A 72,089-nucleotide genomic window follows, 5' to 3' on the forward strand; every position below is an offset into this window, starting at 1 on the left:
TGGGTAGGTCCATGGCTCCAGCTACATACAAAGCAGAGGACTGCTTTATCCCGAATCAGTGAGAGAGGAGGCACTTGGTCCTGTGGAGGCTTGTTGCCCCAGAGAAGGGATACTAGAGGGGTGAGGCAGGAATGAGTGGGTGAGTGAGTACCCTCTTACCTCTTAGAGGCAAAGGGGATGGGGACAACATTTGAAATGCAAATAAATAAAACAATTAATTAAAAAGGAAGAAGAAAGCAAGGACAATTCTCAAACAAAATCAAAAGAAAAAACTGAAAATCCCTTTCATTCTTTGAAGCTATAGGTCCAGCATGTATAGGTTAGACCCTAAGGAAAAAATATATATATTTAGTTGTTTTTGGTACCATTTTAAGGACCTTTATAAAAATTACATTTATTTATGTGCCTGTGGGAAGAGGTTTACATATGTGTGTAGCAATGAGAGGACAACTCGTGGAATCAATTCTCTCCTTCCACCATGTAGGGCCTGGGGAATCAAACTCAGGCCGTTGGGCTTCACAGCAAGTGTCTGTACCCACTGAACCATCTTTTTGGCCCATGTTCCGTTGGCTCTGATAACATAGGCTTGTATGATGCTGTGGATGCCCAGATTGGGAAGCCGATATTAACTGAAGGCAGTGGTTGATGCTCCAATGTCCTTTCCTGAGCTTAGCTAAAGATAATTCCAAAAAAGAAAAAAAAAAAGAAAAAGAAAAAGGTATCCTCAGAAAAGCTAGGCCAAGAAGGAGAAAGTCTGAGCTATGAGGGAGCCCTGAAGGTTTGAACCTCTATGTAAGGAGAGAAGCCAGCCGTGTAGCCCTTGCCAAGAAGAAAGTCATCTGAAACAGGAACACAGCCAGAAGAACAGAACATGATATAGGAACACAGGCTCCTCTCTCAAGACTGGATGGCCAGTTAAGCACAGGCTTTGAGACCTCCCAGGGAAGAGATTTTACACACACCAGAGGACATGGCCTGGGCATTCAGCTCTGGAAGCTGAGCTCAGACCCACAACCAGTGACATCATCTGGTTTTGCTTGCCCCAGCATTCCCTTTCTGTTTATAACAACTCCTTAGTTTTACTCCTGGAAATCACTTTTAACTTACATTTTGTCTAGTTGTTTCTCATCCACAAGTTCTAGGAAGAAGCATTATGGCCCAAAGTGGCCAGTGGGAGAATTCTATCCTTTAACCACAATGATTGTCAGGTCTAGCTCTGGACCAAAGAGCCTTAGCCCTGAGATTTTGTTCTAAATACAGAGAAAGTGATTCCTAAGCTTTCTGTTGGGAGTGGCTGGAGATGCTTGTGAATGTCTCCCTTCCGTGGAAGAAGGAAGATTTAGGAAGATACTAACAGAGAAGTAAGCAGGCCCAAGGGGCAAGGAATGGCAGAGTTATGGAAATATCATATGGTTATATGGTCCAGGCATTTCTGAAGCTAAATACATGTGATGGTTGAATGTGAATGACCCCATAGGCTTATGGGTTTGAATGCTTGCTCCTCAGTTGGTGGAACTGTTTGGGAAGGATTAGGAGGTGTGGCCTTGCTGGAACAGGTATGCCACTAGGGAGAGGCTTTAAGGTTTCAAAAGCCAAAGTGTTCCCAGTTAGCTTTCTCTTTTTCTTCATTATGGTTGTTCTCTCAAGATGTACTCTTGTAGGCTAGAGAGATGGCTCAGCGGTTAAGAGCACTGACTGCTCTTCCAGAGGTCCTGAGTTCAATTTCCAGCAACCACATGGTGGCTTACAACCATCTGTAATGGGATCCGATGCCCTCTTCTGGTGATGTCTGAAGACAGTGACACTGTATTCATATACACAAAATAAATATATAAATAAATAAATAAATCTTTTTTAAAAAAAGATGTAATCTTGCAGTTACGTCTACAGCACCAAACCTTCCTCCTTTTGCTGTGCTCCCAACCGGATGCTCATGAGCACACTTCTGAAACTATTAGCCCCAATAAACTGTTGTTTATTCTATAAGTTGTCTTCACCATGGAGTGATCAAAGCTTTTCATGGTCAATAACCCCAAGACAGTTCCAAGTGGACTTTTTACTGCCTTAGTGGTGCTTCGAAGATCAGAATCTAGGTTGGAGTCTTGGTCACGTGTATTTGGAAAAAATCCCGATAATTTTGATGTATCCACAAAGAGCACGGATGGGATTTGAGACTATGAAATGGGAATCTGCTTTTCCTCACTGGAACACTTCTGGAGACTTAAAATCGGCTCCTTGGGAAACGCAGCCACAGTCATAGAAGCCAGAACGCAGTAAGCCTCTCCTGAGTTCAATTCTACCCTGCTTTACGCGCAAATCACAACGTATTTTCTTAAGAAGTGAAGCGCTCCTGAACATAACTCTGCTCACAGAGAAAGTGGTAGATTGCTTCATTTTGTCATTCGGGCACGTTTGACTTTTATTGGCACAAAAGGGAGACAGAAGTTTGAAGCGCTTATTTTTCACAAACTGTTCCCTCCGCTGAGACACCATTGGCCACACTGGAACAAAAGCAAGCTCTATTAAAATAGAAGTAGTTTCCCAGAGACCAAAGTCCCTTCATGTAAACCACAGTCCTGCTGTCTTCTGTGTTGGAACGCAAGAATGCCGCTGGCCCTTCACCCCGATGTCTGTCCTCTCCTCTCAGTAAGTCTAGATGACTATAATGGCAGAACCTTCTGGGTTTTCGCTTCATCCCTTTCTAGAAGCCAACACATATCCTCAGCAGTCACAGAGGAGGACAACCACATCGAGAAGTCTTCCACTTACCCTCTTGATCGCAGCTCCTCTACAGCAGGGCATCGCGGCTCAGTTACCCGTACCAACCGTGCGAGCAAACTGAAACAGGCCAAGGAACGCTCCAATCAGATCTGCTGCTCTACGGAACATGGACCTATTAAGAATGCCACTGCAGCCCAAGAGAAGGCAGTGGGTGCAAGTGCTTGCTGCGCAAGTCTGATGACCTGAGTTTGATCGCTGAAACTCCCTGTGTAAGAGAATCTACCTCTTGACGTTGGTCCTCTGGCCTCTGCGCATGTGCAGTGGTATTCTCGCGCATGTACTCACCTGTACGTCATACACATACACACACATACAAAAAAAAGAAGATAGAAAGAAAAGAAAAAGAAAAGATCCAGGGAGATGGTTCAGTGCCTAAAGAAAGGTGCCTGCTGCAAGCCTGATGACCTGAGTTTGATCTCCAGGACCCACATGGTTAAAGGAAGCTAACACCCCCCCCCCCACACACACACACACGCACAGAGAAAGAGGGCAGGAAGGGGGAGGAAGAGGGAGGGGGAGAGGGAGAGGAAGAGGGAGACAGAGGGAGAGGGAGACAGAGAGAAGGAGGGAGGGGAGGCAGAGACAGACACAGAGGCAGAGATAGAGACACAGAGAGAAGTAAAATATGAAAAAAATTAAATGAATACATATAAACAGAGTGGCCCATCTAGTCGGATAGTTAAGATGCTTAGATTTTTAATCTACCAATATTCCCTATAATTATTACTTTTCACATTTTATAGGATATTAATGAACTTGCCTATAATTACCAAACTAGTAAAAAGCCACATTGAGATATAAACCCAGGCTTGCCTAATTGGAAGACACGTGTCACCGCTATGTCTATTGCCCCAGAAAGAGGAATATTACGGGGAGCAAGACCAGAGCCCCTGGAAGATGTGGTTACATCCCTGTCAGACTCTTCAAGAACTTGTTTCCGCCATGTTTCCCCATGTTTTGCCTCTAGGCTTTTATAAATAAGCTTGGCCGCTCTGTAAACCCTTCAAGGATAGGGACGACTTTTGCTCAGTTTGTCTTCATTGTATTGTCTACCATAGAATGCTGCACACAGTAGGTGTTCAATAAACATCCTTGATCAAGTTGAACTTGTTGTATTCGTAAGTATGAAGCTCACCAGTGTGCTCCTGGAACATTTCAGGCCTGAGTGTGTGTCTGTGTGTCTGGCAGATTACAGAGTTCGGATTTTTTTTTTTTTTTTTAGATTTTATTTATTTTATGTATATGAGCACACTATAGCTGCCTTCAGACACACCAGAAGAGGGCATCGGATCTCATTACAGATGGTTGTGAGCCACCATGTGGTTGCTGGGAATTGAACTCAGGACCTCTGGAAGAGCAGTCAGTGCTCTAAACCACTGAGCCATCTCTCCAGCACCAAGTTCTGAATTTTTAGTTTAGGATTTTGTCCCCGGGCAGTTCCTGGAATGTTACCAATGGCAGATACCATCCAAGCGAATCTTTCTTTGTTTCTTAACCAACTAAAAGACCATGAACAAGTTATCTAGCCTTTCCAAATGCTTTCCCATCTGCAAAACAATGTCATAATCTTAGAGTCACAGAGGAAGGGATGATGTAGAAAAAGCACTTAATATAGTAGCTGGCTCATGGTCAGTACCCAGTAAGCATCGCCTGTTATATTTAAAACACTAAAGGATGCATCCTGTGCCACAGGTATTTTATTTATAACTGTCAAGTATATATGGCTATACAGGATAGAGGAAACGAAGGAGACAGGGTCCAGTGTCTGAGGCACAGTTTTGCTGAGATTGACTTTTGGATTCTCAGCTCAGGACGAAGCTCCTTGGGTACCTCTGCCCAGCTGGCTCTGGGTCTATGTCTCTCTCCCGGATGGCTACGTCAAAGAATTTAGACAATTTGAAAGCTCTGCCGACATCTTTCCTGCCCCTTTGCTCTTGACTCGAGGGTAACCCACAGGCAGGATCTCTGTGGGGTGAGAACGAACCGGAAGGTATGAGTCTGCTCCGTAGATGGGCAAACAGGAGCGCCAAAGCAGCTGGGCTTCAGCTATTTCATTTCTGCCCTTCTTTTCAACTCTCTACTAGGTAGCAAGAACTGTTTGGGGAGCTTAAGCTTCAGGTAGAACGGGATTTAAAAAAAAGTGATAGGAGCTTCAGGGATGCTAGGAAAGCTGGGTATACCAACTCGCCACCTGCCAGGCAGGCTGAACTATGACCCTTGCTCCTGGTAAAACCATTGGGCCCGCAAAGCCAAAAGAGGGAGCCGCCACTTGTAATGGTAATGGGTTAGGTATGAACGAAGATTCCAGAATGTAGAAAAGTCGGGGGGAAGAGTGTCGTAAGTGGGCAAGGGAACTGACCACGGACTCACGTAGTGCTTAGGTGGTGGGGGATGGGAAAACGGTTGCAGGAACCCTAAGTGTGGGGGACATGGAGAATGTTGGGGGAGGGTCAAGGACGAAGGACAAGGGTCATTTTTTTTGAACTTCGAAACACAGCATCTCTAAAAGGCTGAATGTCGCAGGCACCAATCATATTAAAATGCCTTCACTATAGGCATTAGGACAGACATATTCCAGTAACAGCGCGGGGGGAGCCGAGCTGTAATTTGCTAGTGCAGGGTTCCGATGGATGAACTCGGAGGACCAATGAATGCCAGGCAGGAGTTCAGAATCAGTCTGAGGTGAGGTAACAAGATCTGAGGTGAGGCGGGGCCACAGCTATAAGCATACGATCGTTGTTACCCCTGCAATTTAGATTAATTTTAACTGTAAAAATTACTGATTTACAACATAATCAGAACTCTATGGGCCCAAAATGCATTATAAATCTTTTCATTTCCGTGGTCCAAAAGGAATCATTCTCACGATTCAAGAGGTTGAAATTCCAGTTTCAACGTTGAGAAGTCCTGTTCTGGTTGGAAGGGTAATTTTTCAATTAGTTTGACAAGAGGAGTCAGTGAACTCGAAGACAGAGTGCGAGAAGGGATGTCGTTTGAACTGCAGAGAAAGGGTGAATTTTCTAGTACTTCCCTCAGACCTCCAGCAGAGCAAATCTCACCTGCACATTCTCGGTTGGGTGCTGGAGTCCAGCTCCAGCGGGGTTCAGGTCCCCAATGAGGAGGTGTGGAGTCAGCAAGGCTCGCACAATCTGAGGGTGAATCAGAGCGCTGGTTTGCTGCAGAAAGGCTACACCTTTTATTCTCTATGTTTGCATAGTAGCTGAATCACAGGTAACGCTCAAAGCAGACAATGATTCCAAGAGATGTGTAATCTCCTCACAGACTGTTTCAAACCTGTTTTAGACGGATTTTCCAACATCCTGGAAGAGGTAATCAACTTTATTACCATATTTTTCTTTGAAGCAAAAGCAGTAGTAAGCTTAGCAGGTGTCTAAGCCTTTATCGTTTTCTAAGATTCAGCAACCCTGCCAGGTGCTCCTTAACATCCCCTCCTGCAGGCTGTCCACCTTTGTGCTCAGGAGGTCCCAGACTTTGAGTCCCGAGAAACACATCCTTATGAGCAATTTTCATTCCTCAAGGGGCAGTGTTTGCACAATAAGCATTGAGCTGTTTCCTACTTGGGTTCCTGTGTGCCTTCCTTTTACAGTATGGGCCTGCTCTCCTCGTTCTCTCACCAAAGGGAAGGTCCTGTATATTACTCTTCTTTCATTAGCCTACCATCCTCCTTCAGTGTATAGTAGAGGGGGATCAAGTCAGTCTTAACTTCTTAACAGAATCTGGTTCTCGTAGGGATACCATTCATCCTGTAAGTCGGGGAATCAGTTGCGGACACTATCCTATACTCAGAAACTGAACTCTTGCCATCAATTGCCAAGGCCTCAGACTCTGGGTTCCCATTGTTTCTGTCAATTGTGTGCTTCCCCTTGGGAGTAGGTGGGTGCCTAGGAGTTCCTGGAACCATCTTTCAGTTAATAAATCTTTAACGCGCCTCTACTCTCGGTGCCGAGGGGCACAATGGGGGGTTCTAGTGTGGGAGAAGGCAGGGTTTTCACCCTAAAGAGTTACAGGATGGTGGAGACTTTTTTCAAAGAATTATTTTGTTTAGAGAGATTGCTGTTGCTTACTTTTACACCCTCTACCAAAGCTCATACAACATTTCCCAAAGGAAAAAGCATAAGGAACTCCCATAACACAGTAAAATCAAAGATAAAGGTAAAAGGACGCTGCAGAACTGTGGTCCGCAGTCCTGATATGCTGGAACTTTGTCCAGCAGCGGTGGTCAGCATGTGGTCTATAACAGTTGAGGATAGTTTATAAAAATGTAGAAATCTCTCAAAAAGTGTGCGTGTGTGCACACGCATGTGTACGTGTGTGCATGCATGTGTGCACGCGTGTGTACGTGTGTGTACGTGTGTGCACACGCATGTGTACGTGTGCATGCATGTGTGCACGCGTGTGTACGTGTGTGTGTGTGTGTGTGTATGTGTGTGTAGTGTGTGAACTGGTTGGTTACAGAAGTATCTCAGATAATTGAGCAGGAAGCGCAACCAGATCTCCTGAGATGTGGCACAGGACTAGACAGCTGCCTCCCTCCTCCTACTCCTTTCTCTTCCTTCTCCCTCTCTCTCCCCTCTGGGGTGGACACACTGAACTGCCAAGATGCCCATTCAAGAGTGCAGGACTTATTATCAAGGAGTACCATGAGAAGAAGGCTCTGACGCTTGGTACCTTTGCAGATGGTTTTGGCGAAGCAACAGCCTTGCCTGAGCCCATGCTTCGTTCCAGGAATAGCCTTCTTGCATATCTAAGGAGACTACGGCTTTATAAAAGTGAGTTCTCTTGCTCCAGCTTGGGACTACCGAAAAGAGACATTTCATTTCCAGGGTTCACGACAGAGTTATCAGCTAGCATCGCGTTCCTCCGCCTAAGCCTGCTTCCGTTCCCTCCTTCTCAGATGTTGACTTTGAGAATACTCCCCAACAAAGCTCCCGCAACAGGTTTACACAGTCTGGTTATCAGGGAGCCCATCCCGGCATGCCATGCCTCTTCGTGCCTCTGGCATTGCTCCTCCCTGCCTGACTTTGTGTCCTCCCCTCTCCCCTCTCCCCCTCCCTCCTCTCTTTTTGCTCTGCTCTTTCCCACGCACTGTGCAGCTTCTCAGTTCTGCTCTCCTTCTAACTCTCTCCACCAGAGTCCTGGTGCATTGGCCATGACAACTGTTCCGAGATCATGGCATTGGCCATGACAACTGTTCCGAGATCGTGGCTTTGGCCCCTTGGTCACTATCATGGTAGCATAAGCTCCTGAGACCCCACTCAGACTCCCATTTCCAGTCCACGCACTCATTCCATAGCAATTGAGACCAATGATCAGCGAGAGCTTATGTATATACTCTCGAGAGGACTATCCATAGTGGACCGAAACCTGTTCTAAAGTTGATTCTCTGCACTCTTGGGCTAGTGGTACAATCCGTGCTCTTGAGTCCCCATGGGATGGGTCCCGCTGGGATGAGGCTGAGACCAGGCATCTGTCTTTACCCAGCATCCTCCCCTCTCCCTTGTTGCTCCTTACTTCGTCAGCAAACCCCTCTGCTTCTAGAAACCCCAATTTAAGATTGTCACCTTGCAAATCTGGTGCCTGTGTTAAAAGTCCTAGCCCCTGTGGTCCTAGTTCGAAATATTCAAGAGAGATAACTGACTTGGAGTGTACCCAGATCACAGTCATCTGTGGCTAGAGGGGGCTAGAGTTGTACCTCAGTAGGATCTGTCTCCCCACTCTTTTCTTGCCTGTCCACAACCCCACATATAAGTTGCAGAGTGAAAAGCTGCAAGACAACGCCTTATGACAGAATATAGACAGGCCTCCATGACAGTCTGAATTCAACCAGCTCACCCCCCAGCTCTGTGTTTCAGGCTTTAAGGTACATTTCTAACACCGCACGGTCAGCAGACTGGGGATGCACAGACTCTGCGTTCAGGAACAATGCTTGGTACATGATAAGAACCCCAAAATGGTGTTGAGAAAAAGGTAGCTACCTTTAAAAGGTAGAGTAAAATCCAAAAATTACATAATGTGCTGGGGTGGAACCTACCAGGTAACTACTGTGTGGAGAGTGTTCACACAGGCCATTCTGTCCCACGTGCTTCATCGACCTTCTGACGACTGCAGATGTATAACAAATCACCCCAAACATATCCATTTTAAAACAACCACTTTATTATTCGCATAGAGTCCAGATCACGAATTTGGGCAGGGATATCGTGGATGGCTTGCTGCTCTCTAATGGCTGACTTTTAGGTGGAAAGGTCTGATGTCTGGTAGGAACTTGACCGCAGGGTCTGGAGCTGTAGGCTTCACACGGACCGGTGGTTGATGATGGCTGTCGGATGTAACACCAGCTGGGCCTGCTGACCAGAGCACTGGGAGGGAGGTTTGGTTTCCAACACAGAACAATGGCCTCTGGTTAGTAAGACTTCTTATGCAGATGTTCTGGGCTCTGCAGGCAAGTGTCCCAAGGCAAGAAAGAGTTCATGGTTTTTATGACTTAGCATGGAAGCCAAACTATCACTTTCACCATATTCAATGAATTAAAAGTAAGTCACCAACCATTCAGGTAAATTCGAAGCTACCTCTTAATGAATTTGGGACAGGGTCTCACGGGCATGGGGGTTCGAGGTGTGGTAGGGGCTATTTCGGGGAAATACCATCACAGGTTTTCTTATTTACTCCTCTTCTCCTCAGAAGTAGGTATCATTTACAAATGAAGATGTGGGCTCAGGTGCATTAAGTACCTTGCCTATTGCAAAGCCAGTGCGTGGCAGAGCTGGACTTCAACCCAGGCTGTACAATGCAGTTATCCTCCGGCAGCTTATGATGTTGCTTATCAGAACAAAGGAAAATGCATTTCCAAGGCCAGTGAAGGATCAGGTGTTAATCTTTTTCTGCCCTATAACTCTGAAGCCAGATCTAATATCTTTCTATATGGGTAATAAAATTCTGGTTTTGTGCATGATGACCTAGGTGCTGCTTCTTTGGAGACTGTGTGATTAATATAGAGATCCATGATGCTTCAGACTTATCCTGGGCAAAAGATGTTGCTGTCTGCCTACCTCCATCCAGTGGGAACATAGCAAATTCAAAAGCCCTCCATAAGGCAACACACAGCCAGTTTATGCCAGCAATGTCTTTCCTACACAGCTCCTTCTGCATCTTCCCCTTAAGTCAAACAAAGAGCGATGGCTTTCCCCAGAGTTGCTCTGATTATTCCCATGATACTCAAAATCTAGGATTTTCAGATGATTCTTCCCACTCATTGCTTAATCTTTAGATGTTTTTGTATGTTTATTCCCCTGCCATTCTTTTTTCCAAGACTACAGAGGGCAAGCATCGCACCTTCCTCCTGTATTAATTGTCCACAACCACACTATATTCTTACAAGTAGCCAATAAGTACTAGGTAGTTCAGAGGGACCTGTGAGATTTATTGTAAGAGGTGTCCCTCGATTTTCCACCGAAAACTTTTTTGTGTTGGGGATTGAACTCAAGAGTTTTACGCTTGCCACACCAATACTTTTCCGTGAAACTATATCCCCAGCCTTTAAGAAGCAATTTTTGAGGGCCTACTATGTACATAACAGGCATTGTGCTAGCTACTAATGACTCAGGTGATCCAGAAGCAAGAATCTAGAAAATCAAACGCGAGCCTTGTGGGCGCTGTGTGGCAGGTCAGTTACAGCAAATCCAGTGTCTAGAAGCAAAATATCCTCTGCCAGATAGAGAGGCCTCCGGAGGCAGCAGGTTGGAGGCACATGCTCTACATAAAGTTACAATCTACCAGTTGTCAGGCGACTCTAGAGCTAGATATTTCAAAAGTCGGATGGGGGCTATTCGATCCTATATATCCTTCTATAAAATGGCTGAGTGGTATTTAGTCCATCCAGACTATCAGGTAGGACAGGACGGTCTTCCTTCTCATTACAGGTTAGCCTTAAAATAATAGGCAAGCTCTCTCCCTCTCTTTGAAGGGCGTTACCCTCTCACCTTTGAAGTGTCCCTAAAAGTCGTGACTTCTGAGATTTCAAGATCCACTGATAGAACCTGGATAAACATGTTTCTAAATTATGGGAAATCATTTTCATTCGTTATCTTTACTCAATAGTCGTACCGTAAATCCTTGATCCAAATATAATCCTAGTGTATAAAACTATTTCCTCAACACACAGTCAACAAGAATCAAACAGTTCTTGTAAATAATTACCTTTGGGATATGAAAGAAAGTGTAAACATTTTATTTGGCAGTTGTTTCGGGACGCGTGAATAAATAAATGGAAAAGTACATATGAATATTTCCTCTCGGAGTAACAGATACCATTAAACGCTTATTTACACTGCAAAGAACAGTTACGTAATGAAACTTTGTCTTATAAAAGGTAACTTCCCACACCACTGGACTGGACAGTTAAGGATGGTGATTCTAGTAGTATTGGCTTTAGCAGTCTCAATGTTGAAAGGTAATTCATCCGCAAGTGTGATAAGAAGAGTCATCATGCATTGAGTTCATCCAGGTCACACGCACTGTAGAAAGTTTCCGATGGCAGCCATGGAATTTGGTGTCTCATGCGCTTAAGTCAACTATGACGTGTTTGTAAATCTGTGTGTTTCCCTTAAAACTGGAAGCGAAGAGAAAATTACGCTTGTTAATGGACACGTGCGTGAACGATCTGGGTGCCTGAACATTTAACTCCTGAAACTTCACAAACTTGGCTTTCTCTGCATCCCAGTTATACACTTGAGTAAAGGAGTAATCGCTTCCCAGAATTGCATATTGGTAATTATTTATCTGAAGAGGCTGGAACACCATGGATCCTCGGGATGGCATCCTCTGAATGTCCTGGAAGGAGGAGCCGCCCCACTTCATGACTTTGGAGTCGCCGATGAATCTGGTCAAGCAAATGTACACATCACCTTTCACAGAGAAGTGCTTCACTGCATACACATCCTCCATGTTGGGAATGTCAGTCTGGTTAATGAATAACTGTGTTGCTTTGCTCCACTGGTAAATAACAGGGCGCTGAGAACTACTGGACAGGATTAAATGAGGTGTTCTGAGGGTCAATGGTGGTCTGGCTATTTCTAGGTATTCCACATCAGTATCCCTGTACCAAGCATGTAAGGATTGGTGGGAGTAGAATCCGTTTCCATTCCATTTGTAAATGGTAGTAAAGCCAGCTTTGGAACTGTCAGCAACGACAAAGTACCAGTTGTCTTCAATCTTGAATGTTTCGATGTCATTGGGTTTTCGAATTTTGAGAACTTCAATATCTTGGATTTTTATGAATTTGTTTGCAAAGCCATCTCGCTTATAGATATGAGAGCCACCAAACAGCTGGGCCACAATGACATAGAGCTGAGTGTCAATGACTATGGGCTTGCACACCACAGTGGACGTGCCTGGGGAAAAAAACAGATGAGACATTAGATGCGTGGCCACCCTCTTTAGAACATGTAAATCAATGGTTCTCAACCTATGGGGTCATGAAAAGGAGGTCAAATAAACCTTTCACAGGGGTCGCCTAAGACCAATGGAAAAATACAGATATTTATGTTACGATTCATAACAGTAGCCAAATTACAGTTATGAATAGCTAAGAAAGTAATTTTATGTCTGGGGGGCCATATAACATGAACTGTATTAAAGGGTCACAGCAACCAGGAAGGTTGAGAACTACTGATGTAAATACACAGGCTGGGGTTGGAAACTTCCACAGAGATCAGCCTAAAAGGAGAGACTCCCTTGGTTAATTAGGCAGGACCAATCTCCAAGACTAAAGCAGCATTGCCCTCAGGATCTGGGTCTTTATAACCACAGGGGCTCGTTATGAACAATGCCATTGTCATGTCACCAGCTCTAGACTTAAAAGACATACAGAACATAAAAGACCAGAATTCTTTCCTTTCACTCCCTGCACTCCTAAGTCTTGTTTTCCCTGACATACCTGATTTAATTTCTCCCTTTGTAATTGAAAGCTGCCATTTCTGAACATACGCTTTATTAGAACATTACATTATTCCAATAACGTTGAGTTAAATGCTATCTTCCATTTCCTTATCTTTGGGTGTGTGTGCATCTGTTTGCTTTCTGAGACTGAGTTTTGCTATGTTGTGACTAAGACTGGATACCTCGGATCCACGCATCTCCAACGTCTTCCTCTCAAATACTAAGGGTAAATATGTGCACTGCCTTTCTTTCTTTTTCTCGGTGATCAAAGCCATCTGGACTCAGAGGGGCTAAATTCTGCTACCAAAAGACAGAGCTGTGATTCAAACATGGGCCTATCAGACTCTTTGGTTTATTTATTTATTTAGACAAGGCCTTGCTATATAGCCTTGGTTGGCCTGAAAGTGTTTACTGCGAACCTTGTTGATCTGGAGCTTTGGAATACTGACTGTAGGAGAAAAATAAAGAGGCAGAGGAACCCTTGTGAGAAGGGAAAGAGGAAGAGGGCACTGCTTCTTAGAATCATTTAGGGAAAATAAAGGGTTGGCCAGTGACCTATGTTAGTGTCTGTTAGCTAAGAGTATGACATTTACGAATACAGTACTATCTCTGAGAAGGAGTTTAATACTTGGAAATCCAAAGACCTACAGAGCAAATCTACCCCAGACTTTTCTGATTATATCTCTAGGGCTCTGAGGGAAGGAGTCCCACAGGAAATCTTTCTACAAAAAGAAATCGAGACTCACATATGTGTGTGCGTGCATGTGTATGTTGCACATGCACCAAACATGTTACCAACTAAGCTATCTCTCCTGCCCCTACTTGCCACTTCTTTCAGAACTAAAGTTATTGGGTAACCTACAGAGGATGACAACTTCTCTGGGGTCAGTTTTCTTTTTTACCCAGTAAGGGTTAGAATGTGTTAGGGAGGCCACCAGATTTCATCTCAGGTGCCCGTGTTGCTGGACAGAGTAATTGTGACTGCCTGGTGAGCTTGTATTGAGAAGAATTCAGTGGCTACATATGTATTCTGCGAGAAATAATGTCACAAGCCGGCAGTGCTGCCTGTCCGTGGTGGAGAGACTAGCTACCATACCATGCTTTATTTGTGGTCTGCATGGTTTGAATATGTGTGAATTCACAAACTCGTACTGAAATGTAATCCTCAGTGGAACAAGATGAAGACACGAGGCTTCTAGGAAGTCATTAAACCACAGCAATGGAGTCCTCATAAAAGGGCTTGAGAGAGTTGTTTTAACGTTTTAGTCTTTCCTGCAGCCCTGTGCATCCATAGAAAAGAGGCTAGATATCTTTGAAGAGGAAAGCAAGTTCTGACAAGACACTGATTCTGTTGCACTTCCCAGCTCCCGGATCTGTGAGAAATACATTTCTGATATTTATAAATAACCCAGCCCAAGGCATTCCATTACAGTACCAGGACCAGGCTAAACTATCATTTAAGGTAAGCCTTCTGAAGATCTACAAGCCCACAACTCATTCCTTTCAAGTTCTAGTCTGCAGTGGCATCCACAGCAAGCTGAGCATGGTGACACATGCATGTAATTCTAATGCTTGGGCTGAAGCAGGAGGGTTGTGGGTTCAAGGCCAGCCTTGATGACACAGCAAGATCCTGACACAAACAGTGTAATGTGAACACATCAGATGACCTCAGTTTAGACAGCACAGAGGCTGCTACACATTGGAAAAACACAAAGAAAGAGAAGCTTGACCTACCTAAAAAAAAAAAAAAAAGAAAGAAAGAAAGAAAAAGAAAGAAAGGAAGAAAGAAAGGAAGAAAGAAAGGAAGAAAGAAAGGAAGAAAGAAAGGAAAAAAGAAAGAAAGGACTATTTGGATATCTGATAATGGATGAGTTTATGACCACTGGAAAAATCTAATTAATAATTATAACCCTTTGTACTTTGTCTAGTGCTAAGTCTTCTGCCCTCCTTTGTTGGCCTTCACAATCTTTTTTGCTTCCGCTTCCTGAGTTCTAGGATTACACAAGTGTGGCACCAAGCCCAGCTAATGATGGCCTTTTATGAGAAGGTCTGGGTGTTCTTAGGAGCAGGCTTTGAGATGTTAGAAAACAACTGCTTTTCAGAACTCTTTTGATTGATATTTTACAATTTTAAAAACTGTTGAAATGGGAACAAAACTTAAGGTGTCTCCCACCTGGGAACAAATGTAATTTATGAACAAATTAAGAAAAAATGTTGACAACAGATTTACATACTGCAGGGTTTCTCATAATCTCTGATATGTTTATAATTAATCTCCAAGAGGGAGAGATGACTTACAGATTTATTGGTCTACAAAACCCTTTTTGTTTCAAGGAATACATTAACATCTTATTTAAAATATGCAACAGAGTTTGAAAGTTGATCTAAAATAGTCTTCCTTACTTAATCACTTACTTTCAATTCAAGCAGATTTAGTTATAATAATTATATAATAATATAATAATTATAGTGATAACCATATTTTTGTATCATATACTCTCATGTCCTTTCTCAAAGCTAGAAACAGGAAATGACTTATTTCCACTTTCTTCCCTTTCCTTTTATTTTTAAAAAGCCCCCCCCCGCCGTGTGTGTGTGTGTGTGTGTGTGTGTGTGTGTGTGTGTGTGTGTGTGTGCGCGCGCGCGCATGCGCGCATGTGACATTATTTGTACATATGTGCATCGAGGATGCACTCATCTATGTGTGCATGTGTGAAGGTCAGAGGTCAGTGTTGGGCACCTTCCTCAAATGCTTCACTGGTTTGAGACGGGGTCTCTCACTCGACCCGGAGCTCACTGATTGGCCCGACTGGCTACAGCCCCCAGGCTCTCCAATGCAGAGCTTACAGAGAGTTGCCTGCCATTATGGCTTTTTACAAGGGTGCTAGAGGTCTAACTGAGTTCTTCCTCTTTGTGCAGTGACTGCTGTACCCAGCGAGCCTTCTCCCCAGCCCCTTCGCACACAAAAGAGTTTGTCATTTGTTTGAAACAGGGTCTTATTACGTAGCTGAGCTCTGCTTCCTGATCCCATCGGCCTGGCCCAGTCTCCTGAGAGACGGAATCTCATATGAGTACTACCAGGCTCGGTTTACTTTATCTGCTTATTTTACAGTTAACAACAATGAGGATAGAGTGAAGGCGATGGGTTTATCTAGCCAAACAGTCGGAGAACCTAGATTAGAATTAATCACTGCGATCCAGCACTTTACTCTGAAGAAATATATTCCTCCTTCTAGAGTATATGTTGTATACTCAGTACTATACTACGTTTCTTTTCTTTTTTCTATTTTTTTAAGATTTGTTTATATATATATATATATATATATATATATATATATATATATGAGTGCTCTATCTGCATGTACACCTATACGCCAGAAGAGGGCATCAGAACTCCTTATAGATGGTTGTGAGTCACCATGTGGCTGCTGGGAATTGAACTCAGGACCTCTGGAAGAGCAGCCAGTGGCTCTTAATGGCTGAGGCATCTCTCCAGCCCCTATGCTATGTTTCTTGAATATATAATCACGTTTCCTTACTAACAATCCTGTGAGTTAGATAATACTCTTATTTACAAGGAGAGGAACTAAAGATTTGTTAAAGTTGAGCAGGCAGTCTCAAATCACTTAGTTAAAAGTTGGGATTAACACCAGTAAGACTAGTTGGACTTAGTCTTCATAAACTCCTCTGATTCTGTTGCCCTCTGTCAAAGCAGTTTAATGCTCTAGTCAATATTGTTAGGTTTTTCACACCTGTAATGTTGTCATAATTCGAAGGTCTTTCACATGGTCCCATTCCAGGAAAATGCATTTTCCAGTAAAAGGCTGAGCAATGACTACATATTCATCATTCAAATAAGAAAAGGTATCTATGGACAGTGACTGATAAGGCAGGTCTTGGGACTTTGCAAATTCTGCAAAAATAGGAAAAGAAGATGAATAAATGTGAGGTAATACTAATACCTCGCTTCCTGGCTAGATCCCAAATACCTGTAAGTCATATATTTACTTCGGAGAAATAATAAAATGGCAATTCTACAATTTTGAAGCATGTAGAGTTTTAAAGGCTCATAATGTCTCCACACATTAAACCGCTCAAATGGTTCTTAACAAATTTAAAAAAATCAATTTTTATACGTGCAAAAAAGGGAGCCTTTTAAATAATTTTCTGCTGTAGAAATGGTTTTCAATACATTACCTGTAATGATACAGTCAAAATCCTTGGGGGAGAGGCTATTGATTTTACGTTTCTTATATTCCGGTGGCCCTTCGCAGTAGATGTCTTCCACGGTTGCATTGGTGTGGCCGAGCCATTCCACCAGCCACTTCAGCTTACAGTCACAGTTAAATGAGTTCCCTCTTAGGTCCCTGGAACAGAAACGTCTGCTGCATTTGCAGTACACGGGTCCTGTCATGACCCACGCATGACGTCAACTCCAGCATTAAACTGCACGAGCTGAACGTCACTGCTTATTCAGTCTGGGCTCAGAAGCTGATCGCACAGCACCCTAAGGGCCACCCAGAACCTAGTAACCTGGTTTTGTCTGGATTCAGTGGTCTCTTAGACTAGAAGAGTAGAGTCAATGGAAATAGCATATGAGTCATATATGTAAGTTGTATTTTTTTTAAATAGGGGCACTAAAGACGTGTAAAAAGAAACAGGTATCGTTCATTTTAAAGTTTTGTTTACTCTAACACATTCAAAATTTCATCATCTAGATGTGTAATCAATTTAAACATTATCAAGATGGCCTATTGATTAATCAATAGTCTATCCTCTCTCTCTCTCTCTCTCTCTCTCTCTCTCTCTCTCTCTCTTTCTCTCTCTCTCTCTCTCAGTATTATCTTTGAGGTCCTCTGAATAGTTTATGCTAAATTTTGCATCAGAAATGCAACGATCTATGTTTAGGGTTCATAAAGTTCATAGTTCGAAAATAGATTCATATACCTAAGTTGTTCCAAATGCAATTATCTTCAAATATAATAAAATGAGAAAAGTGCGATTTAAATCTTTAAAAGATATTAAGGATCTTGATGCATGCTTAGTCTATTAAAAGGCCAGGGCTCGGTCCCTTGGACACAGATAAATAAATAGATGAATAGATGTAAAATGTAAAGTGCTTCATTTGAACTAGCACACACCCCAGGAGCCCCCTGGCTGTGAGCGTCCAGTAGCTACCTTCTTGGGCCTGGAGGACAGAATGTGGTGACTGCTGTCTGATAGTTAATTAAATCCAGTGAGCCACTGGCTTTTCTTCTTCATAGACACAGTTAATCCTGATCCTATTCTGTGGCCTACAAATTCCACTTTAATAAGAAATGACTTCACCACAGAAGAGTTAATGCAGACATAATACCTAGGGCAGCCTGTGCCTGGAATAAGCTATATGGCAGAGTTTAAGTTTCCAGTTATGGCCTTGGATCACCAAGCTCTCTTTTTCTCTGCGTCTGTGCTGGTTTTCCAACTTCTTTTCTGGACACACAGAATCCTTAAGATAGGCGCTTCCCACTCTTTATGCAGCACATACATAATTTTAAACACAAGAGTATTTAACTATTTCTTAAAGTCCATGTCCATTAAAAAAAAATCAACAGAAGATCCTTGAAAAGATAAGTTATCATGCATCCTTGTACTTCTGAAATGATTCCTGATTTGGCTTAAACCCATTCTGGGATTCTCGGGGGGGGGGGGTCTGAGCCAAATTTTAAGTGTTCCGTTGACAGAGGATGGGAAAGAAGCCCCATCATGAACTATATTCCAAGTAAGCCACAGGGCATCATCTAACTTTCAAAACATTCCCAGAGTGACCTCATCTCTAGAGTAGCGGCCCTTCTGGGCTCTGGTAAACCAGGGCAGATAACTGATCTGTCAGCTCTCTCTCAAGGAGGTTTCTTGATTCCGGCACTTGCTTGGAAATAAACCAGTTTTCAGGAATTGGGAAAGCAGGCATGAGAGTGGAGCTGGGGACAACTGCAAAGAACAAAGAAAGGTTTTCATTAGCTTCTTGATTTGAAGCTAAATTCTGGGCTTAGAAGGAAATTCTTAATTCAGAATTTGCTGTTATTAAAAAAAGCTGTTTTGGAGACATGGATATCGATAGGCGTATAGATACATATCCTCTCTCTGTGTGTACATATATCATTATATTTACTTTATTAGTCCCATCATGGTACATTTATATTTATTTCATTTCCTCTCTATATTCTATAGCAAACTAAAGCGATAATAAAAAAATGTTCTTACACATCTTCTCATCTGTTCCTATATTCTGCTCTGTTTATATTTTATTTTATTTATATTCTACTTTATGACATTTAAATGCCCTGCTAATGTTCTGGAAGACATTTAAGGAGAGACTAAATTGCTTTTGGGAGGACTGGGCATATAGAAGTTGCTTTTCTTACAGCAAAATATACAAATTCCTTGAGAAGATCTTTCACTCGAGGCTTAAAAGTCAAAGTTTGAAAGCTCTTTTGTTTGAAAAGGGGTCAAAAGTAATTAAGTTCATTCCCTTCCCGGGGCTTAAGCCAAATTCCTAGGGATTAAGCCTAGGGTTGTTGTTCAGGCTAATGAGAGAAAAGGCAAACTCCCCTCCCTTCCCCCACTTCCTGCTCCATTTCTGCTGCCTGACCAACCCATGGGTGTAACCTTTCATCTTACTCTGTCAGTTTCTCAGACTCCTTTATGTTTTTTCTTTGTAGCCCTACTTCCTGGACTTCATGAGAAAAAAGAAAAGAGAGAGAGAGAGATTTTGTAATTGTTGTGGAGGTCTCCTCTCTAGGCTCCCCCAGTGACCCTTACGATCGCCCCTAAAGATAGGCACGCACTTGGTCAGAGTAATGCCTGGGTACTGTCTATTCAGAGTTTCCTAGGCTAAATCACAAAGGCGTTTAATGTAGTCTGGGTAGATGCAGGAGTGACGTCAATGAAAACATTCTAATTTTAAAGCCAATTAAAAATACTAATCATCAATATCAGGTCTTATTAATTATTTTAAATTAATTAGCCAGTGATTTCTTAGGTCCTCTTACACATTTGTTAAAGAATCCAGGCCTTTGAAAATGTCTTTTGGGAGTGTCTGGAGATTGTTGTTTGCAAGACTCCTAGGAAAAGAAAAAAAAAAGAGTGATACAAAAATGTAGCGAAAATTCAATAAATGCATTTATGATAAAGCTTACTTATAAGTTCTTTTTAAAAATCATTTTCAATCTGTTAAGTTGTGGGAATTCAAACCCAAGACAAGATTCATATTTAATATACTAAAGTGGACCTGGTCTCCAGGTTCTCCCAGCATCCCTCAGTTCCCTCTTGGCCTACCCTACCCCCACTTCCCAGCCCAGGACTCGGCTTCCCCTCCCTAAGAGGCTCTTTCTTATACATTGGTCCCACTTCTCTCTGTGGTCCCTTTTCTCTCCTTCTTCTCCCCTTCCTCATGGCGACTTCTCTGGCCTTCTTCCTTGGGACCAGTGAACTGGCCTCAGAGCTGTTTCCCGATAGACCTGCCTTTATATACACTCTATAATCTGGCTTGAATTGGCTCATTTCACACAAGGAGAATAACTTATATTCACACAATAACTTATATTACATATGTAGTACTTTTATTTTCCCAAGATATTACTCAAATTTCTGTTGTTGAATTTTCAGTCTCTGACCTCTTCCCTTCAATATCCACTCGGCACTGACGTAACACTTGATACTTCTTGATATCTTAAGGCAATAGCAACATTGAACCATCAGCAGAATAGTGCTTGGGTGTCCCTCTTAGAATTCATAACCCGAGACTCTGCAGAGAGAGGTCCAGCCTAGTGGATGCTTCCCAAGCGATGCCTGACTACACCGGATGATAATGTCCACCTCCAAATGCCCTTCCTCTTTTGGCTGGGACTTTGACTTCCTTCATTCCCCGCCGATCCAGTCCCTTGCTTCAGAGGGCAGCTAAACTCCCAATCCCTTTGCCTTCGTGGGCTTTCTTCTCTCCAAAGTGTGTTCCCTTGTTTCTGGTTTTCCATTTCCGCAAAAGGCTTTCTCACTAATGTCCATCCTTCCTCTTTAATTATTCCCTTCTCTTGACTCTTACCCTGTCATCACACAATTATTTTCTTTCTCTTCTTAGTCACTGTTACGCAAATAACTAGAATGCGTCTGCTAACTAACGGTTACCAACCAGAAGCCAGAATACAGTGCTGCTAGTAACAAGGTAAGAGAAATGAATGCACACGACAGAAAAGTGAACATGAGTGATCAAGTTCTGGAGACGGCACAAGGTACTGACGCTTTTGGGGTTTTGCTAGCACGTTTGATTTATTCTCACAATAGCATTTAACTCTAGAACAGAAGGGGCCTCTTGCTGGTCTCAAAAGCCCTTGAAAAATCCTCTCGACTTCCTTTTAAAATATTCTTCTAGGTTCTATCTCTCTCTTACTTCCTCTACTTAAATATGAGATTTTTTTTTTCACATTCGAGCATTCCTGACTTTTTAGAACTTACTTTAAAGTTCGTTATGCTATTTGTTGGTTTTAGAAATCACTACTAGATGACATAACTTTTTTTTTCAGTGAGCTATGGAATGTAAGAATGGGAAACAAATTAGGATGTTTAGGTCTCCATGACAATGGGTTTGGTGATGAAGGGCATGGCTTTGCAGTCAGTTTGAGCTGGGTGGAAATCAGAACTCCACCACTTTGTAGCTGGATGGCTTCTGTTCTGCATCCTCTCTAACAAACATACCACAGGGGTATTGAACGTCTGCTACAGGTCCATGTGCACAGCCTTGGTCCTCAGCCTCGGTTGTGTTATTAGGAAATGGTAGAAATGTTAAGAAGTGGAGCCTAGTGGGAGGTCACTTGGGCTTTGTCCTTGAAAGAAGACTGTGACTGGTCCTAACCTGTGCTGGTTAGGTTTTGTTAACTTGACCCGAACCAGAGTCATCAGAGAGGGGGGGAACCTCAATTGAGAAAATGCTTCCATCCGATTGGCCTGTAGGCAGGCCTGTGGGACATTTTCTTGATGGATGATTGATGTGGAAAGGCCCAGCCCACTGTGGGCAGTGCCATCCCTGGGCAGGTGCTCCTGGGATGGGTAAGAAAACTGAGGAACAAGTCAACAAGCAGCATGGCTGGCTTCTGCTTCAGCTCTTGCCTTCAGGTTTGGCTTCCCTCAAGAGACTATGATTCAGGAGATGTAGGCCAAATAAACCCTTTCCTCCTCAAGTTGCTTTTGGTCGTGGTATTTATCACAGTGATAGAAAAGTAACCAATGCACTTCCCATTTCTCTCTGTTTTCTGAATGTTAAGAGTTTAACTCCTCAACATATGCCCACCATGATGTGCTGCCATAGGCTCAAACCAAACATGAACTGAGACTTCTATCGGTGGGAACAACAGTATCTCATCTTGAATATTGTTAGAACAAGAGAAATGAAAAAGAAAGAAAACAAGATAGCCTAGGATAATATTTAGTATCGAGATTGCTCTTTAAAATGGGGGTGGGGAAACGGAGGGGGAGTGCAAGGGAAAGGGCAAAGGCTCCTGTGTGCATATTGTCCAGGAAGTCATTTTTGGAAAATGGACTGCAGGAATGTACTGTCATGGCCGTCCACACATAGCAGCAATGATGAGCAATGTGAAGGTTAGTTACAGACAAAAGGATGGCACTTCCCAGGTTTGATGAACAGTAAGACTGAGAAAGCTGGACTAAGAGAGGAAATAAGCCTGAGTCACGACAAAGGCTTTCCTGTCTGTTCAGCCTTGGACTGGATTTCAGATCGCTTCTCTGGGTCTCTGGGAAGCCCCAGAGCCATCAGGTCGATTTAGAGGAGCAGAACACAGGCAGAGAGGTGTGAGCAGAGACTCACCAAGGAACCAAAGTCTGGGAATAACTCTACAGAAAACTGAATGGATTCGGAGGAAGAACGTGTTTCTAGTGCAGCTTGAATGGGAAGTGGAGAAAAATACATCACGGGCTCAGGAGGGGATCCGCAAACTGGTAAACTCGAGGTGGGTTAGAGAACTACCCAAGGGCCAGTTAAGAGTGTTTAACAATTCCCAGACGAGGAGAAGGTGGAAACCTTAGCCAGCATTCCATTGCATAAGCAAGGGAAGAGCTTTCATCTGCCTTTGACTTTGGCCGTGCAGAACTGGAAGCAACTGGCATCTTTTTAAATAAGGAGTTGTGTAAATAAACAAGTGTTCACAATTAACACAGATTATTTTGTAGATTCACAAAAGAGGGCCCGATCCCGATGCATTACAAAATGCCTAAGTGAAAATAAATATGGAATAAGTATGTAGAGTGTAGTCCAGGCAGAGAGAGGATATAGGTCTGAAGATGTACAGAGGAAGGTCTGTGGAGATTGAGAAACTGTTGATTGAGTGTCCTGTGCCCTAAAAGAGCCAGCAGTGAGGAGGGTTCAGGGCCTCCTGGATCCACCACAGGCACCTGAGGGCTTCAGGGAGACTCTCCACAGAGGACAGACACCTAGGGCATCAGGCCGGGGCTACTAAGGAGAAACACAGCTGTTGGCAGTTTGCTCAACATTTGTTTTTTACCCAAAAGGGTGAAGAGAATGAGGCCTGGGGCCTGTTATGTAGCTGGGACATCTATAGAGCCTGAGAGAGCACTGTTTGCTTTAAGACTAGGCTTCTACTACAGTAGTTAGGATTATCCGACCCTTCATATTCTACCTCAGTGTCAAGTTCTCCAGCCTGTATTACATTTTCTCGGCACCCCCCACCTCCCCCCAGCCTGCCTGCCAGCCAGCTTCACGGAGAAACAATTTCACATTGGTCTCATACCTGGTCTCTTCATTGGGACACTCTGGTAAGAGCAAGAGTTAGATCGGATCCAGACTTTAATACTAACCATGAGAATACTTCTTAGAACTAAGAATAAGAAAAATTTGGACTGTAAAAGAGAAAGAGTCTGGGGACAGAGGTGTCAGTTGACTTTCAGTTGGGATGAGCAGAGGAACAGTACGTTCTTGCCTTGACCCAGGCCTGCCTCCATCAGATTCACCTGCCTCCATCAGATTCACTATAAGACTCCCCAGATCAGCTCCAGAGTGCAGTGCAAACTGGTGTGAGCAGGGAAATGGGGGGCACGCTTGAGTTTTGGAGGTTTTCTATGAAGCCAGTTCCTCTTGGGTCAGGATGATCTACGACTCCTAATCTTGCTCCTAAATCACATCTCCACACCTTCCCCTGCGAAAGACTTATGGCTTCATCTCTAACAACAGTCACATGATTCTGGAAGCAGTGCTTTAAGCCACATGTGCTTAGGAGTCACTACCTCTGACAAGGGACTTTTCTAGGAAGTCCAAAGACACGGAGTGTCAGGCGGGGCTAGTGGACTACAGAAGACAGGACCGTGAGAGACTGAGGAAAGCATTTCCTCACTGCTGGCTACTCCTTCGATTGTTCTGATTTGAGAGCTCAAAGAATGTCATCAATATATACCTTCAAATGAATAAAGAATGTGGAAAGGCAGTCAGGGAGGGAGAGAGTCAGGGAGGGAGGGAGGGAAGGAGAGGCAGGGAGAGGAGCAGCAAGGTAGGGAGAGAAGCAGGGTGGGGGGAGAAGGAGAGGGGCAGGGATGGAGAGAGAGGGGTAGGCTGGGGATGGGGGAGAGAGTAGGGTGGGGAGAGAGGAAGAGGGGCAGGGATGAAGGGAGGCAGGCAGGAGGAGAGGGAGAGGGGCAGGGAAGGAGGGAGGGAGGGAGAGAGGGAAGCAGGGAGTCCGCAGTGGGTGAGAGGAAGCTCACTTATCTAGACATAGGAAAGAGCAGATGCCACTTCTCCAGGATTCAGTCGTGTGAGCTCATCCCCAAAGACATTATTGAAAATTAAACCATTTCCTAGAGATACCGCCAAACCCAGGCTAATTTCCCACCCTCAATACCATTAGCATAGGATTTGGGGAGATTATACTCTTTCATGAGCTTAAAGGTGCAAATCTTACTCAAACCATAGTGGCCTATTTAACGGTTAAGATCTGAATAGTTGGTATAGATTTGAATTTTTCAAACGAGCATGTATTCTTTTTTTTTTTTTAATTTGGAATAAAAGAATAGCTTGTAGGCAATGACAATCAATTTGCTAAATGCTCTTCTTGATTTCTGGTAATACTCAGTGGCCCTTTCAGTAACACTGAACTGTCACTGTGGCTGTGGACCTGTGGGGCCAGGACTGTTTGCACAGGTATGCGGAAGTATTAGAGGGTAAGTGTCTGCAGTCTGTCTGTTGTGGAATAGCTGCTACGTGCTGAGCACTGCCGGGGACAGGACAGATGTCTGCAATATCTCAAAAGCAAGGATACCCCTGTGTTCCAAATCAGTTAAGAAGTCTTCGTGTTAGCCTTAGTGTTGACAGGCTTGTGAGGATGTAGTGCGGTATCGTGGATAAAGGGGGATTTCTGCCACCTGTCTCCCTAGGTTCAAAGCCTGGGGCAGGTCATTAGCCCTCCTGTTTCCAGATTACTCATAGGTAAAATGATGGTGTTAGTAATCTGTAAACTGATGGTGAGGGCTGGGAGTGCAGCTTGGGAAGTAGAGTGCTTGCCTAGGATGTAGATCAGTTGCTAGGATGCTTGACTAGCATGCGCAAATCCCTGAGTTCAAGCCCCAGCACTGCATTAACCAGGCATGGTGATATATGCCTGCAATCCCATAACTTGGGAGGTAAAAGAAGGAGGATGGGAAGGCTTAAGGTCACGCTTGGCTACGTAGTGAATTTAAGCCCATATAAGGGGACATAAGGCCCCTTGACTTGAAAAGAAAGAAAAGCAATACCCCCTCTCTCTGTCTATATCTATATCATCTGGATCTATATCTGGAACCCAATTGCTCTCAGAGTATCACTGGTGATCTTGTCCAGAGATGCTCCAGTGGAAAGGACAGTGAGAAACACTGCAGTGGGAACGAGGGGTCAACTAGCACATCTCGGGTATGAGTAATCAAGAGGAAAGGAGGCCCCAAAGTTGAGTGATGAGGGCTATTAAGTTCCAGTTAATTAACTATAACTGTCCACTGACAGTGAGGCAAGCCAGATGCTTGAGAACACCTAGCTCTCAAGCTTGTTTGGAGATTAAATGGGTGAACAGCTGCACAGCGGTGAGCGTGCATCCGCAGGGAGACGCTAACACATCAGTCCTGGATTAGGGCTGAAAATGCACAGTGCCCTGTCTGCATTTTGCATCAAACTAGAATATCAGTATGTGAAGCTGCAGGTCGCTAGAGACACGAGCTCAAGTCGAGGATGGTTGCAGGGGGGGTGGGAGCATCCCAGATGGCTGTGGGTGTTGCTTTCTTAGCAGCACAGCTCTGCAGCACTGAAACAAATGTGCTGTCTGATCCAGTCTAGTTTGCCATAGCGGCGATTTTCCAGTAGGTTCCATTGCCACAATCAAAGGTTTTCTCAGGCAAACCATGAGAAAGAACACTACGGCAGATGGAATGATGGGATGCCTGCCTTCCAGAGTGCCTGACGCTGGTCGGTTAGCCTCAAGGCAACTAGGCCTTCAATGGAGGCAATACCTCAGGTGATCTGAGCCCTGGGCTGTAGGTGCACTCTAAAGTGAAGCTACACTTTTGAGAACCCCTATCGACCCGGAAACTGTCACTATGGAAAAACTGGGGGATGATGAGATGAGGGCATTTGTGAAAGCAGTTCCATAGGATGGGAAGGTGGTGGTCTCACTCAGCCATGGACATCCACAGTGCTGTGTGCTTTGTTCCTAACTCTGTGTCTTGGTACAGAGAACCACACACTACAGATCCCTTGCCACAAGACGCCATATGCTGCTACCTTTGAATTTGGCCAATAAAAAGGCCATCACCAGAAGTGAGCCACTCCCAGTGCCTTAGCCTCGAACTTCCCCAAGCTGTGAACTGAATCCCCCAGTATTTAATTAGCATTATAGACGTATCCCCATATAATAATAGGACACTCAGAATAAAACAATTCAGAGAGAGTCTTAATACTTTTATAGGAGCCGAATTACCAAAATATGCTATTACACCTGGCTATTTTTTAAATTGTGCTTTCTGAGGCTAGAACTCGGGATGCCAGGCACATAAGCATCTTACTGACTGAGTTATCTATAGTGACCTTCAAATAGTCTGTAAATGCCCTTACAGAAGTCAGCCTAGCAAGACAAATATACAAAGGGATACAAGTTCATTGTTTCTTTAGGAATGGACCCAGTCTTTGCAGCCAGTTTAATATCAGGCCAGAGTGGGAGGAGTTTGTTCTAAATGTGTTCATCCAGCTTTACCTCTCTGAGTTTGGGGAATGGGAAGGAATAAGGGTGGGGCTCTTGTCTTCAGGATTTCTTTCATTTTTTTCAAATATTTATTACATGTTTATATATATAATATATATTTAGTAATTCTTAATGATGATCCTATAAGAATTACTAAAATTACATTAGGAATTATTAAGCACTTTTATGATGGCACTGCTATTAAGTCCTTTCTGATGACAAAATCCGCAATGAGAACTCTGCCAGTCTTCCTGTCATGAGTTAATTGCTTCTGAGATAGCAAGAAGGCACCTACAACATAGAGCACATTCCAAGAGGTTGTAAAACAATTAACCAAAGGTCATAGAGAGGAAACTAAGGATTTAATATAAGTTCAAGGACAGAAGATAAAATATTGACTGGGTTTATCTATGCAAAACCTCACTAATCACTTAGTCATAAAAGTTATGGTGTAGCACATTGTTGAGCTTGTGACAGTTGATGAATGTTTAGCCAGGTAATTACTCTTAATGGTATGCATGTAAGCATGCTCTGCTGCAAACTTCTTATTCGATTTGTGGTTTGAATTTATGTGCAAACTTGTGAACTTTTAACCACGTGGTCATGTATTCCGAGAGATGTGTAAGTGCTGAGGGCAAAGAGAGGAGTCAGAACTCAAGAACTTTGAAGAAAAGGCATAGCACTGGGAGTAAAGAACTTTTTAGAGAAAACTATTTGAAGGAGAACTTTTGTAGAAACTTTCTGAAGAGCTTAGCAATAAAGGCTAAAATCACTTTTCAAAGTGTCCCCCTTTTCTTCCTGTGACTTCAACTAGAAGACTGGAAGTTAGAGCCTGCACAGCTCCTGAGGGGAGATAGAACAAAGGCTACATTACTTGATGCCCTGTTGATAGGCTACAGGGGTTAATCGCCCAAGCTAGGGGATTTTAACCCTCAGAATGACCAGAAAATGTTTTTTTTAAAGAAGCTATCAGCAAGCATTCAGTATAGTTGGTGAGCTAGAATATCCAGAGACCATCAGTCTTTAAAGCATCGACTCTGTGTCTGGCTTCAACCCATTCCAGGCCTGGTGGCTCCTGGCATGTTTTTGTTTTAATCTCAGGTGTGGGCTAAGAGGCTGTTTTAGGACAGATTACGGTTTACCTCCTGCACTAGCAGGGGTGTGATCGTTGCCAGTAGCACAGAGTTGGGTTTGGAATTCTGGGGACTCTGGGGAAGGGGTAAATGTCAGAGCCCCAAGAGGGGTAGTGGGTGTTCATTCTGCGTTTAACTTTCTCTTGCTCTTCACTCAATTTTTAAAGCTGTATCTCTTCTTTGTACTTTTGGAAGAGCTGTTTGTTTTGTTCACTTAGAGCCATGCTCACTGACCCATTAGCTTTCCAACAGTAGATATTCGGGCAATCCACTCTGTCTCTAAGTAGCAGTTGATCTAATCACTTTCCCTGATGCGGACACCATGGCTGCACAACTTTTCCCTTTGTCCACTATTTTCCTTTCAGGAGTTTGTCATTGGCCGGATTGGGTTGCTTGACGAATATTCCTGCTATCAATCCTAGTTCCTTCCATGCGGTCTTTGGCCTTTGAGCTTGTAATCTGCCTATTGTATGGGAAAGCCTTTTCAGGCTCAGTTTTCACATCTCTACGCCACAAACTACGTACTAGCATGTCGCTCGATGAGAGAGGTCTGCTTCAACGGACATGGGGGAGCCTTCACTAGATGCTTGCTGAAGGTCTGGGTAACTTCTGACTTTGTCGCTGATGAGAAGGAAAGCAGTGTCCACTCAGGCATAATTCACACTTTCATGGAGGCTACAATGAGGTAAGAATATGAAACGGCTTTATAAATGTTTCCTGTGGTGTACACAGGCTAGAGGGCTCCCTGACAATTCCTCACTGCTCGAATGCTCTGCCCTTCAATCCATCAAAGGTGGAGAAAGCGCTCTTTGTAGCCTCACACCTTAAAGAAGGAACTAACGGTGCCAAGAAACTCCAGGCTTGCTCACAAGCACTAAGTAATAGGAAATGAACTTAATGTGTGGAGCAGGCAGAGGGACATTTGGCTCCATCTCTCTCCTTAAAGAAAAGCGAAGCAGGAAATACATCGTCAAGAACAGCATAAGTAGAAAGGAGAAAAACCCGAAGACAAAGACATGGAACGAGAAAATATTCGTCCACCCAGTTGCTCTTCCTGTTACAGAAGGAGCTGCTCCAAGGTGGGACTGCATCACACTCATTTTCATGAGTCTTACCTACTTCTTGAAAAACTTAAATGGTACCCTATGCAGTTATGACTTAGAATGACCCATATGACGTTGTCACTTTTATAGATCAAAATGATAACAGTATTATATATTAAGAAAAGATGCAAAAGATCCATTTGCCTGATCAACCATGACCTCATTCTCTCCCCACTCCTGCTCTCCCCTACAGCCCCACCTATGCATTTTAGGTTTGTATAATCCTTAAGATGCATGCCTTTCTCTTGAAAGACTCATTTTGGTTTTTGCTTGACCTTGAAAAGTTCTAGAGAGTTAGCACAGGTTGTAGAGGTCTCCTGTCCTGATAGTCTCCCTACCACTAAAGCTCTAAACTTAAATTCCCACTTTGTGTGATGGGCAAAAGGAGCTTCAATCAAGCAAAGTGGGTATTCTTCAGCATGGTGCTCTATGGGTCTTTTTTCCCCTTTCCTCCTTTCTGGTTTGTACTTCTTTCCTCTTCTCCCTCCTTCTTTCCTTGCTTCCTCCCTTCTTCCATCCTTTTCTGGTGAGATAGAATGTTTTCTCCCATTCTATGGAAGGAGTCTGAGAGAAGCCACAAGCTTTCTGAGATTGGAGCACCCTAGCAAGGCGAGCACAGCACCCTTGTGCTTCATTCTCCTAGGGAGGCCATGGATCTTACAGCCTCTGAGACGCATGCTGATGCCGAGCATTAGACAGAGGCCCTGAGGGGTGGGTTTCATATGCATCAAGGAGACCTCGGACTCAGTTGTCTTAGTTATTCTTGTATGGCTGTAAAGAGATAACCATGACCAAGGTAACTTATAACGGACAGAGTTTATTGGGCGCTTATATTACAGAGGGTTAGAATTCATGAGCATTGTGGTGTGGAACATGGTGGTGGCCAGGCAGGCATGGCTCTGAAGCATAGCTGAGAGCTTAGATCTCGACCCATAAACATGAGGCCGAAAGAGCTAACTGGGACTAGTGTGGGCCTTTTGAAACTTCAAAGCCCATCCCCAGTAACACACTTTCTCCAACAAGGCCACACCTCCTAATCTTTCTCAAACAGTTCCACCAACTAGGGACCAAGTATTCAAATATACAAGCCTATGGGGGTCATTCTCATTCTAACCACCACATGAGGTAATGAATATTCATTTCACGTTTTGTGGGCTTGTTTTATTCTATTTTTTTTCACTGCAGGTAAGCATTCTGCAAAACTAGACTCCATGATAAAAAAATCACGTAACACTCATCCTATTACACGGCCATCATCACATCGTATTATACCACTGACAGGGAGGGCATACTAGGTATTTAAGAAATCGCTATTGAATGATTTGAATTCATTGAATGAATGAATGAATGAATGAATGATGAAGATAATAAAACTGCAGTTCAGCAACTGAGTTGATGTTTTTATAGTTCCATAAGGAATCAGTTCAATAATCACATCTCCCCTTCAAGATGCTGTGTCTGAGCTGGGCCTGGTTCTGCATGCCTGTAATACCAGCTACTAGGGTATTTGAGGCAAGAGGATCATAAAAAATCAAGACACGTATAGTCTACAGAACAAGTTCAAGGCTATCCCGGGCATCTTAGTAAGATGCTGTCTTAAAATGAATACTACTACTAACAAATGGGGGTTCAGGGGTGCCACGCAGTGGTAGGACACTTGCTTCCATGAGGCTCCAGATTGAGTATCTAGTGTCACAAACTGTTTCTTCACCTCTAACATGGGTACATGTTTTATCTCTAATGTGTATTCTCCTTACAAATAACTCCCTGCCCCCAGTCTTAAGTAGGTGGAAGAAGCGAGAAGGAGAGATTCATGCGGTTCGTGTGGTTGAGATGTTTCCCTTCCCTACTGCACCGTTCCAGACGGGGTCATCCTTGGCTGCACAGATTGCCCTTCACACTAGAGATTAATTGGGAGCAGCCCTTGCTTCCACCCACGGGGTCCTGGTAACAGTCCCATATTGTGACAAGCAAGCACAGCTTGTATTTCTTCACATTTCCTGGGAAACGGAATTGCCCTTTGTTAAGAATGACTGCTGTGTCCCGAATCACCCATTGAATAATGAAATATTTCAGTTATAAAATAGATTGTCCCTGTACTACATAGAGACTGCCTATGGCTACATCAGGTTTAAATGCATATAGAATCAGGACTTAAACAGTGGATATCAAATTAAAGGACATTAGTCAGCCCCTAATTCTCCGTGAAGTGAGGGACGATATGGATAATAAAAGTTATTTCAGTTATGTTATTTCCCTACATAGATTGCTTTTCTAATTATATTCCACTTAGGCTAAAAATAGTAACCATAATCAATTTCCTGAGTTCATGCTGACAGGGAAGGCGGCAAGTGTGCATGAAGAGAAAGAATCTGAGCTCTTAAATTTTCATGAGCACTCATAAAATGGATGCTTTAACCTTGGATACCAAACTGAATTCGTGAGCTCAAAACTAATGCTAGGACCATAGCTCAGTGGCAGAGTGCTCACCCAGCGTGCAGGTTTGATCTCAGCACCGCAGAAACCTCAATTAACCCAAATCAGCCAAACAAGCTTTAAAAAAAAAAATACCATCACCTATACTTACAAGTGAATCAGAGACTTGAGTCCCCGGAAAGTATGTCTTGAAATGGACTTGATATTGTTGTTTTCTATGAATCTGTAAGAGGCAACAATATCCTCATTTGGTCAGACAGCTATAGGCACCGAAGAGAACCTATCCTGAATCAAAGCTACGGGGGTGGGGAATTTTTCTTACTTACAAATATTCTAGGTGTGGAAGACCAATAAAAGCATCGTCACTGATCACATCAAAGGAGTTCGACGTGAATAACCTGCCCAGAGAGAGGTACACACAGTGAGAACAGTTACACGCTCAGCTGCCCGATCTCCGCTGCTTTGGTCTCTCAGAGAAACAGGTGGAGGCTGACATGGGTAGGTCTGCGTTTTCTATAACAGCGTGGTTTATACAGAAAACCTTGGCGGCTTTTCTCACGCCTGAGTATCTCCTCCTGAAGTGCTCAATGAAGGGATGCTTGCAAGATCTTCTCTCCGGGTGAGGTGTCACAGGTCCTGGGAAGCATTTTGAGAGACAAGCAGAGGAGGTAGGCAGCAGGCGTGACCAAATCAACATTTACATGGTCCTATAACAGAGACGCTGGCGGTCATTTTCATGGGAAAACATGTTCTAGAAACTTCTGGAATTGACTTTGACAGGTCAAAATAATGATCTTTAGTCATTACTTAATGATTGACACTAGGAGTTTAATACTAGGAGTTGTAGGAAAAATGGACCTCCATTCTTATTGTGTTATAGCTCATAGCAGGTGCAGTGGACAGTGGTTATAAACATTAAATACTTTCTTTAAAAAAATTCAATAATTTGGAAACAGGACAGGCTGAAGATAGGAGCTGATGACACTTGGGAATCTGAGGCCATTTTATCACTAGACAATTTTTTTTAAAGTAGAGTGGGTTCCTGTTGACTTCTACACTCAGTCTTTTTTTTTTATATTTGTTTATTTTATTTTTATGAGTACACCGTAGCTGTCTTTAGACACATCAGAAGAGGGCATCAGATCCCATTACAGAGGTTGTGAACCACCGTGTGGTTGCTGGGATTTGAACTCAGGACCTCTGGAAGAGCAGTCAGTGTTCTTATCCGCTGAGCCATCTCTCCAGCCCTTATTACTAAATAATTAAAAGAAACACGTTTACTTGGACAAATTTATTAGCATTTTCAAAATTCACAGGGACCTGGCTTCAAAATCACCGAGAAAAAAGGGCATTAACCAATCCTATTGTGGCATTCACCACACCCTATTGGACCCTGTTGGAGAACTTAACAGTTTTCTAACCGAAACCTTAAAAACAGGTATTTTTGGCTAAATAATAGATTTGTGTGTCAGACAATTTAATAATAATATAGTAATGCTGTTAGTAAATCTTGTGATATTTTTACTTTGGAAGGGTAGTGGTTAAATGTAATTGCTAGTAACTAGCCAAGCGACTCCCCCCACCCCCCATCCCCACCCCCACCCCCGAGCCTGTTAATGGAGGAGATTAGGCCTGGAGATTTTTACTTTCTGAGGTAGTTTGAAATGAGTAATTTACTGAATAGAATAATCAAGGGAGGGTTCGACATGAACTGAGTAGGGGCTGGTAAGCGAAGCCAAAGGGTGGGAACACAGGTGTGTGAATTTTACTTCCGCTCTATTTTTCCAGAGACTTGAGCCTTTCCCATAAAAGAACGGAGGCAGAGAAGGAGCCAGCCAAATGAAGTGACCTCTTCTGTTTCCTCCCAAGCTACCAATCCTGGAATGGTGTTGAAGTTCACTTCTAATCCCTCTTTCCCTCTTACGTCATGGCTTTTTTCACTCAAGTAATTCACTTGGTCCCGAAAAGCCAAGAGCAACTAATCAAATGCACATTACAGCCTGTGCTTATTAAAATGAAGGTCCAAGGTTCATGACTTCCATCACAACTCTGGTAATTGTCTCTTCTCATTTTATGGTTTTGGAAAGCAACACGACGCTCAGCCTTACGCCTAGGTAAGCTGACACCCAAAGGCTTGAGCAGCCCCCAGGGCTTTGCTTCTCTCCTTCAGGGCAGCAATAAGGACAGAGAGAGTAGAATTCAGTGGCGACAGATACAGAGAAATGCTTCTCTGGCTCTGTTTTGCAGACTGCCCTGTGGTACACCTGGGAATTCAGCATCCCACACTCCCAAGTTGCCGGAAGAAATAGCTTTCATCCTTTAGTCAGAGCGAGACAGGCTGGGAAGTGGATACCAGCAAACATCCCTTGCCTATGGATGTCACAGAGATGAAAGATGGGATTTCTTCTAAACTTTGGCTGTCCTCTTCAGTACTTATCCCTAGAACTAGTGAGAGTAACCATTCCATTGTAAATATTGAACAAATATTGGTCCAACAAAGAGACATTCACTTTGCATCACATTCCGGTCACTGCTAGGTTAGGATACTGAATGCAATCTTAAAGCAAGGACCTGCCTTTATCGGTTTCTGCATGCCCAATTCTATTCCAGTTCCTGGTTTTGAGAAAAAAAAAAACATGTTTGCTGAACTAAATTTCAAAGACTAAAATCTCTGGCTGAAACTATAACTACAAGCAACATATTCTAAGGAAAGGAGTCAGAACTCGATAAGGGGAATTCTACATGATTAACGTAGAAAAAAAAAAAAAAACCCAGCCGAACAAGTCTATGCAGGCAGACATCAGCACCGTGGCTTTTCCTGGAGGGTAGTTCTAACTGATCTAAGTGATCACAGGGATTGTCTCTAGGGTGATAACGGTTGGCTTCTTAACCTGGGTGCTGGACACAAGGATGCTTATTTGTAAACAAACACCATTGAGAAGTACTATCCTTGTGATGGTGTCCTTCTCTTTGTGTATAAGTACACTCCAATTAATTTCTTTCCTTACAGGGCTGGAGAGACTGTTCAGCAGTTAAGGCTGTTCTTCCAGAGGATCCCAGTTCAATTCCCAGCATCCACCTGGCAGCTCACCACCGTCTGTAGCTCTAGTTCTGAGGGTCTGGCTCTCCCCACATAGACATACATGCAGGCAAAACACCAAGGACATAAAATAAAAATACATTGTTTCAATTTTTTTGTTATACAAGCCAGAAGTAAAATTCCTCTAGGTGAGCTAGTAATGAATACCATAGCTTTCTAATTCTAAATTTGATAGTGGTTTCTATGAACATGGGGTTGTAACATGTATTCTAAATATGCCTGAGTGGCTTTTAGCATTTTAGCATTCAATATAACAATTTTAGTAACTAATGTAACCTTGAAAAGACTCATGAATCGATCATATTCTATAAAGAAAAACTCAAATCTTTTATTTTTATAGTGTTAGCAATACATTTTATTTCAATATTATGATGTGTGATTAAATCAGATATAGCAAGTATTCTACAGTCTCTGTCAAGGGAACTAGGACCCACCCTAGCACATGTTCATACAGTCCTGTGGCAGAGCAGAATGGTTCTTTTATTTTACATAACCTCTGTGGTCCTCTCCATGGATTTTAAAGGCAAGAAAGACTTAGTTTTTCCCTCAGTGTAGCCAATCCCTAGATTGGACAGCAGTCGGTGATCCAAATGGCCTGGCTCAGTAAAGTAGTATTGGGTAGGCAATAATACTCCTCCTCCTTTTTTGGAACTGACAACTGAAACACTAAGCCTGCTGGGGAGGGAAAAGAGAGCCCTTGGATCGATGACAAGAAGGGTGTTCGAGGACCACACATGGATTGACCACGTATGGAGCCCTCACAAAGGGAAGAGTGTTGAAGGCGCGTGGGCGAGATGCCTGGAACTATGTTAGATCCTACCAGCGCTTTTCAATCTCGGATGCACTTGGAATCACCCAAGGAGCCTAAAAATACTGACAACTCCTTCCCACTCTCAAGGATTCTGGTTAAATTCTGCACTTGGAGTGTGGCCCAAGCTATTTCAGCGCTGTCTGGGTGGATGCACGCAGTCAGGGTGCACAGGGAGAAGCTTCCGGGTCAGTTGTGATACCCCTGCACCGATGGTCACCAAGAGTCCTCTGATCCTTGCAGTCAGTGGTTGCTCAGAGGGGCTGTGGGTTTCCCTGTCCCCAAAAATGCACTAAGAGAGCCTGCAATAATATAAGCCGGATGGGACAGACATCACAATAGCAGTGTTGTGCCATGGTGGCATCTGTGGGGACCAGTGTGCTGTCTACATGGCTGGTTAGACTGTGCAGAGATCCGAGGTCTGCGCAGACTTGCTAGGAGATATCCCAGTATGTAGAGGTCATGTATGGTTTGCCTCTGCCTGAGTCCCATAAGACCTCCGAGGTCTCTGCTACTTCCTCTCTCCCCTAGGAAGGAAGAAACGAGGCATTTTCCCACTAGTTTCGGTGGACGTACATCAGGGATACGCCTTGACCTCGTACATCAGGGATACGCCTTGACCTCTCTATGTCTCCTCAAGGGATAAGCATTTTTTTTTTTAATATTTGGTGAAACAAGCTGTGGGAGGAGTGGGGAGGTTTGTTATTTATTTATTTATTTATTTATTTATTTATTTATTTATTTATTTATTTATTTATTTAGAAACCAAGGGAGTGTATGTTTCCTTACCAGGAGGAAGATTTAGAAAGACTGCATACATCAACTACCAATTCCAGGCAGGCACTGGTAATTGTTGCCTTCAAAATACTCTACACTTCTTAACCCCCTGTTGGAGCATCTCATGTGGGCTTTAGAACAACGCTGTGTAGGTGGTAGGGCTAGTATTGCTATCTGTTTGACAGGAGGACAGCAAGGTCCAAAGAACTACTCATGGCTTTGCTAAAAATCATGAGGTCCAAAACCCCTTTGTCCAACCCCTTTTCCTCATACTGGGTGACTTCTCTGCACGGGGCCTGTATGACATAATAAAACCCCCAGTATTCTGATAAACGGTCACCACACTGCTCAGTTCACATAGGCCTACAAGGTGTGCTTAAATGATCGATGTAAATAATTTCAGTTACATCAAGATGTTATATCAATCTATATTTTTAAAGTAGAACACTTAAATGCAGTTTTTGAATGCAGTTCGCATATTACATAAATGTCCCACAGAAGTTCAGGAAAATATAGAAAAAATTTACAAAGTAGAGAACCCTGTTATCATACTATCCAGAGATATATACTGATATGCATACACAAAACACATATCACATACATGATATCTGCACGTGTATGTTTATCAAATTAGCAGAAGCTGTGGATTGTTCTGTGTCTTTTTTTCCCCTCTCTTTTCTGTTTCGGGATTTGGGGGAATGATGGGCCTCTCACATTGCAGTTCACACTGGGCTAGAATTTTCTTTGTACCTAGACTGGCTTTGAACCTGTGATCCTTGCCCGGCAGCTTCCCAAGGGCTAGGATTACAGGTGTGCTGAGCACCCAGCTTGCTGTGTGCTCTTTCCACTTCTTCATTTCATCATGAACACTCTTCCATGGTGATGTTTTAATAATACAGTTTAGCAGATGACTGCGTTTCATGTCGTGGTATATTATGATGTAGCTATATTATATTATATATTACAGGTATATTATAATGTAGTATATTATACTATACTATAATGAGAATTCCGATTTTTACTACCTACTGTAACCACCTTTGGATACAAACGCCTTTCCTGCCTCTATTTCCCAGGATGGACTTACGTATTTCTACTGTTGAATGTTTTTAAGTGCCTGGCTTTTATGCTGTCCTTGTGAATCACCATGTCTGACTCTGAGTAGGGGAAGATCTACTTCCTCTTCACCAACACCCGTCTATCGCTTTATCCCTGTGAAGTCATGGCTTCTTTGGCTCACTTGGGGCTTAGCCCCATGATGTAAAGTAGGTCACTTCTTGGTTCTTCCCTAAACATCATTCTGCTTCTTGTTAGTAATTAAAGGACTTCTAACTTGTGAGTGTGCTCTTTCCAAATGGCTGCCATTTTATACTAGCTTTTCCCCTCCCAATAGTGACATTTTGGACTTATTTGTCATACCCACTGCTTCTTAATGCATTGTTTTATTTTTTCTTTATTATTTTCTTCTACTATCCTCCTAGGTACTTATTGAGTTTAAGACTCAATCATATTTTATTCTTTTAGTATAGACATGAGGATATGCAGAAGTATGGCTTTGCCACTGTGTAAAATATAGTCAAATTTTGATTTGTAATAAGCTTTAAATTGCATATTTTATTTAAGCATCATTTAGAATATTTTTCTTTCTCTTTCCTTTTTCTTTTCTTTCCTTTCTTCCTTTCTTTCTCTCATGACAAGGTCTTACTCTATAACCCCGGGCGGCCGAGAACTCACAATGATCCAGGTGCCCCTGCCTCCTTAATAGTATGATTATAATTATATAAAATTATAATATAATGTGTGAGCATGTGCCACCACATATAGTTTGGAATATTTTTGAAACTACATTAAAAATAATCTTCCATAAGTTTACTGACAATATACACCATGGCCAAAGGCTATGACTTGATATATTACATACTGATCCCACCCATGCTGTAATTCTTTCTTCCACTTGCCTGTATATGGTTGCCTATGGGGTTAAGGCACAGTTCCTTATGAGACACTTTAGTCCCATGGTCATAAGGTTAGTGTGTGCATGTGTGCGTGTGCCTGTGTGTGTGTGTGTGCATGTGTGTGTTTGTCTGTGTGTGTGTGCATGTGTGTGTGTCTGTGTGTGTGTATGTCTGTGTGTGTCTGTGTGTGTGCATGTGCGTGTGTGTGTGTGTGTCTGTGTGTGTGTGTCTGTGTGTGTATGTCTGTGTGTGTATGTGTGTGTCTGTGTGTGTCTGTGTGTGTGTGTGTGTGTGTCTGTGTATGTCTGTGTGTGTCTGTGTATGTATGTCTGTGTGTGTGTGTGTGTGTGTGTGTGTGTGTGTGTGTGTGTGTGTGTGTGTGTGTGTGTGTGTCTGTGTGTGTGTCTGTGTGTGTGTCTGTGTGTGTGTGTGTGTCTGTGTGTATGTCTGTGTGTGTGTGTCTGTGTGTGTGTCTGTGTGTGTCTGTGTGTGTGTAAGTGTCTGTGTGTGTGTGTGTGTGTGTGTGTGTGTGTGTGTGTGTGTGTGTGTGTGTGTCTGTGTAGGTGGGGAGGAGTGGTCTTGGTTGGATGAAAGCTAAGATCAGCTTTCAAAAGGAGACGTGTAGGCAACACGGTTACCAGGGAACTTAGGTTAAAATAGAACCTGGGCTCGCTCGGCAGCAGAGAAGTGAATGAGGGGCAGAGGACCCAAGAAGAAAGGTCTGGCTATATGAATTCAAGGCTAAGGCTGTCGTAGGCGGACAAACCAGACACAAGGTCCATTCAGAGAGACGACAGGTCAGGCACATGAGCCCAGAAACAGTTTCTTCCTCCAAAGGCCAAGAAAGGAACACCACAAAGGATCACAAAACTTAGGTCTTGATTGCCACCTAGCCATAAATCCTCTCTGGGCACTAATGCACGCTACTTCTCTGTTTGCCTTATTAAAGGAAGGGGCCACTTTTAACTCTAAAGACATGAATCTAGGTTTGTGGCGTTGTTGGCATGCAAGCTGGGATGAAGGTCTGTCTGCAGATGGCAAAATACGGCGGAGTGTAACGTCTGCTGAGAAAAATCACGATGCTCGCTTGGCCCCGTGCCAGGACCCCTGGCCCTAACAACATCCACTCAGACCCTCTGTACCACCTGAACATCAGAACTGACCCCAGCCCGTGAAAGGCGCCTCCATTCTTTCACCTACAGCAGGTTCTCCTGACAACAGAGGACAGGACGGACGGTTGAGGAAAAAGGACCAGCGGTGGCATCCGGCTGTCACCTAGAGACTGCCATGGATGGGATATGGAATACGGAATCTGTCTTCAAAACTTGTGCCTGCCACTTACGATTGTATGTTAATACATTGAGTAGGCGAAGATGTTCCTGCTCTGCTAAAACAGGAATTACAATGACAAAAAGAACTCCCTGGATGAGCCTCCGGAATCCTTTGAGAGGATGCAGATAAGCTTGTCTCCATTGTTCCTGACAGGAATTATCTGCACAAAAGAAAACACTAGCAGTGGGGGAACACTGAGGTCCAGGGGCGCCATTTCTGCCAGATAGCTCTGGTGAGTCTGGTTCAGGCTCTCTGGCATCCAGCAGCAGCGTGTGAAAACGCACAGCACATAACTGGGTTCCTCTGGGTCTGTGTCTGTGGGTACTCTATCTGCGTTAAGGAGAACAAACCAGACACAGCCGTCGCAAGGTGTGGCAGCATCGTTGGAGGGACTTGTCACCGTATTTAGAACCTTGCTTAACCATTTCAGACCGTCCGGCTGATAGTGATGTTCGTTATCCAAAAGAAGGAGGCCGGCTGAAGACTGCCTGACAGTGAGCCGGTGATTCACATCAGCCAAGCGCGCATGTTCTGAGTGCATAAGCCATGTGAATAATTCACATTCGAATATTTTTAGATGGGCTCTCACGATGGAGAACGCTAAAGTAGGAAGCATTGCTGAAGAGCGAATTAGTCGACGGTTATTTTTGACTCTCATCCTTGGGAATTATTTTCAATGTAATTCGGAGAATCCTTAAGGAGTCTGCCACCTTTGCAGTAAGGATTGGGTGCAAAGAACCTTAATTTACTTCTTCATAACCAAGGGGGAGTGCTCTAGGGATATGAAGTCTAAATTCTGCTTTTGACAGACGAAGAAACTGAGGCTGGCAGAGGATGAACAATGTGACTAAAGTGTCTTTTTCTTTTTCTTCCTCCCTCCCTCCTTCCCTCCCTCCCTCCCTCTCTCCCTTCCTTCCTTCCTTCCTTCCTTCCTTCCTTTTTTAAAATTTGTCACAGGTGGGCCAGAATTAGAATATAGATTTTATATCTGTAAGCGCCCCCTGAACATGTGCCCTCCCCTTTATAATACAGTGCCATCTCAGGATTATCAAAATGCTTTCTTTCTAGAAACCGACATATCAGGCAGTTCCCCCTCTCTGTGTTTATCTGAAGTCATCTGGTATCTCCCTGGAACACCACAGAGTGATTTAAGTTGTATCTTAAGCCTGGTCTGGGCCCGGCCTCATCTTCAGCAGCCTGACATCTTTTTCATCCTCCAAGACAGGCTGCAATGTCTTATGTTTTATGAGTTGCCACTTAAAACAGAAAGAAAACTGAGGTGAGAGGGAGGTAAGATCATTTGAAACTTGTACGAGGTATAGCTGGCATTCTGGGTGATTGTCCCACAGGGACTGGCTAATGCTCAGGACAACAGCCAGCTTCCTCCCCTCGGTCCCACCAGCTCTGCCCGTTAGCCACAAACCAAAATGGCTGACCTGTATTTCCCAAGCAGTATCCCTTCATGTTCAGACCTTTCAGGGATTGAGAGAGAGGCACATGAGGAAGAAAAGGCAGCTACGTTTAGGGCAAGTGGGTTGAGGAAATTAATCGGGCTTTTTAGCTCTGCGTGTCCTTTCGTCCCTTAGAGACTCTTCAAAGGGCAATTAAACACGAGGTTTCTCAATCTAATTGGTAGCAGGACCCGTCAGTCACTGAGATCTACCCGTATGGAGTGTCTCACAGAATGGTTCCAGGGCAGTGCTGGTTCAGCCACAAAGTAAACAACAATGAGAAAAGTCACTTCGGTTAAAAACCTAAGAGAGGGGGTTGGGGATTTAGCTCAGTGGTAGAGCGCTTGCCTAGGAAGCGCAAGGCCCTGGGTTCTATCCCCAGCTCCGAAAAAAAGAACAAAAAAAAAAAAAAAACCTAAGAGAACATTCCAGCTCTGGAGACTTTCGCCTGATGACTGAACTGCAAGTCTTTATCTACTTCCTGGGAGAGGAGCATCTACTTGGAGGTCCCTAAGGAAAAGGCAGACTTAGACCAAGCTGCTTGACCAGGTGGATAGCCTTATGGTGAGGCACGACTCTTTAACAAAACCATTTTGAGTCATTCCTTTATGGAGCAGATGGCTTCATTTCTCCTTTAGAATCGTGGATATGGCCTGTCGCCACGTCTTGCCAGCACGGCTCTTTAGAATGGTAGTTCTCAACCTATAGGTCACAATCCATTGAGAGATCAAATGATCCTTTCACAGGGGTCACCTAAGACCACCAGAAAACACATGCTTACATTACGATTCATAACAGTAGCAGAATTTCAGCCACGAAGTAGCAGTGAGAGTAATATTATGGCTTGGGGGGGGTCACCACAGTTTGAGGAACTGTATTAAAGGGTTTCAGCATTAGGAAGGTTGGGACCCTCTGCTTTAGAACAAAGTGAGGTCTAATTAAGAAAGCTCATAAGTAAATTTTGTGTGTGGATAAAGGTGTTCCATAGAACCCATACTCTAGGGGAGGTTGGGAAGAGTGGAACCTTTAATTACAGAGTCTTTTCTACGCCAAGGTGTGCCACGAGCAGCCAAGCAAGGAAGGAGCATGCAGTTGCTCTCACTGGGTCACCCAACTCTATCCTTGCAAGGTAACCGTTCCTCTGGACGCAGGTTTGGAGAACACCACGGTACAACAGGACTCTGAAGGAAGGAAGGCCCTTTTCTTTCACTATTTTGTCTTTTCCCCCCCTGTCAGCTTGTCTGTCTCTCTTTTCAAGCAAGGAGGCCAGAGCTTACCCATACAAATGAAGGCGAAACCTAGGGATACTAGGAAGTCCTTGCCAGCGATCCTGCCACTTTTTTCAGAGAGCCTTTGAAACTCCCTTTCAGTCATTGTCCCCAGGAAGCAGGGCACATTTCCCCTGAATAACCTCATTAATGGCAAAGGTTGACCTGCTAGACGGGACTTGATTTGGAGAATAAGACTATACAAAAGTCAAACTCGCCCAAGATTATGCATGTCAGAAGGAAGTAAACAGAAATGGTTAGCAAGAAGGGCAAAGGTTTCAAGGCCAGTTCCACCACTTCCGCTGCTTCCACTGCTTAACAGGCACGAGGGTGCTACCTGGCCCTCTGAGGACCCAGCACTTCCTCTGTACTTAGTTCTTAGTACTTCCTCTCTGTACTTGGTACTTCCTCTGGAAAAAACATTGAATATACCTGGGAAGGTCACAATAATGATATAAAAATGGAAATATTTATAGTGAGCAGCACCAGACACTATAAAAGTAACCAATGCCTCTTGCCAAAGCTTGGCTGGTTTTCTTGTGTGGCCGGTAAACCTTCAGTAGGAGTTCTCAAAGGAGAGTAGAGAAAGTTAGCTGCGGAAGCCTGGGCTGAGTCCACGGCTCCTCCTGAGGAAATCTCTCAGACTTATTTGTACAGTTGTACAGTTTAGCTTCTCGTTTTCAGAGATTCCTTCAATGATTTTTAAAGTGTGTGTATACAACTGTGTGTGTGTGAGTGTGTGTGTGTGTGTGTAGTATATGCACATAGAGGTCAGAGGTTGATACTGGGTGTCTTCCTCCATTGTTCCCCCATTCATCATTCATCATCTATCTATCTATCTATCTATCTATCTATCTATCTATCTATCTATCTATCTATCTATCTATCTATCTATCTATCTATCTATATCTGCCTGCTGTCTATCTGTCTGTCTATCTGTCTGTCTGTCTGTCTGTCTATCTATCTATCTATCTATCTATCTATCTATCTATCTATCTATCTATATCTGCCTGCCTGTCTATCTGTCTGTCTGTCTATCTATCTATCTATCTATCTATCTATCTATCTATCTATCTATATCTGCCTGCCTGTCTATCTGTCTGTCTGTCTGCCTATCTATCTATCTATCTATCTATCTATCTATCTATCTATCTATCTATAGATTCTTTCACTGAATTTGGGGGCTCACAGATTAGTTGGTCAGCAAAATTCCAAAGATCCTCCTGTCCCTTCCTTCCTAGCCTATGAGCCACCATGCCTGGAAATTTTATTGGGTGCTGAGGTTTGAACTCAGGGCCTCATGCTTGAGTGGCAGGTAGTTTATAGACTGAGCCACCTCCCCAGCCCTGGTTTATTGCTTTTCAATTGCACTTTACATATGCAAACACCCACCATCTTACTATGTAAGTGGGTTCAACAATTCCTTTTGGATCATAGACCTAGGAGATTGGTATTAAATACTGTTTCTTTTCAGCCACCCCACAGAAGACCTAGTTAGGCGCCATTCCACTTATTTAGGGGATTAGAAGCTGTATTTTTTTTTTTTTTTTGATAGAGATGCTGGGGACCAAACCCAGGGCATCATAAAAGCAGTTCATTAGCATTTCTAACAATAACTGTAGAGACAATTCTATATTGTGGGTTCTTTTGATTACCAATCTAATTTGCTCTCTTACGAGAGTTGATATAATAATTTTTATCTGTTTCTTTAACAAGGTGATTTTCTGTCTTATAGTAGAGTATTCATAGATTAGGATAGAATAGATTTTTTTTTTTTGGTTCTTTTTTTCGGAGCTGGGGACCGAACCCAGGGCCTTGCGCTTCCTAGGCAAGCGCTCTACCACTGAGCTAAATCCCAACCCTGAATAGATGTTTTTTAAAATATATTTTTGTTATTTTCTTTTTATAGATGCATTTATTTTATGCGTATGAGTATGTGGGTCCACCATGTGTGTGTGCAGACTCTACAGAGGTCAGAAGAAGGTGTTGGATGCCCTGGAACTGGAGGTACAGACAGAGGTGAACAGCTATGTGGGTTCTGGCAACTGAGCGTAGGTCCTCTGCAAGAGCAGGTCCCCTAACCACTGAGCCATCTTCCCAAGTCCGTAGACTAGAGTAGAATTTTAAGATTAGAGGAAGCCTTAAATATTAGTGAGAAAATCCCCTAATGTCAACTCATTGTGTTGTTTTGTCATGGTCCTGCTTAAACTATATCCCCAGATTTCTGTTTCCCCAAAGAGTTAGGAGGATAATGACCTCGTGCTCATCCATTAGCAATAATCGACAAGGATGTCACTCAGGTAAGTCGAGTCTTCTCCAGTTGCCCATCGCTTCCGCTTCCTGTTGTCTCATGCCCAATTGCCTTCTTTATGTATCTCACCACCCCAACTAGTACTTGACTTTTAAAGCCAGAACCTACTCTTCCTTTGGTGTTTTATGCTTATAGGATTTGAGGCCCAGCACCATTTTGCACTCTGCTTGATGTTACACAGTCCATTTATGGTCATATTGGATTTTAGACTTTTTTTTTTTGTTTTTTCTATTTATTTATTTTATTTATATGAGTACACTATAGCTGTCTTCGGACACACCAGAAGAGGGCATCAGATCCCATTACAGATGTTTGTGAGCCACCATGTGGTTGCTGGGATTTGAACTCAGGACCTCTGGACGAGCAGTCGGTGCTCTTAACCACTGAGCCATCTCTCCAGCCCCCAGATTTTAGACTCTTATGTCTAAGTTCTAGTTGCATGCTGCCATGAGACTGCTCATCTGAAGACTAATTATTCATCTGAAGGTTAATTATTTTAAGCAAAATCTGATGTGTTTTATAAACTGTGGTAGTGGTTATTCATGAGGTAGAAGTGAGAGGGTTAAACATTTTTTTAGGGATAAATAATGCATATTTCCTATAAAAAAATACTTGAAAGCAAGATTTCTCAGCAGGTCCTCATAGAGACTTGTGTATAGGGCCACAGAACCTTAAAGCTGGGGTCATAGACAAGCTCAGATCATATAAGCAGACACTAGTGTAATGCTATGATAGGTTCAATTAAAAAAATCAACCACTGTGATAAATCCAGCATTCACTCATTTAAAGGAACAGTATCTTTACTGCTATCCAGTGCACTAAGTTCTCTTGCATATTTCCCACTTCATAGGCATAGATGTCAATGCTTGGCTCGATTTACCCTAAATCACACAACTAATGAGCATCAGAGGGGAAACTGGTACTCAGGAGGATCTGACCACAAAGCTATTAACACTTGCCACATTGCCAGCTCTGCAGGAGGCAGAGGTGACTCCCCAGCTCACACGGAAAAGCTCCTGCAACCATTCTGCTGCCCATGTTAACCACAACCTCACTACCAGCTGGCACTGCCATCACCACCTATCGGCCAAACATCAGTCCTTCTCATCGCACGTCATCAGGGTCCCCTGATACATTACAATGCATCCAGGAACAACTGAAATACAATGCACCTGTCTGTCATCGATCACCACCTGCCTGGAGCTGCCATGCTGGGGTGAAGTGACATCGGGCCAGTCACTTTTGTGTCCCTCAGGAAGCCAGTCCTTGTGCCTGCTACATGATGGGATATTCGAACTCATTCACTGCAGTGAAAATATCTTGCTTTAGTTTCGAGACTGCTTGCAACTACACAATAAATACTTAATCTGTTTTTCTTCTCCTTCCTTGGTCCCCAACAGACACTGGTTTTAACTAAGCAGACGCAAGTAAGCAAGGAAATGATGCGTTCACGATCGTCTCATCCTAATGCTTCTCTACTGGTTCTGTTCTGTGCCACAGGGTGGACAGACTGCTTACCCTTCACAGAAGAGAGTCAAACTAAGAGCCTAGGGAGCGAAATGTGAAGCAAGGGTGGGAAAGGGGTGGGGCTAAAGATAAAGTGGGTGGCAGGTAGCGTTAGATGCCTCCCTTCTAAGTGCTGGCAATCTTTTTCAGAGAATTTTGAATATCTCTTTGCATTTGTAGTGTGTGTGTGTGTGTGGGTGTGTGTGTGTGTGTGTGTGTGTGTGTGTGTGTGTGTGTGTCTGTGTGTTGGGGAAGGGCGTGTAGGTCACTTTCTGATGACTCGCCACTTTCCAGTACTCTACCCCACTAATTTATGTGAAATTGGGGCGAAAGGCTGAACATTTGACCAAGGTACCATAACAAAATGCTTTACTAGAAGTCTATGGCTATGGTGATCGGCATCAAGAAATACATAGGAAGCAAAGTTTGACCTTTTACATCCCCAAGGCTCGTCCCTAGGCTATGACTCACTTCTGACCCTACGTATCAGACATGGACCAGATAGAAGCACAACTAAGTAACAACTTCAGGCAGCCTTAGCAGCAGCATCTAGAATATGAGATACCAGGCTAAGGCGGAGGCACCCCGTTCTCATGAGTGCCCCTGGTGTATACGGGGTGGGAGAGGCTAGGGTCAGTGTTGTGGTTGATAATCCGGAATAAACAGGAAAGAGCCAAGCACTATTAACACCAGCTCTGGCACTCTGACTTTCTCCCTTTCCTAGGAACCATTAAAAAAGCTCCAAGCACTTGGGTGGCACCTGGACAGCTATTGTTTCAAAGAAGGTAACACTAATGCAGAGGGTTCTTATGGAAAGTCCCTCAGGCAGGGACAGGTCTGGGTGAAGAGGAAGAGTCAGATTCTCAGGTTGCTGGGAAGGGCACTTCCCAGGTGAAAGTGAATCATGGGAGGTGAATCATCAGGCTTCTGGTCCAAGTCACTGGAAGAGTAAACCATGCTTTTACTGAAAGCACTCCTCATCCAAAGGTAATTTACACAGATTTAAGAATCTGTGTAATTGGGCTGGCGGTGAATTGGCAGAATGCTTTCAAAGTATGCATGAAGCCCTGGGTTTGATCCCAGCAGCACATAACAGGGTTTGGTGGCCGGGGGTGGGGGTGCATGGCTTTAATCCCAGCACTTGGGACATGAAGACAGGAGTATTACAAGTTCAAGACTGGCCTTGCTAGATTGAAGAGCCTGGAGCACTAAGACACTGTCTCAAAAACAAAAATGGACCTATAGATTTTAGGGGAAAAGAGAAATTTGGGGGCAGGGACAGGGAGCCTCATAGAGCATCTGCTGGACATAAACCAAGACCTACTCATCAACATATAACCAGTTAAGAAAGTGTCCTAATGGGGTTGGGGACTTAGCTCAGTGGTAGAGCACTTGCCTAGCAAGCGCAAGGCACTGGGTTAGATCCTCAGCTCCGGGTGGGGGGCTTGGTAGGGGTAGAAAAGAAAGAAAGTGTCTTCATACCCTTGAAGCTGACTGGTAGATTTGAGGAGTTGTTCAACAATTGTTGCCACATTCCGTTCCTCTTACTTAGAGTAGAGAACCAGTGGTTTTTAAAGGGAGAGATCGGCTGTGGGTATTTCTCTGAACAAATAAGACAGCAAAAGTCCTAATGAAGAACTGTGCTAAGAATAAACTGATTTCTTACACACGCCGTTTGCTTTTCTATTTGAGTTTTGATTCCTTGTGGACCATGTAATTATGTGTCAACTGTGCATTAATTTTGTTAAGTGCTATTTTCCCTATATCAAAGGTAAATTTTATGTTTCATCCAAGACCAAATCTCACTTTAAAAAAAAAGGTGGGGTTGGGGATTTAGCTCAGAGGTAGAGCGCTTGCCTAGCAAGCGCAAGGCCCTGGGTTCGGTCCCCAGCTCCGAAAAAAAGAAAAAAAAAAGTGGATATCTTTTTTTTCCTGGTCTTATTGAATTTGTACAGTTTTTTGTTATGTATTTGAGAGTTATACTAAGAACTACTTCTGACATTCACTGCCACCAAATAGGGGTGTCTCAGGAGTTGAAGAGACTTAATTCATTAAAGTGAACAAGTGGCAACATGGCCATACTCTTTTTCTCTTAAATCTGAGTCCTCTCATCATGAGCCCACATCACTGGGGATTCCGGGCTGCAGTTGGGAAGGGTCTAGGCCGTAATGTGCAAAAACACATTTCTCCAACTTGCATTCACTGAAAGTACCCCTACAGCACAGACAGCAAGCAGGAATACATAACCACGCTCATTGGTTATGCTTCAAATTGGCCCTGTGAAAAACATGAAGGAAAATGACATTTGTTGGGGAACGTCTCTTTTTTCCCCATAAGGGGATTGTTTTGTGTGGCTGATCTGACTGATTTTTTTTTTTAGTAGTTTTGCCAATTTTTCTTAAAGATTTATTTACTCATTTTCTGCATACAAGTACTCTTGTCATTCTCTTCAGACACACCAGCAGAGGGCATCAGATCCCATTACAGATGGTTGTGAGCCACCATGTGGTTGCTGGGAATTGAACTCAGGACCTCTGGAAGAGCAGTCGGTGCTCTAAACCGCTGAGCCATCTCTCCAGCTCAAATCTGATTGATTTTTATTGGATCAGTTTAATTTTTCTCTCTTCTCAGGTAGAGTGTGGGTTTTATTTTTCCTGTTCTCCAACACAGTCTGCCACACAGCCTGCCACAGTCCTCATCATCCCTCTCAGCTTAGGGAAGTCTGAAGCACTTGGGACCGTGGCCATAATATCAGGTTGTAACAGTGGGTGACAGGAATGGAATACCTCATCACAGACCCCTCCTTTTTCTTTCTTTTAATCCAGGCTGGCTTCAAACTCTAGACCCTCCTGCCTCAGACCTCTCAAGTACTACTATGATTGCAGGGGTGCGCCACATCTAACTGGAACTAGGCTTTCCGTATTCTATCCAAACAAAGAAGCCTTCAACAAAGATCAAGCAGAATTGATCCCAAGTTGTTCTCTTCACAGATACATAGTGGACCCATAGATCCAGGGTCTAGAATTCATCGCCAGTTCCCCGCAATGCTGGTGGCACCTTGGTCCAATGGCAGGATGGTAGCAGGTAGGGTTCTTGGGGTGCCGAGCAGTACTGTCCACAGGGCACTTTCTGTCTGCAATTATAGCCTGCCAGAGCCATTTATTTCCTTGCTTGGTGAAAATGTTTTCATTTGAATTTCTCTTGAGCACATGGAGAAGCAGAGAACAACGGGCAGGTTGCATGGGGGGACAAAGTCCTTAAAAACATGGTCCTGGAGCCCATGGCCAAACTTGGATTTTTGATGATTTTGCATAAAATCAGTATTTCAAATCTACTCTGCTGAGGTCGGCTGAGATGAGGTCTTGAAGGACACACAGGACAGAACTCCTGGCTCCTTTGTTACTTCTGAAACATGAACTGCTTTTAGCAATAAGGGCTGGAATGTTCCATAGGAACTCGGAGCATGGGACAGAGGGATATGACACACACTCGGTGTGGGCTATTTAAAACCAGGCCCTTGGCTTCCCTCTGTGATTCTAAATACGTGAAACCACATTGCCCTGCAGCAGCCGGTAACTATTTCTATGACACTGCCCAGCATCTGTGCTCAGAGTGGCTGGGTCCACCCAACAAAAAGAAAGTAGCACACAGTCCAGGTTTCCAGTGTCCAGCTAACGTCCACCTAGTGTCAGATCGAGAGGGCGCTGGGGGAGTGAGAGGTCTTGAAAGCTAAGGACCGATCTATTGAACTATCTATCCCGGGTGCCTTAGCACGTTTTTTTAAAAAGTACATTTTAAACAAGCCATTTATACGACTAATGAATAGTGTAAGCAAAACTAATCGTTTTCTCAGGATGAGCACAGCCTACAGAATGATCCCAGACTGACAGACATTGCTCCTCTCTGAATCGTAAAACCTGTTTTAATTTTTTTTCTTTGACGTGTTACCGCTTCCCTTCATCGAACGGATAAACAACCCCTTAGGAATTGTGTACTTAATTGCCAACCAACCAAAGGCGTTAGCCAGGGAGGGACAATAATGAGTCTTGTTATATAATGTCAAAACACCTGACCAAGTTTGTAAATGCAATCGGTCAGTTCAGCTTTTAGGATTTCTGACAGACTGTACCAAGTAACTTTATGCGTTTTTATCTTGACGTCAAGAATTAAAGCTTCAGCCTTTATAAAACATGTAAGACTTTGCCACATCCAATACGCCACATCTTGAACTCGATCCAAGGCTGCGTGTTCACACCTTTGATCCCGGCAGTGGGGACGAAAAGGGAGGAATATCAGAAGCTGAGGGGCCAGCAGAGCTCTTGGCAGGGTCAGCCAGCATGAACTATGTGAGACCCTTTCATATATATATATATATATATAAATTTTATTTCTCTCTGATCACAACACTTCAAAAATATGTCTTATCATTTCCATTTTGAAGATAAGGGGAGAGGAGGGAGAGCTGGTCTGAACGAGACCACGTGAGACCACGTGGATGAGATTAGTGGGGTGAGATTTGAACACGGCACTCTCCAATTTCAAATTCACAGTGTTTGCCTGTCTATAAATGATCTCAACACAATGGCTAAGCATGGATGGCAAGGAAACAAATATAAATCTAGAAAGCAAAGAAATAAAAACTTGGATCTTAATCTTAAGATACCTCAAGTTACATATATTGACAGTTGACTGTGTCTGTCTTGGAAATGTCTATCTGCTGACCTACGATTGATGCTGGAACAGGGGAGACCCCTTGACTCTCGTGTGGTTCAGAACCCATTAAGAACTAGACTCTCATTGCCAAACATGACACATCAGAACAAATTATACATATTTCATTATCCTGCGGAGCGGTCTGATTTCCTAGTCCAGTGCTATTTTTGAATATTTTTCAGGCATGGACTGAATATGTGGTTCCCTTGTGGCCATCTCAAAACATAGAACAGGGAGTATTTGCTTTATTAATATCATCTTTCCCTCGCTGCGAGGGGACAAGTTATAAATTAGAGGCGATTAGAAAGCAGTCTCTTGAGAATTAGTATTTTAAGAAATTACCTAGAAAGAACCAAGGGTGGTTTTTTTTTCTCTCTTTCTCCCCGCATGGTAACTCACACAGAGGAGCAGTCTGCCCCAGATCCCCACAAGACAACATCTTGAGCGCATATGTGATTCTGGGCTCTGTATTGACAACCCCAGGAACTCCAGCGCAAAATAACCGGAGTTCCCAAGTTAAAAATGAAAGTAAGATTATCAAAATTAGTATTCCTATTGCATCGTCCCAACAACTTCATAAACAGTCGTTAAACTAGATAGCATTACAGGTTAGTTAATTTACCCATGCAAGGATCAACCTTCATGGTGGATGCGAAGTTACAAATAACCCATCTATCTATCTCCCGCTTTACCGATGTTCTCGCCCCTTTCAGAAGCATCATCACATTCAACAGAAACAATACGAAGCTCATATTTTACTAGAAGGCTTATCCAAATACATGCCATATCAAAAATAGTCAGGATATAAATGTTTCTCACAAGAGCTGCAGCGATGGTGTGAACAAGAAACTCCCTTCTGAGATTTCAGTAAAACCAGATCTCACAAAGGATCTGAAAGAAAACAAAACACACACACACACACAAAAAACAAACACACACACACACAAAGACACACACACACACAGAGAACAGAGCTTACGTTAATCCGATTTACCATAGCGGTTGCTATATTATCACACTATTTTACAGGGTATGATCCTGTTCCTTCCCCAGTGAAGCAAGAGAGAGACGAGCCCGCTCCAGGTGCCTCAGGAGAATGTCCAGGGTGGGGGGCTAGCTAAGCATGTTCCCTGGGAGCTTACCAAAACCACAGATTTTAAACACAGCAAAAATGTCACTGCTATCAAATGGTCAAGCATGCAAGAGGAATCTGTCTCACGGGGCTCTGTGCCCCTCTCAGAATAAACACAAACCCCCAAATCCACCAGCTGGAATTCTTTAAATTGTAAATTAGATATCAAAATGCTTACGGGCCTTACAGTGAGATAACATCAGGAGGAACGGTGCGTGGAATGGATCTCGCATTCTCACATAAAGCGTTATCTTTGCTACAAGTACACACAGCAGGGCATTTTGGCTTCGCTGGTTTCTTCCCCTCAGTCAGCAAAACCACAGAAAAGAGGCATAGGAAATAGGCAATTCTTTTCAGGGGAATGCAGGCATTTCCCATCCTTCTGCTGCTTTCTGATTCCATGCAGTCGAGAGAATATCCCCACACATGAACAAGGGCTTCTGGAATTCAGCTGCTGGTTGTCTCGCTCTAAGAACAGGTCACATAGGAGTTCCACCCTTCTCTGCTTCTGTATCTGCTCTTTCAAAACAGGGACCTCCAGCTGATTCGTGAGCTGTTCCTCGTTCAGGCAGCGCACTGCTGGGGGAAGAGACCTGCGAGGTGCTGAGATGGGAGCGAGCCAACTGCTGGAGGAAGAGAGCCGACTCACTTCACAGAAAACACTGAGCACTGAGCACGGACCGGTCTTCGAAGGCTAGCGAAGTGATGTAACAGAAAATAAACAGCTTTCTGCTTTCACCGGGAGGCCCTTTAATTGTTACCAAAAATAGGACGGCATTATGTCTTATTAGTGGGTGGGTGGGCGGGCGGTGGAGCAGTCCTCTTAGCATAGGATGTGGGCAATCTCGGGAACCTCTGGGAATTTGCTCTTCATGTAGCAAACAGCCTAGTAAGAAAAACTAGCTTGGGGGCCAGTCTTGGCTGGGAAGAGGAAGTTAAATGAAACTGTCTGACGTTAAATCCGTGCTCTCCCTGGCAGAACCCACCTGGTGGAGGCCACCGCTGAATGATAAGCCCCGTGAACACACGGAGACTGTCGATTTCAGGGGAAAGCATGTGACTGAATACTTGCCCGATACTTATCAACTATTATGAATTATTGATTTTCATAATCCCCCACCACCTCGCACAGCCCACTCCTCCCTCCACGGTGAGGGTGGCGGCAGAATCGTAGGCATCTCTGGTATAATCCTGTCTCCTCCCTTCTTGCTCTCCCCTCTTTGGCAGAGTTCCTTCCGAAAGGCTGGAACAACTCCCTGCCAGCAGGAGGCAGCCAATTCCAGCTTCCTGGGGCTTTGAAACTGGGCCTGGCTCACCCAGCAGGCTGTGGATAAAGTGGGGAAGTGCTAGAGTAAGCTAGAGACCCCGCTTTGAGATCCCAGGTCATCTGGAAAGGAGCGAGCGCGGTTTTTGCAGAACAAGGGAGCTATCCTGCGTGTAGAATGGGGACGATATGGCAGATGGTCTTATGATGACTTTGGGAGTCAAATAAAAATCACAGGCTCTTATTGGCATAGATCATAGGAGAGAAGACACTCCCTTGGAAAAGGAAGTTTGTTTAAGGACAAAATCAAGAGAGCTTGGCCTTGGCGTGGGGTTGTCCAGTCTAAGAGGGTGAAAATATCCTTAGGACAGTAGAAGACAATGTCCTTTGACCATGCCGATGGCAGCCATCCCTCACAGTGGCACAGCCACTCCGGTAAGTCAGGCAAGGCCCTCCCTTCTCTCGATTTTTAAAATTGAATATATATGACACGGATTGTTCAAGTGCCTGCACTTTTAGGAAACAAAGGCACCCTCATCAGAGGTCTGTATGTGCCATTCTCTTCCGCCTTGTGCTGACCCTACGCCAACTTCAAGTAACTCTTTTGCTTGTTGGCTTAAGGAGAGCCTTGCTGTCTGTCTATGTAGCCCGTGATGGTCTTGAGTTTCGTTCTTTCTGCCTCTAAAGTTGTGGGATTACAGGTAGGTGTTAGGACTCCCGGCTCAAGTGCTCGTTTAGATCTAACAGCTTTGTGAGAGGAGGGCAGTGATAGTCATGTTCACCGTCTTATTTGATTGCTGGGATGATGATGGTGGTGGTGGTGGTGATTTCAGAGGATTAAAAGCTCCATGGAAGTAGAAACTTCTGCAAAACCAGGGCCAGCATTCACCGTGTACAAGGAGCACACAGGGCAATGTGTGGTCTATTTGCGGTAATCATGTAGTCACCTAATGAACCCCAAGTTGCCCCCACAGTGTTGTAATAAAGGGACTTGCCTCAGTCAAAGAAGTCAGGGCACACTTCCATGAAGAAACAGTGACTGAGGGAGGAGGGAACAGCATGGGCAAACCCAGGGTGTTCTGAAGAGACGTAGGATGCTTACGTAGCTTTAAGCAGAAATGTGTGTGTGTGTGTGTTTTTTTTTTTTTTTTCTGGCGCATGTATCAAAAAAGACGGTCTTAGAGAAGTCCTGACTTTAAAAAGGACTGGGCTACGGCTTCACCGTGGACTGTTTGGAGAAGGGCGAAAGAGACTGTTCTTAGAAAACCAGAGCTGTGGGCAAGCCTCAGCTAAATAGTAATGTGTCACTTCAGAGTTGGCCACAAGTTGAATCTTTTAAAAATTGGATCCTTCTGCAAGTGCAGGATGGGATCTCTCTACATATAAGGTGGTTACAGTACGGGTATTTTATACAGTTATTTTATTCAAATTGTCACTCTCTTAATTCCTTGATTTCTAATAAATTTTACAACCATGAACATCCTCAGCGACCTTAGATCTTGAATCCAATCCCTGCATGTTACATCTTGATGGGGAAACTGAGGTCCTAAGCCCCTGCACAGATACCTATTGACAGAGTCGCTACCTTGCATGGCACAAAACAATGGGAAACATGTGGTTCAAACAATCGGTGTGGTCAAAGAGGATATCCCCTCCCTAGGATTGGCTTTCAAATACAACCAGTTATCAAGACTGACAAGCCTTTGGGCTCCCAGAAGGCCAAGCAGTCTTTCTTTTTTGATGTGGTAAATCCAGGAGAATACTACACGACGGTAAGAAACTATATCCCTACCATCCACTTGCAGCTGCTCAGCTCAGTTTGAAAGTTCGAATGGAAAAAGGACCCTTGGGGGATGAGGGGCACTAAGGACAAGCTACAATGGGCATTTTGAAAAGACAGTAACTTTTTCTTTTTCTATGGCATTTAGAGCCCAGACTTGAATTCCTTACTCAATTAAAACGCCCACCAAGATCAGGCACAGTTTAAACCATGCCATGCAGGATGCCGACAGCCTTTCTGGAAGAAGCCGTAGAAAGGACTCTGAGGAAGGGCTTGGAAAATCTTGAGAGAGGACAGACCACAGGCCATCCCGCTGATGATGCCTCCTCTCATCCTGCTCTCTCGGGAAGCTCCCCCTCTCCGGGGCAGGGGAGGAGTGTAGAGCAGATATAAGAAATGGAGACTGCAGGGCTAGAAGTTTCCACAACTTGGAGGTCCCGAGATAAAGCTGGCAACCTACCTGTGGACTCTGGTGGCCTTTGGGAGAAGAGCCTAGAAAAAATGAAAGCAGAGTTGGCAGGAGACGCAGGGGAGCTAGCTGGAAGGCCGGGCTGAAACAGGCTCCAACCTAGTCTGAGCCACAGAGGAGCAACAGAGAAGGATCCAAGGCTGGCTCTGTACCCTGCCAGCAGTGTGACCATGGGCCTACTTAACTTCTTAAGTCACAGTTGTTGTTTTTTTTTTTCCTTGTTGGGACATTGCACATAGAGTTGCTGAGAATACTAAAGGTCACCAAACTAAATGCTTGGTGTGAATCTGATACTTAAGAAATATCCATCCATCCATCCATCCATCATCATCATCATCATCACCACCACCACCATCATCATCACCATCATCATCACCACCACCACCATCATCACCATCATCATCATCACCATCACCATCATCACCATCACCGAAATAAGATGACTTTAGACCATGTGGCTCCCAGGACTTGGTAAGCAACGTTTTCACATAAATACCAAGTCAGTTGATGTCTGTGGTCACTCTAGGAAGCTGCCACTTCTCTTAAGATGGTAGGTGCTGATGGTATAAAGAGTTTAACCAAATGAAGGAACTAAAACGAACCAAATGAACCAAAAAAACAAAACAAAACAAAACAACCCCGCCAGTCTGGTGAGAGCTTCCACACCTAGGGTTGACCTAGACGTGGTCCAGAATTTGAAAAAGAGGTTTCCAAGAGAGAGGGTGAATGTTCTTCTTAACCCACTGCCCTTGAGCATGTGTGAGCCGAAGAGGGTAAGAGGACTCTGTTTTGAGACCCCGGTACCAAGGTGGTGGTCTCCTCTAGTTAGAGCCATCACCGTGGTGTGAGCATGTGGTGTATACCACGACAATCGCACACAGAGGAGGTACCGGGCTGCTGCAGTGATATGAGGCAGATGACACCTTTATCCAGGGCCAAGGCTGAGAGTCACCAGAGTCACTGATGCTTTGCTTTAGCAGAGGCTCAACCTTGGTGGGCCAAGCTCTGCAGCCATTGGAGGAACTGGCTATGCTCAGAGCTGCCGAAGTGGGTCCCAGGAGTGCGCTGGCGATCTAGAAGGGCAGATGAAAGCAGAGGAGAGAGGAACAGCCTGTGCTGTGGGTACGAGCCCAATTTTCCCTTCAGCCTGGCGTGGCCTAGGAAACCCCACATTAACTGCGGTAAACAAATCATTAGGAACCCTAAAGAACGGGCCTGGCCCCACCCCCTTCTGCAAACACCCGGGCAAGCGAACCAGTGTCGTTTTAAAACAGCTTTCTGAGTAGATCGGGGGTTTTGAAGCTGAGAGTCAGGTGAAGCAGTTAGCTAGGAAATCAGTCTTGTAGGTACGAGCAGATTTTGAAAGTTCATCGGTCCCAAGCTCTGAAAAAAAAGAAAAGAAAAGAAAAAAAAGAAAAAGGAAAGTTCATGATTCTGAATTGCAATGAGTTGCTCTCCTAAGGGTAACTGTTGCCACTGTGAACTTTTTGACTCCATTCAGTATGTGTGCGTGCTTGAGTCCATTGTGCTGACAGAAACTGTGTTTCTTATAAAGTAACTTACAGCTGAAGAAAAGAAAGAATAAAGTGAAGAGGAAAGGGAGAGAAGGAGATAAAACCCCCAACACACCATATCAGAATAGGCTAAGGATCTTTGACCACCCGCAGGATCTGTGAAGCAGCAGAGAAATGATCCAGTAACCTTCACTTGCTGATGGACGGCAGACGTTGGGCCTGCTGGAATATCGTCTCTACTTGCTCTGTGGCCTTGAACGCATTGCTTGGCCTCTCTGTGTCTCACTTTCTACATTGATAAGGTCAAAATAATACCATGTTTGCATTATTAACATTAGGATAAATTATGATGTGCATGTGTCTGTGTGTGTGTGTCTGTATGTGTATGTGTGTGTGTGTGTGTCTGTATGTGTATGTGTCTGTGCGTGTCTCTGTATGTGTCTGTGCATCTCTCTCTCTCTCTGTGTGTCTGTGTGTGTGTGTGTGTGTGTGTGTGTGTGTGTGTGTGTGTGTGTCTGTATGTGTATGTGTCTGTGCGTGTCTCTGTATGTGTCTGTGCCTCTCTCTCTCTCTCTCTCTGTGTGTGTGTGTGTGTGTGTGTGTGTGTGTGTTTGATGGAGGTGTATGTTAATGACTGATGGCTGTATGTGTATGTGTCTGCCAGAATTACTCTCTCTCTCTCTCTCTCTCTCTGAATGTGTCTGTGCCTCTGTGTCTCTCTCTCTCTCTCTCTCTCTTATGTCTGTGCAGTGTGTGTGTGTGTGTATGTGTCTGTGGCTGTCTCTGTGTGTGTGTGTGTGTGTGTGTGTGTGTGTGTTTGATGGAGGTATTCAATGACTGATGGTTCTGCCAGAATTACAGGAAGTGGTAAAGGCAGCCGGAGGAGGGCCAGCTCTCTATGAGGATTTATGAGTAGTATCATTTAGGATTCTTTGGTAGCAAGTGAGAGACTCTGTTCCACCTCTGCCAACCTAAGCATACAGGAACCTGTTTCCATGGTGATAGCCTCATGAATCCAAGAAAGGGCTGGCCAAGCAGGTTTTAAGATAGAGAAACTTGTGAGAGCTTGGGGACCTTGGTGGCCTTCTCTTATCCTTATGTATCTCCTCAAAGGAGAGAGACCGAGGGCTGAGCTGCTGGTGCCAGGTGCCCATCATCCATCAGCTGCGATCACAAGCGTCTTGGCTGGCATTCCCACAGAGGCGGGGGATGGGAGAGGGCTGGTTTCTGAAGGAAAGCTTGCTGCTGCTTCTGGAGGCAGAGGAATGGGCACTGGGCAGGCGAACCCGAGGGGCACATACCTGGATCTGCTAGCTAACTGTTGCTGTTTCCCCGGCCCTATCCCACCACACCCAGCTGTACTGCTTCCCAGAGAAATGGTGAGAAGACAGTTTGCACAAACAGCTATGGAACATTTCTCAAAGGACAAGTAGACCTTGCTCCTCCAAAGAGAGAATCGGTGGGGTTTTAACTCTTCTAACCCAAGAGAACAAATCTTTGGCTCGGAGGAATAAAAAACAAAATCAGATGCTTATATAATGCCTGTCCGATGCCAGCTGATGTCCTAATGCAGATTCCATGTACTAACTCACAGCAGTCCCCTGTGCTAGGTGCTGCTATTATCCCCACCCCTACCACTTCTAGAAAGGACTATTATTCTTCACCCTATAGTCACAGAAAAGGAAGTTCAGGCAGAAGAAGCTTGGCTCAGGGCCACCCTAGCTAGTGAGACTGGTTCTGGGCTCTAACCTGAGACTTCTGACTGGCATCCACAGAGTTAGCTGCCTCTCTGATGAGCCACAGGGAACTGGATATACTGTGTGTTGCTTTGGAGGCCAACAGTACCAGAACCTCAAGGCATTGCTATTGAACTACAATTCCCAGCATGCATCTGAGCTAGCTATTCCCCTTAACTCCTTCTTCACCAAAAACTCCCTCACGGCCTTGTATAAAATCATTTTTCAATGACAAAATTCAACCTCTCTATGGAATGCCTGTGAAATTGCATGAATGTAGTTGTGGGTGGGGTGAGTTTCTAGGTTAAAATACCTTTTGCATTTCCAGTGTTCAAAAGAAGACATGAGAGATTTAGCACAATGAAGATCTGCAAGCTTCAAAATATGCACTGTGGAAACTCAACACGGGTCTCAAACTTAGCTAAACTTTGGAATCACACGAGAAAATCTGAAAGCTCATAATACCTATGTCACAGAGAGGTTATAATTTAGTTGTTGTTGTTTTGAGACAGGGTCTCACTATTTATCTCTGGCTGTCCTGGTACTCACTATATAGATCAAGCTGGCCTTGAACTCACAGAGATCTACTTACCTCTACCTCTCAAGTGCTGGGCTTATAGGTGTGCCATCAAGCTAAGCTACAATTTGCTTTTTGTTTTGTTTTGTTTTTTAAAGTCTACCCATTGGAACTTTTGAGGGAATCCTCCAATGAACTCTAAGGGATCATGCAGAAGCACACCTCTCTGATTCCTAGGGAGGTGTCAGGGTTGGCCAAGAGGCAGACATGTTGAACAAGGAGAAACAGCCTCTTCTGAAGAAATAGGTGAGGCAGACGAAGGAAGGCTATTCCTGGGTTTTTGGTTCTTGGCTGATGTGATCAGGAGATGGGGACTGGGGTCTGGGAGCCTGATAGAGCAGTGCTTGGTAGGGAATGGAGTCTGCATTGATCTCTCTCTCTCTCTCTCTCTCTCTCTCTCTCTCTCTCTCTCTCTCTCTCTCTGTGTGTGTGTGTGTGTGTGTGTGTGTGTGTATATAAAATCTTCCTCCTTGGTAAGTCAATTGCTATCTCTGGAAATTAGCTAGAGAAAGGCAGTCCCTCCAGCTCGGCCTGGGCCTAGATGCCAAAACATTGGAGTCCAGGAGAGAAGACATATTTAACTCCTATCTTTTACCTGTTCTTCAGTAGAAAGCTGATTGGGACATAAAAGAACTATAAACAATATGGAGGCTTAAGGACAACTCTAGCAGGAGTGATGGTCTCCAACAAAAGGGCAAGAAGGAAGCAGAGTGGAGACTGCAGTCTAGTCTGCTCTCTTCACCAAGATTCCACGCCCATCCCAGTCAAGTGAGAAGGGAGCAGGTCTGACGGCTTAAAAAGGCTTCTTTGAAGGGAGGGCACGTAACTTACTTCTCTGTTCCATTAAGGGAGTGGTGCCAGGGAAAGGAGGCAAAACTGTTTTGAGGAAAAGAAATGTTGACTTAGAGGTATGAGCTTGAACTTTTATTTACTCTTAAAAAAAATTAAATCACATTTCGCTTCCTTGTACCACTGGTCTCCATGGCTGACGTTATACACTTCCTGTTTCGAGGCTGAGTTGAAAGTGAATGGGGGCTCCGGCTTAATAAGGGAAGAGCCACTCCTGACTCACGTTGGCAGCAGAAATTGAACCACCCTTGCTTTTTCGCCTGATTCAATTGCTTCTCAGAGAAGGAAAGACAGTGTTGTTGATTGATCATGGTGGTGATAAATAGTGTGATGGTGATGATGGTGGTGGTGGTGATGGCGGCGATGATGATTAACCTGCATTGTTGCTTTATCTTGTTGCAAGAACTGTTCTATATGCTTTAGAATAAAATATCCCACTTAGTCATTATACCATAGATTGGTTATTGGCCCTCCAGTTTCTAAGTCAGGAAACTGAGGTTCAGCAAGGTTAAGTAGCTTAGAATCATAACCTTAGATTCTCTGAGTGTAATAATCTCTCCATCTCCACAAGTCTCCATGCACCGCAGTGGTCTCCTGGAATAAAGCTGAGTAAAGGTGATCTCACCCCCATCTACATGGAGGAAGTTGTGCGAGTATGGGGCTTCCACGAGATGGTGAATATTGGGCTCAAACACTGCTCTAGCTGCATCGACAGGACGGGGTTGGAAGGGCTGGCCTGTGGGAGGACTGTCCCTGAGGCAGAATGGAAAGGTGATGGACCATGGTTGGTTTCTGCCACGAACCTGCGACCTGTGCAAGCTTGGGTACAACTCTTAATGCCTTTGCTCTGGTTTTCCAAGGAAATTCTTGGGCTACGTTATCTCTCATGATGCTATCCTTATAAACTTTCCCTGCCAGCAACCCAACTAGGAAGCAATTATTGAAAAGGCAAGGGCAGTGTCCAACAGGTTTTGGCACACTGAAAAGTATGAGTAGAAGCTGCTTGCCTGTTCTAGACATCTGAAAACATTAGGTCTAGTTGCCTTCTGGGTTTATTTTGTCTTTTTCTTGAGTGTTCTGTTTTGCTTCGCTTGGTGCTATGGGCCTGTAGCTAGTGAATAGATGAACATTATTTATGGATATTCTTGGGTGCTCAAGGAACGCTCAGGACAGAATGAGTCATTATTTAGCAAGGAGAATGTTATAGAAGGCTGTGGAAGCAGAGGCTATGGAGACACATGAGGACTTCTCATTGTTTTGGCTCTAAAATTCTCATCCTTGTGTGGATATTAATTCAGAACACTCATGCCTTTCTAGGAAGTCCTTGGAAATGACTGTGGGGAGTTCTGCCATCAACCTAGCTAGAAAATTTCATTTGTATGTGCTGGATGAAGAATGTTCAAAGGCTACAAATCTTGGGTCCTTCATACACAATGAAGAATTATCCTGTCCCAAATATACTTAGATCTCTGGCCAAGAAGGAACCAAAGAGGATTGCATGGTTGAAAACATAGTGAATCTTTTGGTGCAGTTTTCTAAACATTTATCAATAACGTATCCATTAATTCAAGGAACCTACATACTTCCAGTACAGAATCTGAAATAAATGGGCAGTTCTGATAAGAAGGGAGGCATGGCCCTGTGCCCTTAGCCAAGACATCCTTTTATTAGGCTTCACCGTCCCCATCTCTACAGAGTTAATATCCTTTGACTCCCTATATTCTCTCTCTAGAAAAAAACACTGTGCTCAAAAGACAAGGTCTACGGGCTGTAGAGATGGCTCAGAGGTTAAGAGCACTGACTGCTCTTCCAGAGGTCCTGAGTTCAATTCCCAGCAACCACATGGTGGCTCACAACCATCTGTAGTGGGATTCGATGCCCTCTTGTGGTGTGTTTGAAGACAGCTACAGTATACTCATATACACTAAATAAAATAAACAAATAAATACTTAAAAAGCCCTAGGTCTGGAAGTGTTTTCACTTTGTGAATGGTCAACATGTGTACTTCCTTTAACAAAGATGCATAAGTTTAAACCAAAAATAAACAGAACAGGTCATACCCATGTGTAGAAATACCACAGTGGAACTCTTAACACACACAAGTTATATGCAGTAATAATTATAATAACCCATACAAGGGGATCCACACCTATAATCTGGCTGTGGGAAGCAGGAGGATTATGGGTTTGTAACCAGCATGAGCTACATAGCAATTTCTAGTTAGTCCAGCTTAGGGTACGTGAAAAGCCTGTCCAAACAACTACAGTAAACAACACTAAATAAGAAATAAACGGGACTAAGTGATCTCAGATAACAAAGTATGATCTTAACTTTTAGTGTTGTTTTTTCCAGAAATATGTATGAATATTTTAATTTTTAACCAATCTGTCCATGAACTTCCCTGAGACAGAAGTCTATTCTACAAAACAATTTGCTTGGGAATAAAGTAAGGTTAATTCTATACCATGGGCAGAGTAAAATTAACTTAGCTAAAATATACTTTGAGGTAGTGTTATGGAATAGCTGTGGCTCTCAGAGCTGCTACCTCGGAGGGAGGCTGGGTCAGTGAACTATGGAATGGAAAGCTTGTGGGCTCATCTTCCTTCTGTTGATGCCAGTCTGAAGACAGTTCTCTGCAGTCAAGGGAAAGTGTTAACTGTTCTTTTGAATTTCCCTTTTATTAAAATGTCACGCTTGTGCTTTGGTTTAAGATTGTGAAGTTAAGTGGAAAACCACACAGCTAGACTGTGAAAGCTTCAGAAATTTGGACTTGTGTGTTGTCGGATTTTAGGCTTTTGTTTTTTGTCTTCCCCTTTGGAAGGGGTTCTGTTTCCCTTTGTTTCGCTTTATGCCCTCATTCTGGAAGAACTAAGTGTGTTCTATTGCTCCAGTGACTTGTTGCCTCTGTCACACCCCTTAGTTTCTGTAGGAATGGTGACCCAGGAAGCAAAGAATTTGACCCGAGAAAATAGCACGGAGATGAGAGAACCCGTTATGACCATAGGATTGCCCTGTGGGTCCAGGCAAGGGTGGGCTCTAACAGTTTCTGAGCCACACTTTCACTGGGGTCTCACAGGGCCCCACTGCTCTGAGCAACGGAGGCAAGGAGAGGGAGAAAGTCTCCTTCAGGCCTAGTGTGTCTCATGTGTTAACTTGACTGCTATTTCGCCAGCTTTGGACCCTAGGCGCCAGTGTCTCATAGTACAGATGAGGGACCAGAAACCTGGGGAACCACAGTGATAGTCAGAAGAACAGATATTTTGTATTCTGCTTTCTGTCTGTTTCCAAACTGTCCATTGTGTGATTTTCTCCTTTCTGGAGCCTGTGAAATAAATCTAGGACAGCTCTTATCTATGTTAGCTGCTCCTGGCTCTGGAGGCTCTCGGGTGACACCTACTGGCTCTCAAGGTTCTGGGGACACCTGAGGGACGTCTTAGGCCTTCTTACGTCAACGTGACACACCTACTGGGGGGGGCTGTGACTCAGGTCTTGGGTTTCCTAGTTATAAGCTAGCCATTTGGTCAAGTCTTTATGATTTTGCATTCTCAGTTTCTTCACTGATGGAACGGATTTAATGTGTGCTTCCCTGGGATTGCCACGGCAAAGAAATGACTTTTACAAGACCTTGCTCATGACCTGCCTCCTGTTATCCAATGTCTCCTCACCGAATATAAGAGCCTCCTCCTGAATCTGTCAGAAGGACCTTGGAAGGAAAGGATGAGAGAGAAGAACAGGCCTTCAGAGCTGGAGAACGGATATGATTGTCTATAACCCAGATCAAGACCAGCTCCTCCATTGATTCTCAGCTTTGTGGATAAGACAAAGTGAGGACAGTGCCCACTGAGCCCCGGGCCTGTGTGCCTGGGACTCTCGTTGCAGAACAGGGGTGAGTCTCAGAACAATCGAGAGGCCTAGCTCAGGCCTGTTTTCAGAAGTTGAGTCGGATATAAGAAGAATTAGCTTAACGAAAGAGCCCAAACTTTAAGTATTTAAACGATTACAAAGAACGCAGCTCTTTTTGTGACTCTTCTAAGTGTCATTAGTGATAGCACAGGCCTCGAGTGAGTGGTTGGCTTGTACATTGTCCAAGGTTCACTGATATATTACATTACCTAGATCACCCACACAACACTGAATCTGCTTAATCTTTTTTTTTTTTACTGTGAACACACTATTCCTCCATCACTTCTTTCAACAAGCATATGTCCTCCATGTGAAACACAGCATGACACTAGACAGTCATCTAAAAGGAGACCCCAGAGTTCCTGTCCTCAAGCCTCACACAATCCTGATGCAGAGTATGGGGAAGGGCCAGGCCAGTCTCGGGGGCAGCAACAGCCCCACAGATTTTCCGACTAATTTGTTGGTTAAGTTTATACTTAAGTCTCTATAACTGTCTTAGTCTGTCCCATGGGCTGTCCCCGGGGCTTAGCTTTCCTCCTCCTATTAGCTATAGCACGCATCAGCTGATGTAGCAGTGGACAGCTCCCCTCTTGGCTATTTTGCTTCAGAAAGAGTAGGAACAACCCTTCTTGCTTCACCTTCCAGTCCTCAGAAAGAAGTTGTGAAGGGTTTCAGGACATCAGAGATGAGGGGGAGAATGACAAATAAGGACAGTGGACAAGAAGAAGGCACCACACTCACTGCCTCTCCCGCCGAGCGCTGTGCTGACAGCCTTAGAATGTACCACACTCCATCCCTCACTCCTCACAGCAGCCCTCAGAGGTGTGCACTGAGCATGTGCCCATCTTCTCAGTAAAGAAGGTCGTGGGATCAACCATTCACAAGCCTAGCAAGGCAGAAATAAGATTTGAACCCAAGGAGATATAATTGGTCGATTCCTTTCTTTCTAAAAGCATATATTCATTTACTTGTCTGTCGATGTGTGTCCACATGTCACAGTGTATGTGGGAGGAGTCAGTTCTTTCTTTCTACCTTCTGGGTCCCGGGGATGGAACTAAGGTCACCAGGTTTGGTGGTAAGCAGTGTTACCAGTTGAGCAACCTTGCCAGGCCTGGCCATTTCCCAGTAAGTCCATTTTTTCCCTTTTTTAAAAGTCCCCCTAAGGATGAGGGTGACACTATTCCTAGCAAGGGTCTTTGGGTAGAATAAAGACCGATATCCTCGGTAGGAGTTATCAACGGCACGAACCACACGAGGAAACAAAAAGTGCCACTCTTTTAACTTGCCACACCTTGGCCTGGCCTTTGTCAAGTCACAAGCCAGTGCCCACACTCCTGCCTTGTATCCTGCAGCCCCAGGACTTTGAGTCAGCCTGCTCAGGGGCTACTTTTTATCCCCTCTCTGCTTCTTGCCATCGGCATTCTTAGTTCTCCAGAAAGCCACAATGGACACAAGCAAACATATGTTCACACATAAAATTAAAAACTAAATTTTTTTAAAGGAAAGAAAGAAAAGAGGAAGAAGAAAGGAAGGAAAGAAGGAAGGAAGGAAGGAAGGAAAGAAGGAAGGAAGGAAGGAAGGAAGGAAGGAAGGAAGGAAGGAAGGGGAAGATCTTCTCTTGTCCCTTCTGCTCTTTCTTCTTCCTTGAAGCTGTGAATCAGCTCAATGGCCCCCCTCTTTCACACTCTTCATAGTGAACACTGCCTTCCCACAGGCCCAGCTGTAACACAACCAGCACCGTAGACTGGAAAGTCTGAAATCAGAAACCAAAGTAAATCTCTCTTCCTTTACATTGTTGTTTGCATCACATAATCAAAGGCTCAGGACCAGAGGCCATACCTTGGCGTACAGCCCCGAGTCCAGCACAGATGTGAGTGAATTTGAAAGGTTAAAAGCTGAGGCTTTGGCTTTGCTCACATATGAATTAACCGGTCTTAGAGAGCTGCCGTTAGGATGTTTGTTCTCTAGCTCCCGTATGATGCGGGTGCCGTCACCTCTCCTCTGAACCCTTACCGTCATACACTAGTAAACCAAGTAAATCCTTAACACATACCCATTCGTGTTTGCATAAAGGTCAGACCATTGACCTTTTAAAAAGCACACAGAGGACTCTGATATTTCTAGAGTTCAGACACACTTTAAGAGAAGAGAAGGCCTCTTAAGTTGGGATTTATTTTTCTTGTGAACTCTAGATTTTCCCCATTTCTACAATAAGAGTTTTAAAACATCAGTGGTAAGACTCTGATAGCTAGAGATCTTACATCTTCCATGATCAGACCGACCCTGAAGCAAGCATGAGGTTGCATGTTATTCTTCCTTCCTTCCTTCCTTCCTTCCTTCCTTCCTTCCTTCCTTCCTTCCTTCCTTCTTCCCATTTCTTTATATTCTGAGATGCTTATTCTGGGCCCATTATTGAATCGTTTCCTCTCAGGTGATGGAGGATCCCACAGGACATTAGAAGTTGCCTATAGTGGGCCATCCTAGGCTATTTGCACTTAAACAGAGGACTGGTACTTTAACCTCATTAGCTTCTGTACTTGATTTCTTGTGCTGGCCTCTATGATCCTAAATTACTAGTACCAGAAATTTTCTGGTTGTATGTTAAGATTTGAATAAGATATTTGTTTGGGTGATCAATTACTCAGGAAATGTTTAATCCAAAAGAATGAAACCTTAACTGTAGCAGACTCAAGGACAGTAGAGAGACGGTGATGCCTGGCTATGTCGATGAGCTTTTGCCCCATCCTTTACTCCCTTGTACAGATTACTTGGTTTTATGGAGTCTCCTCATCTGTGACTATAAATTATGACTTGCAGAAGAATTGCAAGGTCTAAGAAATATCACATCCTTAATCCTAGCACTCAGGAGGATAGGCACATGGAGGATCATGAGTTCAAGATCAGCCCGGACTACCTAGCAAGACCGTATCTCAAAAACAAAACTGTAAAGAGGCATTAACTGAGTTGCTGTGAAGAACTTCAGGCCTTGCCAACTTGCAGTGCAGGAGATGTCGGAGGTCCTCCAGAAAGCACACCCTGAAACTACTCTAATTATATTGATTAAGTGGCACCAGCAATCACAATTATTGATTTCAACCTCAGGCTATGAGCACTTGCTCTCTAGTTACCTTAAATTCCTCTCACCACCCATCTGGTCCCCCCCACCCCCGTTTCTAATTAAAAATTGGAAGTTGCACGAAAATTCGACAAGAACGGTTTCTACGAAATGTTTTCCCCAGAGGAGCAGATTGTGCTGCTCCTGGACTCAGCTCTCAAACTAATTCAACTCTTCGTACAGAAATGTGGAAAGCAAAAATGGAGCTGTGATGAACCCTGCCAGTTGGACCGCCTCGTGCTTCTGACTCACTTCAGAACTGTTATCATGTCAACAGAAACATCCCCTCTACACTCTTCCCAGAGTTTTGCAAAGAGATGGGGTTAGAAAATCAAGGTCTGGAGAGAGGCTCGGCACTAAAATTGCGATTGGGCTAAAAGACAAGGTAGCACCGCACCTTGGCACCATAGACTTGTGGTCGAAGGGAAGAAATCACCACAGGAAAAAAAATCCATGTGCCTCAAGTGACATAGATACATAATAGATGGTACCCACTGCTTATCAAGCATTTAATACACACAATTATGTAATATGTATAATGATTGTTTTATTAGTACGAATAGGTTAATTTGCGCTTTAAAAACCCCAAATCCCCAAATTTCAGTGGTTTTCTATCATAGCAGCTGATTTCTCATACTATATAGTATGAGCAAGAGGAAGGAGAGAAACTCAAGTTGCTGCTTGAGAAACTCCAGCTGCCCTTGGACCCTGGAATCATTAACTGCATTGTTTGCATAGTGATGGACAAATTTGCAAAGAAAGGAATGCAGATGACAAGGACCAGTTCCATAAACCCTAAAGAAATAGAAGCAGTCACCAAAAGTCTCCAAAAAAGAAAAAAGCCCAGTGCAGAATTCTATCAGAACTTCATAGAAGATCTAATACCAATACTGCACAAACTATTCCACAAAATAGAAACAAAAGAACACTACTCAATTCCTTCTATGAAGCCACAATTACACTTATACCAAACCACACAAGGGCCTAACAAAGAAAGAGAACTTCAGACCAATTTCCCTTTTGAATATCGACACAAAAATACTCAATCAAATTCTTGCAAACCGAATCCAAGAGCACATCAAAATGATCATCCATCACGATTAAGTAAGCTTCATGCCAGGGATGCAGAGATGGTTCAATAAACAGAAATCCATCAACATAATCCATTATATAAACAAACTCAAAAAAAAAACCCACATGATCATTTCGTTAGATGCTGAGAAAGCATTTGACAAAATTCAACACCCCTTCATAGTAAAAGTCTTGGAAAGATCAGAAATTCAAGGCCCATAGCTAAACATAGTAAAAGCCATATACAGCAAACTAGTAACCAACATCAAACTAGATGAAGAGAAACTTGAAACAATCCCACTAAAATCAGGGACTAAACAAGGCTGCCCACTCTCTCCCTCCCTATTCAATAAAGTATTCAAAGTCCTAGTCAGAGCAATTAGACAACAAAAGGAGGTCAAAGGGATACAAATTGGAAAAGAAGAAGTCATAATATCACCATTTGCAGATGATATGATAGTATACTTAGGTGACCCCAAAAATTCCACTAGAGAGCTCCTACAGGTGATAAACAACTTCAGCAAAGTGGCTGGATATAAAATTAACTCAAATAAATCAGTAACCTTCCTCTATGCAAAGGATAAACAGGCTGAGAAAGAAATTAGGGAAACGACACCCTTCACAATAGTCCCAAATAAAGTAAAATACCTCAGTGTGACTCTAACCAAGCAAGTGAAAGATCTGTATGACAAGAACATCAAGTCTCTGAAGAAAGAAATTGAAGAAGACCTCAGAAGATGGAAAAATCTCCCATGCTCATGGATTGGCAGAATTAATATAGTAAAAATAGCCATTTTGCCAAAAGCAATCTACAGATTCAATGAAATCCCCATCAAAATCCCAAGTCAATTCTTCAGGAAGAGCAATTTGCAAATTCATTTGGAATAACAAAAAACCCAGGACAGCAAAAACTATTCTCGACAATTAAAGAACTTCTGGAGGAATCACCATCCCTAACCTCCAGCTGTATTACAGAGCAATTATGATTAAAAAGAAAAACTGTATGGTATTGGTACAGAAACAGGCAGGTACATCAATGGAATAGAACTGAAGAGCCAGAAATGGACCCACACACCTATAGTCACTTGATCTTTGACAAAGGAGCTAAAACCATCCAGTGGGGGGAAAAATAGCATTTTTAACAAATGGTGCTGGTTCAACTGGCAGCCAGCATGTAAAAAAATGCAAATGGATCCTTTCTTATCACCTTGTACAAAGCTCAAGTCCAAGTGGATCAAGGACTTCCACATAAAACCAGACACACTGAAACTAATAGAGAAAGTGGGGGAAGAGCCTTGCACACATGGGCACTGAGGCGAATTTCCTAAACAGAATACCAATGGTTTAGGGTTGGGGATTTGGCTCAGTGGTAGAGCGCTTGCCTAGCAAGCGCAAGGCCCTGGGTTCGGTCCCCAGCTCCGAAAAAAAGAAAAAAAATGGGGTACAGAGATAAAGAATTCTCAACTGAGGAATATTGAATGACAAAGAATCATCTAAAGAAGAATTCAACATCTTTAGTTATCAGGGAAATGCAAATCAAAACAACCCTGAGATTCTACCTCACACCAGTCAGAATGTCTAAGATCAAAAACTCAGGTGCCTATAAGAAATACTCAAGTTAATAAAAACAAAACAAAACAAAACAAAACAAAAACCTCAGGTGCCAACGGATGCTAGGGAGGATGTGGAGAAAAAGGAGCACTCCTCCATTGTTGGTGGGATTGCAAGCTGGTACAACCATTCTGGAAATCAGTCTGGTGGTTCCTCAGAAAATTGGACATTGAACTACCTGAGAACCCAGCTACACACTCCAGGGCATATACCCAAAAGATGCACCAACATACAACAAAGACACATGCTCCACTATGTTCATTGCAGCCTTATTTATAATAGCCTGAAGCTGGAAAGAACCCAGATGCCCTTCAACAGAGGAATGGATACAGAAAATGTGGTATATTTATACAATGGAGTACTACTCAGCTATTAAAAACAATGACTACATAAAATACCTAGACAAATGGATAGAACTAGAAAATACCATCCTGAGTGAGGCAACCCAATCACTAAAGAGCACACATGGTATGCACTCACTGATAAGTGGATATTTGCCCAAAAGCTCAAAATACCCAAGATACAATTCACAGACCACATGAAACTCAAGAAGAAGGAAGACCAAAGTGTGGATGCTTCAGTCCTTCTTAGAAGGGGGAACAAAAACACAGGAGGAAATACAAAGACAAAGTGTGGAGCAGAGACTGAAGGAAAGGCCATCCAGAGTCTGCCCCATCTGGGGATCCAGCCAATCCATATGCAGCCACCAAACCCAGACAATATTGCTGATGCCAACAAGTGGATGCTGACAGGAGCCTGATATAGCTGTCTCCTGAGAGGCTTTGCCAGAGCCTGACAAATACAGAGGGGGATACTTGCAGCCAACCATTGGACTGAGAACAGGGTCCCCATTGGAGGAGTTAGAGAAAGGATTGAAGGAGCTGAAGGGGTTTACAACCCCATAACAACAACAAGAACAACAAGAACAACAATATCAACCAAACAGGACCCCCCCCCAGAGCTCCCAGGGACTAAACCACCATCCCAAGAGTATACAGGGATGGACCTATGGCTCTTGCCACATATGTATCAGAGGATGGCCTCATCAGGCATCAATGGGAGGAGAAGCCCTGGGTCCTGGCAAGGCTTGATGCTCCAGTATAGGGGAATGTCAGGGCGGGGAGGTGGGAGGGAGTAGGTGGGTGGGTGGGTGGTTGAGGGAGCACTCTCATAGAAGCAGGGGGAGATAGCGGGTTTCTGGAAGTGAAACTGGGAAAGGGGATAACATTTGAAATGTACAAAAAATTATCCAATAAAAGGAATACATTTTAAAAAATATATTCTTTACTAACCAAGAAGGATGAGCTTTAAGAGGGTTCACTTTCTTCATCTGTCACCTCCCTGATTATCCTAGATCCACTCCAGGATGCTTTCCAGGGCTCCTAACCCATCTTTAGCAGGTTCCTGTCATAGAATCAGTCCATGCTGTACAGACTTGCCTCGGAGGTTCTCCTTTATGGATTTGAAACACTGTCCATTCCATGCGCTATTATAAGTCATTAGACCACTCTGAGGCCATCACTGATCTGAAGGGCACTGAAACCGTGTCAGTGGCTTCTATTACTTTCTCTGAGCTTAAAACTGATATAGATAGTGCACACTCGGGGCTTTGTGTCGTGCCAGAGACAATGGAGACTGCTTTTAATTTTGATCCCTCTTTTCTCCATTCAGTCCATGACGGTGTTAGGACCTTCAGTGTCCCTGCCTTCCTCTATCTTGGGTGTCCACATTACCTGATTGTGTCCAGACCAATGAAGGCTGCTCGTGCTCTGGGTTTCCTGTTCCTGTCTTAGGTCAGTTTCCCTTTTCTCCACGTTCATCTCCCTTTCCATTTCCATGGTTCTGCTTAAGTGTTAGCCCCTTGAACTTGAGCACAGGAGTCCCAGGTTTTATAGGAGGGAGAATACTGAAGCAGGATTCTGAGGATGGGGTAAGTTGGATGCTGTACAGAGTAGACTGGATGCTGCATCTGCTAATCTAATCATAGACATGCTTGGAGGACAAAGGGGCTTTATGTCAGTTTGTGAGGGAGGGGGAGAGAGAGAGGGGAGAGAGAGAGAGAGAGAGAGAGAGAGAGAGAGAGAGGCGTTTAAGCTATTAAACTATTAGGATTTTGGGACTGACTAATCTTTCTGGTTTCTTCTGTGAACTGTAACTAATTGACAGTTAGCCATTCTAG

The 72,089-nt window shown here is 43.8% G+C and overlaps 1 protein-coding gene across 1 annotated transcript; it reads right to left on the minus strand.

Annotated features, from left to right (window-relative positions):
- Window positions 1–11,006: 11,006 nt before the first annotated feature.
- Window positions 11,007–52,754, minus strand: Lgi1 (leucine rich glioma inactivated 1). Its single transcript, XM_032891837.1, is given in 9 exon segments — window positions 11,007–12,191; window positions 16,491–16,514; window positions 16,517–16,651; window positions 16,936–17,105; window positions 19,770–19,841; window positions 31,820–31,891; window positions 31,995–32,066; window positions 51,709–51,780; window positions 52,209–52,754. Coding segments are annotated over 9 exon segments (1,668 nt in total). The 5' UTR covers window positions 52,424–52,754; the 3' UTR covers window positions 11,007–11,355.
- Window positions 52,755–72,089: the final 19,335 nt, after the last annotated feature.

The sequence above is a fragment of the Rattus rattus genome, chromosome 2 (assembly GCF_011064425.1).
Source record: "Rattus rattus isolate New Zealand chromosome 2, Rrattus_CSIRO_v1, whole genome shotgun sequence".
In the NCBI taxonomy this organism is placed as follows: Eukaryota; Metazoa; Chordata; class Mammalia; order Rodentia; family Muridae; genus Rattus; species Rattus rattus.